This window comes from Zonotrichia leucophrys, chromosome 2 (genome assembly GCF_028769735.1).
Source record: "Zonotrichia leucophrys gambelii isolate GWCS_2022_RI chromosome 2, RI_Zleu_2.0, whole genome shotgun sequence".
Taxonomy (NCBI): domain Eukaryota; kingdom Metazoa; phylum Chordata; class Aves; order Passeriformes; family Passerellidae; genus Zonotrichia; species Zonotrichia leucophrys.
The window spans coordinates 26458613-26517498 of NC_088171.1; the positions used below are offsets into that span (position 1 = coordinate 26458613).

Sequence of the window (58886 nt, forward strand, 5' to 3'; positions counted from 1 at the left end):
ACCAGGACAGATTGTTTGAGTGAAAAAGTCCTTGAACATATTTTGTGCTTCTATTTTATCATTTCATAACGTCCTACCACAGCACAATAAACTCTGCAGCTTACTCTCTATCTAACATGGCAAGCTGCTTATGATTTCATGAGTTTTCCTTATTTTCCTCCCTTTTTATGTACTTTATTAAAATATAACATTTCCAGTGAAAACATCCACCAGAGCCTGCTTGTATGAGGTATCAGGAAGATGATTTTGTCAGCACTTGACAGAATGATGTATTAAACCCTCTCTAATGACAGTGTTACAGGTAAGGTTGTTTTACATGACACAGTCTTCTAGATCAAAACTGTGATTTCTGACAGAACAATGTAATATATGAATGTACTGGAAAACACTTCTTCCTGCCAAAACAAAAAGGAATATCTGAAGGATAAACATTTCACTACTAACAGGATCAAATCCTCACTATTCCTATTTACTCTGATTTCAATATCATTCTTGTCTTGCTTCTACTTCTAGAAACCTGGGAATGTTACTGTACATCCCTAAGGGCAAATTGGCCAGGCATTGGAGCATTCAGTGAATATGGGAATTTGTAATACTCTTATTTTGAAAATTAAAGATGTAGTCACTCTCTAGTGTTTGAATGCCATGGGCAACATGACCTTGATTAAGATCTCTTGAGACAGGACTAAAGCTGTATAATGTATCCATATAATGTTTAGTTATGGTAAAATCCCATCACGTAGGCAATGTGTATATTACTGGATTTGGGATGCAGTGTTAAGGAACATAACTCAGCCATATACCAACTCTGTCTGACAGCAAAACTTTAATGAGCATCCCCAGGATGTGGGAGAAGAATCACAGAAGATGCAAATGGGTGCCTGACGTGGATAACTGCTGGCACATCTCAGTGTGCATCACAAGGTGACTCAAGACACAATCTCAGGGCTCCTGTGGAAAGGCAGCTCATCCTTACTGTCATAGGACAAATCCCACCCTGGAGTGTTTCTTATACAAAAATGGTTCTAAATGCTCAGCTGCGAAATACAGCCAGTCAGAAAAGCATGAGAACAGAGCAGGAAATTTGTATCATGAATCTTGAAGAAACCAGAAAAGTGCTATTGCTCTATGCAATTATAAATATAATAGCTCCTTTTTGGAAAGGAAGGGAAAAAATCATGTATCTGTTATTTTTATATTACCCTACTGCTACATTATGTTATATTCAGACCATCTGCAGCTTCAGTGGAATTACTATATAATAGACAGTGATAAATGACTCAAATAATCTGTTTTCCCCTTGTGAGTAGAAATAGTCCCCATAACCATTTCCCTCTCTTGATTGTACTAGAAGCCCTGGACAAGCAATAGTTCCTTTCCCTGGAGTACATATACAACAGCAGCCCTGATCTCTGGTGGCACATTTTGTGGCCTAAGTTATGAACCTAAAGTGCAAAAACAGTCACTGCCCACCACCTCTCCCTTTGCTCAGGAAATACAGTGTTATCTTTCTTGAGCTCTCTTCCAGTTCATTGTTCATGCATCATCTTCCTGTTTATCCCAAACAAAAAAAAGCTTAATTTAAAATGAGCTTCTTTTTGTTGTTGTTGGTTTTTGACTTCTTTTCTCTTGATGTACTAAAGTGTTGAGCCAAAATCAAGAAGCAGATCCTTACTACCTCAAAAACAAACAGATCCTTCAATACAACAAACAATAAGAGATCCTTCCACCAAACAACAACAGATCCTTCAATAGACCTATGCACTGTGACGGGAAGGCATCCGAGGTGACAACAGCACATTCTTCGCTCAGCAGCCACCATGTCGATGGGGACATGTGGGACACTGGTTGCAGGTGAATAGCAAGAAAAAAGGGATTTAAAGTCATGTTTCCCGAACCAGCTCCACCCTGTCATGTTGTTGATCATCATCCTCTCCAGAAGAGAAGGACGTAGATTGAAATGTATCTCAGGGTGTCATCCAGTCCATCCCTTCTCAATTCTAGGATAAATTCAAAATTATATCAGGGACACAAGACACTGACCCTTCTTAGTCATGGATAGACAGAGAGCACATACTCTTATACTTCTCAATCAGTCATTTGTATATCACTACATGGAAGGGGATCATTTCCAACAGCAAAGATTCCATCCAACAGCCTGACTGGGACACTAGTTTCTGATTGTGGAACCTGTGCAAGTTGAAGCACCTCTCAAAATTTTCTCCAAGTCCAAAACACTTCAGTCTAGTGCAAGTGCTGGCCCTCAGGACTGGCCACACAACTGAAGAAGGGGGTTTTTAGGTGATTTTTGACATTTTGACCCCTTATCAGCATCTTCCTCTCTCAAGAAACCAACAAAACTTCTTTAATAGCCTTCTCTTAGGACACACGAGACACTCTCTGTACACAGGGTTGCATGTGGCTGCTTCATGAAAGCCTTCACACTTTTGGTTCTGTTTGCCACCTTCTGTTCCCCAAGCACAAAACTCACATTCTTTTCCTGGTCTTGGTAGCATGTGGGAACTATGGCACTTGTGATGACCCTTGGAGCACAAAAGACCCAGAATTTCTTGTAGTATCAGAGCCTTTGCTGATGATGCACAGCCACAGAAATAAATCACAGACTCATCTCCACTGAAGAGAAGGCACCAGATAAATCTATGCATGTTTTGACATCAAGGAGATTAAAGTGGTGTTTATGCATGCACTCTCCTAGTCTCTGCTTTACTTCTGTGGAAAGTCACACCTAAATTAAGGTACAAAAGAGATACAGTGCCTCTAATGTAGAAGATATAATGATGGTGAAATTAGTCTAGCCTTTGGTAAATGTGTTCATTGATGTTTTTTAAGATAAAAGGTTTTTTGTCACCTGTTGTTTGTTTTCTGTGTTGCACACTTGGCCATGTGTGCTGACTTTGGCTGTATGTTAATAAAAGTATTCTAGATAATTGTAGATAAAAGAATTGTAATCAAACCAATCTGCCAGAAACAAACCTTCACTTTCAAAAGTCAGTATAAAAATACAGAGTTTGATTCTGAAAGCAAATGCTGTCATCTTCCATTTTTCTTAAGGAAAATATCAAGGGAAAAGTATAAAAAGGTAGAAAACAACTAATGTTTAATGGAATACTTGAGAACATACGAAAAACAGAATACATAATTTGTCCTGAGGTAATAGACCTCAGATCTTTGAGTAATACTTTTAACTTTGATGTGTCCAAATATATGTAACATGTTTCTCATTATCTGCTGTACAAAACTTGGGATGAGCCACCCAAAAAGGAGGTGAACATTTTACAAGAACAAGCTGTCTACATTCTAAGATGTGGAGGAAAATGTCCACCCCTCCAGCTCTCACTTGGAGGATGTTTATTCAACATGCTGCCTTAGAGTAGACATCTTTATTCTGGCATAAATCTTATCTCATCTTAATATTATCAGAGAAGTATTTTCCCTGCTGCAATGAAGGCACCAGTGTATCTATCAGCTCTGCTAAGCATGGTATTGCCTTTCTGTCTGTTCTCACTAACCAGATCTTTATGTGAAGGTCAAAGCTGATGCCTTCATCCTCCTTTTCCAAAGCTAAGAATGAATCACTGAGCAATATGCATTGCCTTTCACGCACTGTGCAGTGAGTGTACACCAATTATGGCAGATCCATATGTAATCCACTTCCCAAATTAGTTAAAATGAGCAGCATCTTTCCCGTTGTTTTGAAAAACCACAGCAATTCCCTTGAGCTCCTTTAGATCTTTACTTTCAAGGAAGAACAAACAGCTGATGAGATTATTAACTTGAAGATGGGCAGGATAGGAGTGTTCCACACTTTCTACTGACTAACCCCAGGTGGTCTGACTGTGCACTGGATGTCTGCACTCTGTTTTCAAGCATCTACTTGTTGCTGGTCTAGGTCAGGAGAAGTAGGAAGCTGAATTTCATTCCTTGAAGTACCCTAGTAAACAGCTAAAACTTAAACACTGTAGTTCTTATGTTTTTATGTATCTAAATACTCTTTAATAATAATAATTAGAATTATTATAATTATAAATCATTGCATATGAAAATAGAGGAAGACTTCCACAATATGGATCACATGCAAGGCACATGATATGTTTTCACTATTTGGACAAGCATTGTGCCAGCTGAAGTACATTTTACTGAACAGCCATTCCTCCTTCACATTCATGGCCACAGACAGGTAGTGTTGCCTGTGCACAGCACAGCCAATGCCCCCAGCTCTGCGTGCAGCTGTGGATACAGACAGCCAAGTGAACTTGCAAGTTGGCATGTTATGTGGGAGCCAGCGCAGCTGCAAACTTGCTCATCATTTCTGTCTGAATTCATTATTCTGGGTGTCCCGGGTAAATAGCTGTCCAGGAAACTGTTCAGGGTACACTTGTATAATCTATACAAACTACCAAAACTATCTGTGTGCACACAGTACAATGCATCTGTGAGGGCAATGGCATGGAGGCAGAGGATGGGTCTTAGTGGCCACTGAGAAAAGTCCTCATGCATCTCTTGATTAATTAAAATATGACAGTTTTGCCTTAAATGGAGAATGGTATGAACCTAGATGACAACCATCTCTTATTGCTGCAAGTGAGCAGGAAGACAAGGAACTGAGCAGAGCGCAGGAATTCAGCCCTTTCTTGAGCAGGGCTGGGTGGTATACAGAAATAGGCTTTATATTTGGGAATGACACAGTCTGCTGCATCACTTCTTGAAGGGATGAAAGGGTTTTTTTCTAGCCAAGTAATGACCCAGTGATGTTTTCTTGTAGGAATTCCTAGAAGACTTGATTTTCTCACCTTCTTAATTTGACTACTTCCTATTTTATACCTCAAACTTACAAAGAATTAATTTCTTAAGACTGTCTGAATTGTTAATTGGAGAGCAATTAGCAAGTCTCAGGCAGACCAGTATCTCATTTCAGATGACTACAAGCCCAGTAGAAGTGAGAACTCTCCCAAAGGCATAGGTGCTTCCAGGTTAACACATCATTCCCTGGTTTTCACTAACAAGAGGAAAAACCTGGAAGCAAGATCACAATGGTGGGTGAGATGTGAATGAATGAAAAGGGTGGTGAGGAAGAGGGCTCTCACAGAGTTCTGACTTTGGGGGACCACAGGGCACAGCAGGCAGTGCCCAAACACCCAACAGGGAGTCCTCTTTCCTCTCACAAGGTTTTGTGATGCTCATGCTCTTTCCTGTGCCCTTCACAAAGAGCCCTCAAGTCTTTCATCGTGCACATCAAAAGGAATACTAGAAGAAACAGATGTAAATTATCTAAGCATGCATCCCACCATATCAAGGACTTTGCATCAAGCAGTGGGAACTGAGGGGTGAGAGAAAGCTTCTCTATTTCCTTGGGCATGGAGTGGTCCCCCAAGACTTGCTGTGAGGAGCTGTCCCTCCCTCTCACCTGCAGACAATGGTGGGGCTCAGCCCCTGTTAAAGCATTTGCGTCAGAAAAGGGCTTAAAACTGCTCAGAGTCAGCATGGGGTGAGTGGGAAAGGATGACAGCAACAAGCAGGTAAAATACCCTCACATGCAATGTGATGAAAAAGTCTTGAGTTTCCATAGCATCCACCAGCAATTCTGTCGCCTTCCTCCTCAGGACACACATTTGAATTCCAGTGTGAATAGCCCTTCTTCAGTTAGCTACTTCTGTTGAATTTCTATGTAATAAATAATCCCTATAAATTCATTTCACACTTTTTGTTATCTTTCCAGCTGAAGGATTTGTCAGGAAGTCACCTACTTTAAAATGAACTTGTCACAGACATGAGTTTAGAACTGGACAGTTTTTAAAAATATGGGTATATCATAAGATTCAATATTGGAAAACAAGACAGCCAGGCCATAGAAAGATATTTTACTTCAAGTGATTATCAAAGCAGCAAAATTGTCTTGCTATTTTGTCCCTTTGGGTATCTTTTTTTCTCTGTTTTATTTGGGCATCTGAACTCCTTTGAAATCCTTACATCTCCTACTGATTTTGTGCTCAAGCAATTTCTTTTTTTTTACTTCACTTTTGTTTCACTATGCACAGTGTTACAAATCAATTTTGTTACACAAAATTTCTGGGTGTTTGTTCCAAAAAGCCAATGTACTTTTACAAGTAGTTGCACAAGGTCTCAAATACGCATTACGGAATTGGAATGAAGTCTCCTAAAAATTGTGAAGTAAACATAAAGTAGAAAATTCATAGGTGAGATTTTTGGACTTCAAAGACTTATGGAGATATTGTGAACTTCTGTTGAAGATATGTGAGGAAGAAGAGAAATACACTAAGACGCAACAAGTGCTAATAATGAAGAGAGAGTTATGCATTTGTAAAAATTGTTTTGCATAACTACTAAAAACCTGGTAGTTGTAGTAATATTAGAATTAATTTAAATATTTCCAAAACTGTGCCCTTTTATCCTGCTGATTTCTGAATCTGTTTTTTAAATGTACTGAGTTACTGAGAAAACTATTAATATTCAATGAAGGTATAGTCATAAAAAATATCCAGTTTCTAAAACAGCATAGAAAAGAGGATGATTCATCAGTGTTTGATCCCAAGTTAAGAAAGTGTTTCAATTAATCAGAACTCATAGCAGCCATGAGCAGCTATTCCTTTTTTGCCATTGCAATGAGCACTGAGATGCTGTGGGGAATTGGCAGAAGGAGCCAGTGTAAAACAGGCCTCACCATCCCAGCAGGATGGGGTCTGGAACTGGGGATGGGAGTGAGCTACCCAGGCTGTGCCCAGCCACTGAGGGCTGCTGTTGCACAGGCATCAAACCAGAGCGGATGGGACAGTGATATGCCCATGGCTTTCCCAGATAACCAGGCAGTGCTGTCTGTTGTGTATTCCCATGGCCTGAGACTGGGGCTCTTCCACTTCCCAGGCTGTCACTCCAACCTGGCCATTGTCCTCCAGCAGTGCTGTGCACAGCAGGAGCCAGCCAGAGGTCAGTGCAATGAGGACAGGTTCTGGTGGCAGGATCAGGTAGAAGATACTCAGGTGTTGAAAACAGGCCAAGGACCTGGCTTTGATGATCCATCTGCAAAATTTACTAAGGCTGAGGTCAGTCTCGGAGAAAAGACTGTCCTTCCTACAAAAAAGCTTTATGGAAGGTGCAGTGAGCCCAAATTATAAACCAGGGTTTTGCTTTCACCTGTTGCTGAAGTCTAAATCCTGTCTTATCCTCACAGGTCACTGTGAAATAGTTTACAAATCAGCTTGGACAACTGAAGCAAAAATCCTTACAGAGTGAGCTTCAGATTCGAAAGGTTTGGTTTGAAACAAATCAACTGATTTATAAATATATTTGTAAATCAGTAAGTAAAAAACAAAAACCATCGTCTCTGCATCAGAACAAAGCAATGTCAGCAGTTTTCTTCCAAGAGTGACAAACTTAATTAGTCTCCAGCATCTGCTCCTTGGCTGCTCGGAGCCCTTTGCACTGTGAGGAGAGTTCAAATTTCAGGTTTTCCCTGGTCAAGCTCAGACCAGTGATGCTCACAGTCTGCCTCAGCTTTGGATATATTTTGTACCATATTTCATGGTTTTCCCTGGCCATCTTGTTGGTGATGGCAAATGTGAAAATAACCTCTGGTTTCATGGTTAAAAGCAGCAGACACTGTCTCTGTGAGAGGAATACTGTCCTGTATTTTCTATTGAAATGTTCTGTTCTAATGTCATTCCCTGCTGGCTTTTTTGAACAAAATTAGCAAATATTTTATCTCCCTTTTTCTTATGAAAACCACTTGGAGAGTTATGGCAAGGCATCTCCAGGCAGCAAGTCCAGTTCTTCTCACAGTTGTTTTGAAACAATACACATCTAGAAATGTCTCTGGAGGCCCTTCTCCTCACCAGCTCCCCCAGAGCTCCTGCAGATGTAGAAATGGCTTTTTACAGCTTTGTTTCCCAGAGATCTCCAAACAGATGAAGATAAGTGCTTTTTCCCCTCCAAGGACATGCTCTCTCTCTTGCCCAATAAGCTTGACAGGACTGCAATTACTTCCCTTGCAGATGATTGACTCTAGAGATATTAGGTTGAGGGGACAACCTTCTCTGCAGCATTCATGTTGTAGGTTTACATTCAGCATTTTTATACCCTGACATTTATTTCCATTTGGTCCCACACCCCAGTTTCATGTCTAACTTAGTGTGGACAAAAGTGAGCCTCAGATCAGGGTGAAGGAAGCTCTCTCTAGATAAGATGTGATGACAACAGTGGATGGGTGGGCTGGAGAGCAGTGATGGGAGTGCAAAAGATGACAGGAACAAGAAGAGTGAGGAAGCCCATTAACTCTTCAAAGTGAGAATTAAAGACCAACATTGCATTTTCAGCTCTTGGCAGATGATTCAGTAACTGTAAGATCAGCCTTGCTTCTGCCTGTGCCTGCCCAGGAAAGAGCATTCCTGTGGCATGAAAATCTCACTGCTCCCCTCCTTGCCTGCCAGTGAGCACAATATAATTGAACCTAGAATGCTTTATTTAACAGGCAGAAGAATAAGAACTCATTCTTTATAGATCCAGAGGGGGAAAGAGAGAGAGATGCATAATTACCACATATGCCTCATATGCATTTACATGCACGAGCATATGCTCTGAAAATGTAAACCTTCATTAGAGGAAAAATTGAAGATGACAAATTTGTAACAGAAGATTTAAAATATAAGAAAGGTGAAAGATTAATTCAATAGTCTGTTCACACTTAATTAGAAAATAGGATGCTATGGTGAGTTCTGCTAATTTTTCCAATGCCACTTAGATGTGCTGCGAATAAATAATCTTACAGTGGCAAAATAAATCACTGTGTTACAAACAGCCCTCATCTGCAATTGAAATCATTCTATTTACCCTGGAGACACATACCTATGAAAAATTTAGGAGGTCATCAATCACAGTCTCTCTTTCCAATGTTTATAAAGTTGTATCTTTGGATAAGAACATTTCCAGTCTTCTTGTAACAATTGAAATCAGAGCTGAGGTCTGGTATATGTACAGAGAGGACCACTGTGCTCAGGTAGATCGCATCCCTAATTTTTGATGTAACATAAAATAACTCTTCTGGGGCTGTCTCTGTTACTTGAGTGTCTCTGGTAAAGTGATGAAAAGACACTTCAATGTACACAAGAATTGGGTTCTAGGTTTAAATATACAGTTGCAGTTGTATAGCACAAGACCACTGAAGAACAATGACAGATGCATTCATTTAATGTCAAATGCTCTGAAATTGTGCATACTAAAAATTCAAATCTGTATTCTGCACAAAATCTTACATGGGCATATGCAATTCGCTATTTTCCCATCACACATCAGCTGTTTATGGTATAAGAATCACTAGGTAACGGTATAGCAGTCAATGCAACTTATCATTCAATAATCAGACTTTTTACTGGAAACCAAAACATCATCATAAAATTCAAATAAACATTTCACAAGGATCATCACACAGGAGGTATCACATTAAGCCTACTGAAAAACCAATTCTCTGAGGTGTGTTTCACAGGCAATTGCTTCCCAAATAGTTTTCCATTAGTGTTGAGATTCAAGCCACAACAAGTGCCTTTAGTCCAGTTCCTAATCCTTATTAAGGAAATGTCCAGATAAGGACTCTGAAGGCAGCTTTCTGTGTCACTTCCACGGGAAATGTTAACATTTATTTGGGTCATTTGGATCTAATGATCTCTTAATTCATGACCAAAAGTCTTTACTCTGTTTGTTAGAAATCACATGCTCTAACCCTAACAGAGGAGTGGGGTCTGTGCCCTGAGCATGGGGAGAAAAGGAATATTCACCCAAGACACCTTGTACCTGCCTTTGAGCTCATATATTTAGTCACAAAGTTACTCATAGATATAAAGCTGCTAATATCATGTGTGAGAAAGAGGCAGCTTTGATATCTATAAGAACCTTGTGAATAAATATGTGAAACAGTGGGTTTTGTTTGTGCACAAAGGGCACTTTACCATGCTCTAGTACATCACTAGGACAGGGACTGGGCAGAACAAAGGCAGGAGCTTCAGCTTGTTTCCTCATTTGAGCCTTCTATGTCCTTTTCACATGAAAAAATGAACTCAAAATCTTCCTAGGAATCAGCTTTGCTCATTAGCCATGAAATCTGCTCACTTTCTGAAAAGTTCATAGTGCAACATCTGGCTATTGCAGGTCAAAGAAAGATTAAACAGCCAATTTATTTTAAAATTGAGAAAGAGAAAGTGAGTTTGATCTATTAATAAGTTTTTCACTTCCACCCAAACTATTAGATAAGCCTGAGATAAAGTACTTGAATTCATTAAAGTCTGAAGACTGGAAAGGACCCCTTTTTAATTTTTTCTTCTCTTGCTCTCTGAAAAAATAAAATCACTGTCATTTCATAGGTCAAGTTATGGTTACATCCATTTTGGTAAAATGTTGAATTAGAGAATTAGAACAGATAGGATATTTCAGCTAAAATTTGTGCTTTCCAAGTGATAGAACCTGACTTCATAGAAAGTTGGGAGTTCTCAGGATTTCTGAGAGACACGAGCTGCAGGAACATTTGCAGAATTGGCAAGCCTGGTTTGGTGCTCTGTTGGCACTATAGTAAACAGAAACAAAATAAGAAACAAAACCACAAGAAAACAATTTTTCTTCAAGAGACTTCAAAGTTCACATGACAAAGGGAACACTGCAAAGGTGCAGCATGAAAATCTGATGGTTTGGGTTTCCACAGTTGATAAACATTGTGGTTTCTGCCATCTTGTTGATAGAATGAGGAGCATTCTCCCATGCTCACCCATGCTAGAGCTCTCAGCAGAGGTGCCCAAAGCAGGTGCTTGGGCTGCATGAAGTCCCTTCTCCAAATCACTCTTTCTCAACCACACCCTCAAGCAGCCCATGTTGACAAGAGTGACCCTTGGCTCATTGGGCCACAATCTTTCTTATTTAACTGCAATCTTATAGACAAATCTGTCACAGGGGAAGGACACCGGCAGGGACGTGCTGCTGCAGAGACTGCCTCAGTACTTCTCTCCAGTATAGGGTTCGCCTTTTCCCGCAGCCAGCCCAGCGGTGCCGGCTCACTGTCCGGCCATGGCAGCCCCTGAGCAGGTACACACACCTCCCAGACCTGGCAGTGTCAGTGTCAGCCTCTGAGCAGGCACACCCACACCCCGGACCTGGCCATGGCAGCCCCCGGGATGGCACACACACCCCGGACCTGGCAGTGTCAGCCCCTGAGCAGGTACACACACACCCCAGACCTGGCGTGTGCATCCCTCACTTTTAGTCCCGGTGGGCTGGGGCTACCTCAGCAGCAGCAAGGGCGAGAGAGAGCCGGGGGCAGGAAGCGGCCCGGGCACGGAGGCTGCCCTTCTGCCCGGCTGCCGGGTCTCGCTGCCCGCTGCTCTCCCTGCCGGCGGTGCCTCTCGCAGCGGAGAGCATCTCTCCGCGCCCTGGCGGAGCGGGGCAAAGAGGCAGAGGCGATAAGCGGCGTCTGCACTCTTACACCTGCATCCCGCATCCAGATCCACACCCCCATCCCGCGCCCGCCGCCGGGATGGTGCGGGGCGGCCCCGAGGGCGCGGAGCGGCGGGGAGGGAGCGGCGGGGCGGCGATGGGAGCCTCCCGCTCCGCCGGCCCCGGGCAGCGATGGGAAGGAGCCTCCCGCTCCGCTCCGCTGGCCCCGGACAGAGCCGAGAGGCGCCGCCGGAGCGGGGGGCGGGGGCTGCTCGCCGGGGCGGAGGCTGTCACGGGGCTGGGACGATAAAACCGGGGGTAATTGCGTTTAGGCAAATGAGGCTGTCCCGGCCCTCCCCGTCTCCCGGCATATAAAGCAGGGAGCGCGCCCGCGGCCGGCCAATGCGCTCGGAGCGCGGCGCTCGCCCTGCCCGCTGCAGACGGTGCGTGCGCCGCGGGAGCCCGGCCGGCCGTGCCCGTGTGCGAGGGGTGCGCTTGTCCTGGGGCTGTGAGGGGGTGTGTGTGTGTACTGCTTTGTCCCGGTCTGTACGTGTGTGCCTCTCTGGGGGGTGTCTGTTCGTGTTTGTGTGTCCGCACGTGCGGGCTTGGATGTGCCAGCATGTTTTTGTGCCTGTCCTTATGTGTCTGGGTGTGCAAAGGGATGAGTGTGCACCTCTGGACACATGTCTCTGTGTTTGTGTGTGCGGACAGCTCCGTTCCTCCGTGGGGGTGAGCGTTTAAGGTGTGTAGCTCTTTCTGTGAGTTCGTGAGTGATGCGTGTGTACCTGGATGTGTGTAAGAGGGGTTGCACCTGTCTGCGTGTGAGTATTTGGGAAGGTGCGAATCCTAGATGTGCATAGACGTGTGAGGGTCTGTTTAAATCTTCCCCTGTACGTGCGTGTGTGAAGGGGCACCGCTGGCTGCGTGTGTCTGTGTGTCTGTCCGTGCGCTGGGGAGCACACCGAGCTGTGTGCCGCTGTAATTGGTGTGGGGTGTGTGTCTCTCCAGAGGGGTCCGCAGCAGTCGGGGCGGGGGTGCCGGTGTCACTGGGTGGTGTGGGGCTGTCCGTGCGAGGGAGCGTGTCCGCAGTGTGCCCGGGGGCCGTGTGTCCGGACGGGCACGGCTGTGTGTCTGGGCTGTGTGCTGTGCCCACCCGCGGCTGCCACGGCTCCATCCTCTGCCCCCGCAGGACGTCCCGGCGGCGATGAGGCTCCCGCTGGCTTTCGCCGTGCTCCTCCTGGCCTCGTCACAGGCGCTGGGCGAGGAGATGGGAGCCACCGACGACCTCAGCTACTGGTCCGACTGGTCCGACAGCGACCAGGGGAAGGTGAGCGCCGGCGGCCCCGCGGGGTGGGCTGCGAGGGGCTTGGAGCCGGGGGCTCCGTGCCGGCTCTGCCCGGCCGGGACGGAAGGGCGTTCCGCACTGAGCGCCGCCGCTGTCGCCCGCAGGAGGAGCTGCCGCTGCCCCTGGAGCACTTCCTGCAGAGGATGGCCCGCAGACCCCGGCCCCAGCAGTTCTTCGGCCTCATGGGCAAGCGGGATGCCGGTGAGCGGGGCGGGGGCTGCTCACACCTCTCTGCACTGCTCTTCTCCCAGTGCCTGCTCAAACTTTACACGGTTATCGCTCGGGATTATGTGTTACATCTGTTTCTTAGGCTGCCACGAGGGTACTTTGGGTTTAGGCTTTTTTGCTTTGTTGTTTCTTTCAAGTTTTATATGAGATAAACTTACTGACTGGAAAAGAGAGGGCTTTAAAGTCTTGGGTGTGTACCTGTTACAGCCCGTAAATCCCCGTAAAGGATAGCATGATAATTCATAGGTCAGCATATATGCCACTGAAACACCAAAGTGTGGAAACTGGTTGAGTATACAATTATTGTCATGTTTTCTACGTGTTTACTTAACCAAGAATTGATCTAAGAAATTGGAGCTAAACTAATCTAAATTGTGTGGGTTAAGCTGAAACAAGTTTTTAGTCTCTTCAGAGAGAAATGCAGTTGTAAACCATCACTCTCATTCCCTTAAGTGGAATATGCGTAGGTTAGTTTTTGCGTCTGATTTTTCAAATCATTGCAGTAGCATCACATGTATATGCCAATCCTTTTTTAACAACTCTTTTTGTCTTTTTTTCTCTTTCCTTTCCTCTTCCAATCAGGATATGGCCAGATCTCTCACAAAAGTAAGTTTTAAAATTACAAATATTTTAAGTAATCATGAGAAGACATTCAAATAGGGAATAGTGTATTTGACCTTATTATTTAGAAGGTGTCTGGTTTCAGCCAGGGACTGGCAGCACCACTGGTGGAGAAATGATCTATTAAAGAATTGAAACCTCCCCTTCAGTGCCTCTGTGAGCCTGTATCTCATCTGAGCTGCTGCAAGCTTTGAGATTTCAATCCATATTAATGTGCGGATGTTGCAGCTCTCTCTTATTTCCCATGGGGGGATTTTGTAAGCCTTTCTCATTGGCAAGGCAGGCTTACTGCCAGACTCTGAGAGGAGCAATTAAGATGGCAAAATCTGGAAGATTAGAATAATGAATTCCCAAGTCCCCAAGAATGCTTTCATGGGAGCACCCAGTCCTCACGTGCGAGATGCTGCATCTGTGCCCTCAGCATTGTCTGGGAATCAGACTCCTGCCCACAGCAGGGGCTGACTGATGATGTGCTGCCATATGAAGTGTCATATTTTGCCCCACTTGTAAGTGTGCCTTGCTCTGCTTCTGTGTAACACCAAGCAGGAGATGCTATCAGCACTCAGGTGTTACCTTGTTCTGCTCAGTGGTAATTTTATTTTCTGAAATTATCTCATGATGTTTAAAATGAAATTGGAAGATTTTTATTAAGTAAATATTACCTAATATTCTGTGAAACCTCCTCTGTCCACAGAGGCCAGCAACTGTCACAGTGTTCTATTATCCACAAGATGCTTTCTCTGGGGTTATGTATTGGAAGACCAAATAAAGAGTCTGATACAAAGCTCATGACAAATTACCATCTGACTAAAGTAAAAAAATTAGTTTTCTGAAACTTCTTCAGCTTGAAATAATACATGTGAGGTCTGAGTATCTTGTTTTGTGTATGAATTCACCAAGCAAAATTCTTTCCAAAGAGAAACTTCTAGGTTTGACTCAAAAGCCGCTTTAGATAAAGCAGAACAGTTCATTTTCATTCCTTGTCTGAAACTATAGCTACTACTATAACCTGATATGTACTGTAGGCCTAAACTTGGAATAATTTATCCTCTACACTTGCAGTGTCTTGAGAATTACTAAAAGGACAGGAAGGTAATACCTGAACTTATAAATATTCCAAAGATAGAGCCAGACTGTCTAGCTCAGACGTGTCCAGACATAGAGTCCCATTGGCCTCCTCTCCAGTAAGGGCTCCACCTGACCCGTGAGGGAAGATTTTCTTCCACATTACAGAAATAAAGCAACAACAGGTAGAAGAGATGCACCACACAGACACAGGCTAGACCAAGACACTGCCTTCTTGTGCATTTGCTCGGAGCAGTAGGAATTGTAACGGGAGCGAAACAAGATTTGTACTGTTAGTGGCCATTGGTTTTCCATTATACTTAAAAAAACCCCAAAACCAAAGGTCTATCTAACCTAATGAGAAGATGTCCACTAACTGGCCTGTGCCTTGGTCTATCCTGTTCAGTCTGATTAGTCAGACTGCTGTTCATTCTCTGTTGTCTGAGAGTGATGTGAACAACTGGTCTGTGATATAAACAGTTTCAGACCTGTCTTCTTTCCTTGCAAGAACCTGTTATTTTAAAAGCCTGCCTAGTTAAAATGTATTAAAATACCCCTAAATATATTTTTTCAGGGCATAAAACAGACTCCTTTGTTGGACTTATGGGCAAAAGATCTTTAAATTCTGGTATGTATTTGACTAAATCTGATACTTGGTGATACACAGCCTCTTCATTCCGTTGCCTCTTTGTTCTCTCCCAGCGGATGGAAGAAGCAGTTTTCATGTAGTGTAGATCCAGAGTTCTCTGTGAAAAAATCAGGATTTTCTTTGTTACCTGAGATATTTCAGAGTTCACTTCACCTCAATGCTTGAAATGGCCAGGCTGGTCTGAGCTGCTGGCAAGCTCAGGTAGAATTCCCCGGAGCACTTTCATTACTGTCCTGTTCTTGCATGTTCTGCCAGTCCCCAAAGTGCTTTTAAAACAAAAACCCCTAAATTTTAATGACATATCAAGAAAAATGTGGAGGCTGAAAATGCAAGGGTCACTTAACTTGTGGTCTAAATCCAGATTCCATCAGGTAAAAGGATATCTTCTCTGGAGATCCTTATTCCTAATACTTGGAGTAGAAGGTGAGAGAACAGAACTTTGCCATTAACACCACCTCATTCTGCAGATCAGGCTGTTAAACATTCACAGTCTCTTTCAGCTTTGACTTCACCTAAAGCATTTTAAACTTTGAATGGGTGCTGTGAATTTGTTTTCCCATAGCATTCATATGGGGCAGAATTCTCCTCTCCCCTCTTGTGCAGAACCCGGAGTTTCCCCATAGCTCTACCTTCCTTCCCTGTGCTCTAGGGCTGTACTGTGGAAATCCCTCACTGTGAGCCATAAAGTATCAGTTGATTCTCCAGGATAAGAATTTAAAAAATAAAAAAACTAATATGTATTTCATGTCTCTGAAATAGTTCTCACTGTTTTGTTAAATGGATGATAAAAGTTAAAGTACTAGCTGACACCTTTACATTATGTGGATACGTGCTGGGATCTATATTCTGCAATTATGGTTGTCAGTAACTTTTATTTTCAATTAAACCCCCTTCAAGACTAGTAATATTGCTCTCTGCATTATTTTGCAAATTGCTACGTATCATGAATAATTTTGTACAATTTTCTGCAGTGGCAATAGCTATTAAATGCATAATACCTGTAAATATATCTGCTATCACAAAAGTAAATAGCCTGTAAGTAATAAATTTTGTTTGGTTTCCACTGGGATTACATTTACATTAATATGAGAATGTAAAATACAGAAAATGTTTTAAAAAATGCAAAGATGTTATTGCCCTAATTTCAAAATTGCTGGTATAGTCAGGAGACTGTTATGTGGTATTTCTGACAAAAGGGAATAATGATGTTTTACTCTGTTGGGCTATGTAATACCTGTCTGACAGGTAAAACTAGAACTCACAGCTTTTCTGCCTCTGCAGGGGGGCTTGAGGGGAAAAGGATAAGAACTTTTTTCTGCTCCACCAGAGGAGAAGATGGGTCCTGAGGAGTGTGTAATCAAAGCAAGATCAGGAATAGTGAGTGTTAGGACTACCCTCACTTCTCCCTTTGGGAGATATTTAACTGGGCAGGACCTTTTGGTTCTCTTCTGCAGGAGGCCCCTGAGCTCCCTGGTAGTGGGCAGGAGTCTGTGCTGTCCCTCTGGGTGTGAGCACATCACTGATTTACAGGGGCCAGAGCAGGGTGATGCTGATGTCTCTGTCCCTAGTTTGGGGACAGCCTTGCTCAGGAAAGGCTCTCTGGATTTCACTCTCATTTTAAATGAGCAAGAAGGAGAGATCTACCACTACTAAACATAAAATATGTTGCTTAAGACTATTTTAGCCTGAAGCTTGTCAGCATGGTAGCCTGAGTACGTCTGAGGAGCTTGGCTCCTGCCACAGTGCACAGTAAAATCATCCCTGTATGCAGGACTTGTGCTCAGGAAGTTTCCAAGAGCTGGCAAGGAGCTGACTGCATGGGAATGAAGGTGGATATGCCTGTGCAGAAACCCTCTGCCACAAATTGACCTGAAAGCTTAGATCCCATCAGTAGGATGAATCACTGGGAAGTAAAGGGGCTCTGAGTTAATGGTGCTTCAAGCAGCTCAGCAGATGAGAGCTGGAAAACACTGCTCAGACCTTCAGCCTTCTGGAGGACAGTGTAGTCCGAGAGGTAACACCAAAACAGCTCAGGGATGGGCCAGGAGCCCTGGTCTCTGCCCCAAACATGCCTCTGGTGCCAGCTGGCTGCAGGTCTCTGACACTTTGTGTGCTTGCTGGTGCTCATGCAAGGCTGTACCTTGTGCTTCAATCTGCTTTGTCTTTGCAGGGTCCTCTGAAGGGAGCATAGTACAGAGCTACGAACGGAGGCGTAAATGAGATGTTCCCGTGCATTATTTATTAAACTTCATTTGTTCTAATGGCCAATGCAGTGTAATATAAACTAACCACTGTATGAAATAATTATTTATTTAATAACTGAAGGGGTTTGGTTTTTTTCGAGTTGTACATTCAATAAAAGTATTATTTTTCATATTGTGGCAGTGACACGTGTTGTGTAGGTGTGCTGTGGTTCTGAAAGGAGCAGCAACCCTGGTGATGTCTCACAACAAAGCACATGTTTGATATGACCTGTAGAGTTATGTTTACTAAACAAGCAAGTATTCTTTTGTTCATTGAGAGCGAGTCTATCAGCTTCACTGCTAGTGCAGAACAGAACTGATGTTCAGTCTAGTGCCTCAATTTGTTTTCATGGTTTATTATGTACTGTAATTTCTGTATCAAAAAATATATTTGTATCATTGCAGCATGTTTTATGTTCTGTGATTATGCATCAATATATTTTAAAAGGGGGGATGGGTAATGTTTGAATGGGAATCCAAAGTCTTCATTTCATAGTCTGGAATTTTATGATAGTAACATTTTAAATAAAAACTACTCTGGGGCTTTTGCAACATACTTCCTTTGGTGATAGTGATGGAGTTATTTCCCACGTTGGTCTGGAATGAGAAATAGCAACATGGTCTGAGACTGGAAAGAAATATCAAATTATTTTCTTTTTGCAGGGAGGCTGTGAACCTCCCCAGGTGTATTTGGTGAATGTTTGAGGGATTTGCTGCTGGAGATAGGAGTTCCTGGGATTGCTCCAGGTCGCACAAGGTGCCACCCCTTTTAAACCTGATGGAAATCAGGAGGCATGTTTGCTGAATGGAAAGAGCAGGATATATCCCCCCAGCTCCAATAACCTGCTGTGGAATTAATCCAATATTGTAGGGTTATTATTTGAAAGCCAAGCTCTTAATAAGTTCTATCCCTCAGATTCACAATAAAATCCCCTGTGGGTGTGAATCCATGCAATATAAAAGAAAAAAAATGTGACTGTAATTATCTTTTTAATTAAAATATCTGATTGCTATATATCCAGGATAGGCCTGAAATGTTCCATCCATCTCAGCAGATGCCAAGGCATCTGGAGTTCTATCTCCTTTCCCCCTGCTATGAGATGTACTTCTCTGATGCCATGATGCAAACTTTCACTGCAGATGAATCACCAATAAAAACAGTCAGTGTATACAAACTCAATTTAAAACTGAGTAATATGAAAGGATTCCCTGCTTGTTGTTTTCCACTTTGGAAATAACTTGTACACCTCCAGTTTCAAGGTTACCCCCATTAGGAGGAGGTGGGTGCTGAGCCTCTCTCCTTCTGGGTTAGGAGCAGCACCTAAGCCTGCCCATGCTCAAAACAGATCCCTCTTTCAGCTAGCTGGAAGCCAGATCTAGCAAGGTGGGCGCTACATGGTGGAAAAACTGAGGTGCCTTGTGGCAGGGACCACTCTGATGTGAGACACAGTGGTTGTACTGGCACTCTGCCAGCTCTTTGTCTTTGCAGAGCTAATTTTCAGGCTGATAAACTTCTGTATGAGCTCTCACTGAGCTCAGTGAGGAGGAGAAGCTGACTGCTGGGCTAGCAGCACAGCAAAAGGACTGCGGAAATCATGTTGAATAATGCTTGGTGAAGGATAGAAAGAAAGAAAAACTTTAAAATGCTGTTATCCTTGCCTGGAGCACCCCGGTGCTCACAAGAGCTCACAGTCTGTGTGTGCTGAATTTTGAGACACAGAGAGGAAAGAAAAAGTCCCACCATTTACTACCTGCAGCCTGCACATCTCAAAACCTCCCTGCAGAAGAAACCACTGCAAAGCCCACAAATATACATGGGCTTTAAGTGTTTGAAAGACAGCACAGGTACTAAATAACAGCATCCAGTAAACAGATAGGACTGAATTTTCTAGAAAAAATATAGAATGGATTGGGTTGGAAGGCACCTTTAGAGATCATATAGTCCAACCCCCTGCCATAGACAGGGACACCTTTCACAGTTTGTTCAGAGTTGCAACCTAATGGGCACTGAACACTTCCAGAAGTGGGGCACCCACAATTTCCCTGGGCAACGTCTTGCAGAGTCTCACCACCCTCATTGTAAATAATTCCTTCCTTAAAACCAATATAAAGACTACCCTCCTTCAATTTAAATGTCTGACCATCTTCATGCCCATCCTCTGCAGTTGCTCTGACAGGTCCATGTTCTTCCGGTGCTGGGGAACCCAGAGCTGGATGCAGCACTCCAGGTGGGGTCTCACCAGAGCAGAGCAGGACAGGATCATCTCCCTCTCCCTGCAGCCTGCCCTGCTTTGGATGAGCAGCTCAATATTCAGATTGCAGTCTAGGATGGGGTTGTCTCTCTGGGCTGCAAGCTGGGTCATGTTGACTTGCTCATCCACAGGGAGCCCCCAAGTCCTTTTCCTAGGGATGCTCTCAGTCCATTTCCTGCCCAGCCTGTATTTGTTCTTGGGATTGCCCTGACCCAGGTGGGGGAGCTTCCACTTGGTCTTGCTGAACCTCATGAAATTCACACGGGTTCACTCCTCACACCTGTCAAAGTCCTTCTGGGTGGCACCCATTCCCTCGAGCATGTCAGGGGCATTACCACAATTTACTCTGGAAGGAAAGGTTGAGCCTCTGTCACCAAAATACATCTTCTTTTACATGTCAGTCTGTTGAGTGGTTTCAATCTGGCATTTTAACTAATTTAAATTTCTCACGGCAAAATAATGTCAGATTTGTGCTAATCTGGGTTTTGGACAAGTTTCAATCTAGCATTGATTTATATGTTTGTATAGGCATATATTCCAAGCTAGAAATAAAGCAAACACACCAAATGGCATAGCCTGAAATGTTTCAACTGACTCTACCAACAATACATTAAGAACCCCTCCTCACATTTCAGTGCTGGCAGGGGTGGCTCAGCCAGGCCGTGCCACACTGGGGCTGTGGGGCTGTGCCTGTGCAGCAGCTCCTGGGCAGAGGAGGAGGTGCATGAACTGCACACATTGCAGGCATCCAGGCCAGCTGCTCCAGCTGTCTGCTCCTGCCACAGACTCACTCCCAACATTGCCCCACAGGCATCCTGGGATCCTGGAGACACAAAGAGAAATTCTGTTTTTACCTGCCTTTAGTCTTATGCAATATAGTCTGTAGACTATTGAGTACTTCAAAGAGAGTTTTAAATCATTTCCGTGGTCTTTAATCTTTCTTTTAGGGCTCCACCAGCTTTTAAACACTTTTATGTGTGGGACAGCATTGCCTGCAGCCCCAGGCCGTTCCTGCCTTGGACCACTGGGCAGTGCCCAGTCTCCAGCTCCACTGCAGGCTGTGGAGAGGCTTTCACCAAGTCCCTCCCTGTCTCCCTCAGCCAGCCACACCTGGGACACAGACTGGGCTCTTTTTGGTGGCAGCAGTCTGACATCCATCATGTTGCATAAGCCAATCAATAACCCTGCAGCAAGGGCGTCTGTCAGCAAAATGCAAGCAAGCTTTAAATAAAGCAATGAAGTCTTTCTAGGAAGTCAGCACAGAGAGTAAACCCAATGCTGATAGTTGTTCCCACTGGGAATGCTGCAGGCAGTTTGACATCACAGCCCACCTCCAACATGCTTAGCACCCTTTTTGCTTATTTTTTCCCCTAGAAATACATCAATCATCTGCATTGTGACATGTGACTGCTCTTCTGTAGGCACCGTCTCCCCTACACACAGACACTCCCCTTCACCCAGACAGTGATGTTGAAGACAGGTTCTCAGAAGCCTGTCTTTCCAAGAGTGACACAGAGGGCCAGCAGCTCCATCCATCAGCTCCATCTCTGTGCTGTTGCATGGAGACTGGCTGTCCATGGTGGAGATGCAGCCAAATTTAACCTGGCAAGCCAAATCCAGAGCCATTGCTCACAAACCCTGCCCATGAAATGGGGAGCTGGAAGGTATGGCCCCCCCCCATACCTCATTTCACCTGGGGAGCTCAAGCTCTGCAGCTCTTGGCTAATTCTGATGCCACAAGCAAATCCATGCTCTGTTCATGCCAGGAGACTGGTATTTTTCAGAATGGTCCTAAACAAAAGAAAAGGAAGGATCTGGAAATGTCTGGATGTGGGGATCTTGCAGGAACCCAACCCCTAGCCATCATCAGCTAGAGCAGAAAAACATCAAGAGGTCTTTTTGAAAATTATTAAAGTAAGTCTTTAAAATGCTGTTTGTTCAGAGTACATCAATAACAGCTCCTTCAGAGCTACCAACAGCCAATATTTAAATGCAAACTGTCCCTTAAACTATGCCTCTTAAATGATGGCTGACTGCTTTATCATAGGAGATACTGAGCAAGTCCCAAAGGTTGGCAATGACCAAATGCTCTTCTGATGAGCCCAAGCAGTTCCCTTAGCCATGATGTTACACACTGCATGGACAAACATCTCATTGTGACAGGACAAGAGCATACAGGGCTCCTTCCCCAGCAAACAGCCACCTGCACTGCCAGACACAGCCTCACATCCTCGTGTTAGCTGCAAAAGAGCTCACCTCCCTTTGCAGAAGATAATTGTTACTTAAAAAGTAGCAATTTTTTAATTTTTTGTTTTGGTGTTAGCGAGTGAACAAATATCCTTGAACCTACATCTTTCACGGAAGAGAAAAAGACACTCTGTGCATTACTCTTTCAATATTTTGATAGAGATTGAAACAATTGTCAGCCGGAGAGGCTGTGTGAAAATCATTATGATATTTATTTAAAATTATCACCTCTCCATTCCTGGTAGATATCTGATTTCTGTCAGAATAAGCCATCTCAGAAACTCCTTTTTAAAAAGAGTTATATAAAATGTGTGCAAAAAACATCACCTCTTGTTTTCTACATCCATCTCCAAATTAAACAATGTTCCCACTTGCAGCATATGGAAGAAATGAAATGTGAACAGACTGTTAGACAACAAAACACTTTATCTCTCATGGTGCTTCATGCTCTCCCAGAAGCCTGGAGGGAGGAAGCCCAGCAAGGTGGGAGGGCTTGGCCAGAAGTAACAACAGGGGCTGAGCTGGAAATGCAGTGCACACCATGTACCTAACCAGCCACTTCAGTGCAAAGAAACTTCACAAATTATAAAGAATAATGTTAAATGCTAAGAAAATATCTGGGAGGTGGGGGGGGGGAGTGGAGTACCTTTTCTTTTTTTTTCTTTTCTATATAAACCATTTCCTACATTTCTCTTTCAGCTGTAAAAGAATTAAAGGATACACCTGCACCAATATATCATAGAAGCATTTAGATTGAAAAAGACCCTTAAGATCATGGAGTCAAACAAATGTAATGGAGACATCACCTGAAGGCAAGAGAAAGTGGAACTGTGTGAAGCAGGTAAAGAACTGCATAAATCCATGCCTTATATTCTCAGTCACAACTGGAGTGCCTCAGTGCCAATACATGTTAATACACCTTCAACATTTTATTTTCATGAAATAGTTAGCATTAAAAACATCTAGCTGAGTAACATCTTTAGTCATAGATACTCAATTTTGGCACATAGAAATGCTTTAATTTTCACTGTTATGACACTCAGACAACAACAGCCACATTGTGTTTCTGTGTACCAAAGCAATAAAATTTGAGCAACATGCTCTGGAAGCAAACCTGGCCTGGAGAAGATCTACAGGAATTACTGAAAGAATGTATACATACAGTGTAGTTATTCTAAGACTGCATTTTAAAAAAATATTATTCAGTGAATTTTGAAACAGTGAATTTTCACAACACCCAGAAGACATCTCAGCTGTTTTGTGAGACTTGATCATTTGCAGCTTGGATTCCCACAGTGCTAACTCAGCCCAGCAAAACCTGCATGAATGAGACCCACCCAGTGCACCACAAACCTCACCAAAACTGTACACAGGCACAAGACAGCACTTCAGAGCAGTTTCTTGAAATACAGCATAATGAATTCTGATGTCTGCAGATGGAAACCTGTTTATCCACAGCACATCTTCCCCACACTTCCTTACCAGCCCAATTCCAGCTTGAGGAAACAATCAAACCTTCCTGTCCTGCCCTCCCAGGCTGCCAAAGGAGTTCCAATTAGTGTCAATTGGGATAATAGCTCTATTTGCATTTTTAAGCTATTATTAGCAAGTTGTCAGTCAGCCAGTAATTTGTATCACTTTGATATAATGAGTATTTAAATATTTAAAAGGAGAATGTTCCTTTCTACCACCCCCTTCCTTTTTGTGCTAAAATAATAATGGTTTTAATCAAAAGTAATTTGTATTAATATACATTTTGCCCCAGGTGTTAAAGACAGTCTTCAAGAGCAGCGGTGAGAGATGTTAAGTAATACAGTTTATTAATATAGACAATTACTTCTATCCTTGATAGTAGCAAAAATTGAGGCAGCTTTTGCAACCAGAACAACCTGATTCTCCTCTTGGCCTCTTCAAGATGACTATGGTTTAGGAATTGAGGTCAGTTCAATTTATTTTAAGTACTTAATGTTATCATTTTCTAAAGGACTATTTTGCACTCAATTACTCTATCTTCTCCTTGATGAAAATTCATCAATTAAGCAACCTGTACCACACACACATGCACAAAAACAAAAAAAGGCAGAAGACCTCTCCTCTCTCTGAACCTGCCTGGAGCAGGCAAAAGGCAAAAGGCTGTGTGTGTTTCCATGTTGCCATTACACCATCTGTGATCACTGGGGGATGTTTTTCCTGACAGGCCTCAAGTCTAGATGTTCAGGTGTACACAATTGATCATCACAGAGTTCACAAACCAACTGGATTGACCCTTTAACAGGAAATCTTTCCAAATGTATATGATGTACTTCATTTTATAATGCCTTTGTATTTTTAAAATAATGCTTTTGAGAAAAAAAAAAAAGTACCTAAGCCTTTCTGATGTGCCCCTGTAAAACTTCTCAGTAGCTTGAGAGGTGGGTTCATGGAGTCCAGCCATGCCAAGAGCAGGGCCTCACACCTGGGTGGGAGCAAGCCCAAGCATAAAGACAGGCTGAGTGGAGGATGGATTGAGAGCAGAACTGAGAGGAAGGACTTGGGGTGCTGGTGGACAAGCTTGAGCCAGCAGTGTGTGCTCAGAGCCCAGAAATTTGATGGTTTCCTGGGCTGCACCAAAAGAGGTGCAGCCAGCAGATGAAAGGAGGGGATTCTGCCCCTCTGCTCCACTCTGGTGAAACCCCCTGGACTGCTGCACCCACCTCAGCCTGGGAAGGACATGGAGCAGGGGGAGCAAGCCTGGAGAATGCCATGGAGATGATCTTCACCTCCCCATGAAGACAATGTTGAGGCTGCTCAGCCTGGAAAAAAGAGCTTATAGCACCTTCCAGTACCCCAAGGGATGCAACAAGAGAGAGATGTTTTACAAGGATCTTTAGTAATAGAACAAGGGGAATGGCTTTAAACTGAAAGACAGTAGATTTAGATTAGATATAAGGAAGAAATTCTTTACTGTGAGGATGGTGAGACACTGTTAACAAGTTGTCCAGAGAAGCTTGGATGTCCTATCCCTGGAAGTGTTCAAGGCCAGGTTGGATGGGACTTTGAGCAATCTGATCTGCTGAAAAGTATCCCTGGCAATGGCAGGGAGGTTGGAACTAGATGATCTCTAAGGTCCCTTCAAACCCAAATTTTTCTATGATTCTATCTTATATTCTCTTTGTATGACTATCTGAAATCCTTATGATCCTTATGTTAATCATGGAGGAAAAAGGAGAAATGAAAACTCCTAACAGCTTCAGAGGTAAGATTAACTTTGCCCATTCCCTAGACTGGTATTGTCTTCTAACTTCCCTATAACTGACATTTTGTACCTATTCCTACTCACATTACTGATTTTTAATATAACTAGTTTTGAATTATCTCTAAATGGAGTATTGAATGCCTTCAGCACTAACACAATTCAACTCTTAGCTGCCACCTTACCTGCAGCACCAGCACGAGAAGCTCTGCACAACATCTTTTGAGCAAGATCAATTTGAAAGCATTTTATTTTATGCGTGGCTTTATCCTTATTCTAATCAAGTACTTCTTAAATTCCAGGAGGCTCACGCACAAATCCCAGTGCCAGTCGTTGGTAAGGGAGATACTAAAAGCAGAAAGAGAGCAGAAGGAGCACATCTTCCCCAGGGATGAGGAGCTCATCCGCACGGACGCGCTGACTGGCGGCTGCCATCTGCCGGCTAGGAAAAGAAAATTTTGTTAAAAATTAGGAAATCGTCCCGGAAGCAATCTCCCGACCCGAATTCAAGTTTTGACAGACTCTTTGTGTCATGCTGGGGGAACGCGGCTGCCTCTTGGCTTCCCGGGACACAGACAAGGGGCTCAGCCAGCCCCCACTGGCTTGCATGGCAGAAACGCAAAGGCGGGAGGGCTCCAGGGGAGACAACATCCTCTGTTGCTGCTCATAGAGTGATGGAAAGATCCAAACCTGAGCATAGTGCTGGAAAAAACTGGTTGCCCAGCTCGTTTTTTCCTATTGAAAAAGTTTCCAGCAACAAAAAGTGGCACTACAGAGAGGGGAGAAATACCACAAGCAGGTCTTGGAAAGCAGCTGTTAATGTACCACCTCTCCTAGCTACTACCCCTACCAACTTGCAGAGAAGCACAGCAGCAAAGACCACCTCTCTGCCTCATTCTTCTTTGTCCCTTTGCTGGGAACAAGCTTTTTAAATAAACAAATTAAATTACTCCTTTAAATGAAAAGAAATTGAAATTATTAAATTAAAATAAAAATACAATTACAATTCTGTGCATTACCTGCATCCAGAGTCAGGTTTACATAAAACTAAGACTTTCCTATCTGCAGCTTTTCTATCAACCACAATATCTATATAAATACATAAATAAAAAGCAATAAGGCCCAAAGTTCCAAAATGAGGGACTGTGAAGGCGTGGTGCAGGTGACTTGTGTGCTTTGGCTATCCCATGGAAAGGCACTGAGGAACACACAGTGTAATTTTTACAGAAATAAGCAGCCTCTCTCACAATTCAGCTGCTCTCTGCTTTGGAGACATGGTTCCATAGCCAGGTCAAACACAGGATTACCTTGTATCAAATCCTCTTTCCACAAGTTCTGTTATTGGCAGCCAAAAATTAGGTCTCTATCAGAAAAAAAATAAGTCCACCCTTCCAAGACTCTAAGACAGGCTGCTTTTACACTTTACTGTGGTTTTAAACAGAGTTTCAAAAATTTTACATAATTTCAAACCATCCCACATCAAAAAACTCTGACCAATGGACTCAGGGTCCTAAAGTCCTGCCAAGTGCTCTATGGATTTACATGCTGGCTTGTAGTGGGGAACTTCTCTAGAGAGCCACTGTCAGGAACACTGGGATTTGGCACACCCAGGGAGGCTCCACACAAGCAGCCAACAGGAGGCTAAAACAGCACCCAGGCTTTATTAAAGGGATGAAGGGCATGGGGAGCACCTTCAGCACCTGGCAGGTCTCATACTCTGCAGCCCTCTCTTTGGAACTGTTAACTTCTCATTCCTCAAAAGGAGGAAAGATTGTGAGAACATACTTAATAACTGAATTGATTAGAATTAAAGCAAAACCAAACCCATCCCAAATCAGAAAAAAAGCCCTACTTTTTTTTAGCCACTTTGCAAGAACCCTTGCTATAGATTCTCCCTCAGGTGTCATCAGTCCTGCAAGCCAACAAACACTCATCTCTGCTTCCCCCACATGGACCACCAACTTCAATTCCCCATCCCCATCTCACACAATACTCAAACCAATACACTCAAGCTGCCAGAACCATGCAGATCAATTTTATCCAAAAGAAACAGAGTGAGAAAGAGGCCACCACAGCAAGAAGAAAGCTAGAGTAAAACTGGACAAGACAGCATTGCACCCATCCTGTTCCCTCCTGTGACACACTACTAACATGGCTGCAGCTAGCAAATGATTCTGAGTAGGGATCCACATTTTTGTCTTAAATTTTTTTTGTTTTGTTTTGTCCTTTTTTTGGCCTCTATTTTAAAGGGAAAAAAAGAGAAAATATAGTATCACAGAAACCAAAAAGGCTGCAGAATTCCAACATGGAAAAGGAATGAACAGGTTTTACACTCACAAGACCTTTGACAAGGCAGCAAGCACAGTGTTCTTCCTGTCCACATTAGCAAAAAGCTAAAATAACTAAATCATCAGTCTAGAATATTGTCCTGATATACAAATCTCCAATGTACTATGATTTTTTTAAAAAAATTAGCTGAATTTCCTTGAATGCTGCATTGTTGCAGCAGAAAGTGCATTTGAGCAATGATCCCAAAATACGTTGAGCCTGTTTTCACTACAGGCAAATACTGGTTTTTTATCACAGACTTGGAAGTCTACAGTGAGTAGTAAACCTTACCTGTACACATCAGTACCTAACCACATACTCTACATCCCCTCTCAACTCAAAATATTAACTGCTTCAAAGAAATCCAAAAAGACAAGCACATGGCCCTTAAGTAAAGAAGGCTGCAGGAACATATTACAGACAGTTCACAAGTGCTGTGGTGCCACCAAAAGGTTTCAGTAAAGTTTCTGGGATAGAGACTCAAATGCAGGATTAGGGTGGAGCCACAAACCGACAACCAGTCATTTTGTGAAGGTTTTAAATCAGAACAGCTTATATTTAATCTTTTAAATAAAAAATGGCTTTGGTTTCCTAGTCAAGAGGGACAATAAAGAAGAGTTTATTACTTGTTTCATAAAGAGCACGATGCTAATCAAGTCAATCTGCAGCACACGTGTATTTCTTGACCACCCTTATACTTAAGTTACCTTCACAAAAGTAACCCACATGGCTAAGTAGTCAATAAGAAGTTCTCCTGGCTAAAAATGCAGGTGTTTTTTCAGTAGAGTATCAGAAGTTCTTGTGATTTCTGAAGCAGTTTTTTCCCCATTTTTCCAAGGAAGGCATCTGATCCCATTGATGTCAGTGATGCTTTCTCCAACTACAACCTATAGTTAACAGGTTTGGTTCACCCACACAGTTGGCCACTTGTGGTTCAGCAGCAATACAGATGACCTTTCTTCATCATACAGATGAAGAATACATTTATAAATGAAATAATTCTCACAATAAATGAAAAATTTCTTAAAATACTTACTCATGCAGTTTCTATCAGACTGACACACATCACCCAGTTAACAATCTTTTTTTTTTTTTCAAGAATAATAAATACATTTATAAAAACTGAAGTCCTTGAGTTAGAAACAGAGACTTGGCTTCCCTTATCCATTCTGCTCTTTGATACCAGTCACAATAACTTTCAACTGATGGTATATTTACAGATCAGCCAACTGGTAGCTTCACACTAACTAATAAGATTGCCATTCATATAATTAACACCCAGCACCATCTTGATAAACTCTAGAAAGCATCTCTGCATAGCTATGAATATCTGAATACTTCTTGAAAACTAGACCAAGGATTTCAGGAGTGTGTAGAAGGATATTCAGAATAGAATAACATAGACACTATCCAAGTCCCAGGAACACAAATCACCAGATAGCTAGAGTCCAACTCCCATTTGCTCAGAGCGTCAGCAGCAGTTTGCATCAGCCTGATTCAAGTCCTCAAAACAGAGCTCACATTAAAATATATTAAATGATTTCAAGGAAAATTAATACAATTAAGGTTACATAAAAAACAGAGCTGTCAAAGTAGTCCCTTGTCCAGAAAGTATTCTCCCATGAATTACAAAGTTTTGGTACAGCAGCATAAGTTTTTAATAGTACACTAACAACAGAAAGCTTTCATTTCCAATAGCATTGTCAAAGTACATCTTAAAGACGATTTAAGCTTTAGGTTTGCATAATTTGTTTGGTTTTCTTAAAGCACAGTGCACACAAAACACTTGCAGCACTTTTATCTGGGGATTACTGGAACAGTCTATTCTTGGGTAGCTGACTTGTAATGTTTCAGTGTGCGTGCAGAAGGATCAGTAGCTTTAACCCATCGTGGCATCCAGTAGTGGGGCAGCCAGCTGCTCCGCCCTGGGTAGTGCTTCTCGAAGATCTGGCGGTAGTAGTAACTTTCTTTTGTTTTAGGAGGATTGAAAGGATATTTCTCTGCTGCTTTTTCCAGTAAAAGGTCATCAACCTACAGACATAAGCAAAATTCAAGTTAAGCTGCAAATATCTTCAACTTTTAAAGATGTACAAGGATTTACCAACCACTAAACATCCACAGTTTTGGGGAAAAAAAGTCTATTCTAGACACACAGGTTTGACAGGTCAAACAAACCTGTGTCACCAGCTCACTTGATCTTTACAAATACATAAATGTATTTCCAGTGCTGTTGGTATTTCTCTGCAGGAAATGTGAAGCCAATTTCTCTGGAACACAACCACTTTTGTCAGCAAGATCACAGACACTTCTTTCCTACTCTTCCTTTGCTGTGAAACAAGGGCAAAAACTTAAACCAGTCATTTTGCCATGTAAGTGGCTTCCTAGGTTGTTTTTGAAGCTTGGGGAAGAGTTGGCTGTTATAATCAACACCAATAACCATGCTCTTAGCAACAGAAGACCTGGGATGCAAAGGCAAAGGCACCTGCAGTTGCTAAGTTGCCTGAGAAAGGAAGGACAAATAGTTGCACATGTTGAGGCAATTTCAAAGAGCAGTTTTGGCTGCCATCATGCTGTTTAAATTTTCATGTCTGTAAAACAGATTTGCTGCTCCTACAGCAGTACAGGCTCAGACAAGGTAGCAGAACACTGCTGCCTGACCCAACTACTTTCTTGCCTAACGAAACAGAGAAAGAAAATGGGAAAGAAAGAATTGGTGGTAGGACAGAAGCTCCCATCCACAGGCTTGACCACATGTATTTCCATTTAACAGGGCTCTGGTGTAAAGATAGTCTTCTTCCTTCCTCTCCATGGTTAAACTACCTCTGCACTCCAGAGAGGATTATCCTTTGTACAGAGTCAAAATGCTGTAAGTCTTAACTGGTTAACAATGCAAACAGAGGCTTTAAAAAGCAAAAAGGCTTAGCTAGGGATGGCTTTGAAAAATGAATGACGCAAACAAGAAAGTACATTATAAGGTCATTATGTTGTTACTCAGCTGCAGAGTAAGTTCATGCAAGTGCCTTCAGCTGAAGCAGCTGCTTTGCCTGTAACCCAGAAATTGTGTTTGTTGATATACAATCTAATTTGCAATCCAGACACTTAAATGATGTTCATTTCCTTATACAGTCATTTCTGGCAGGGTCTACCATTTCTAACTAGGACCACAAATGTCTTTAATAAACTCAGACATCAAGAAGAACATTGATTAAGGTTGGTCTTACTCCTGCACAAGTTAACTGCTATATCCAGATTTATTCTCTCAACTAAGCCTGTGAGATGCCTCCCACTGGCAACCATATCTAATACACCTAAGTGAGAACGGAAAAAGTGGTATTCTACCTGTTGGTCAATGTAGTCCTGAAGAATGGAAAACCAGGATTTCTTTACTGATGCTATACCATCACTGAAAGCTTCTTTGGGTCTCCAAAGAATTTCTTTGGGAAGTAAATTGGAATCCTCAAAGGACAATCTCAAAAGGTATTTTTCAATTCCATTCTGTTTGCAGAACAAAAAAACAATGTCATGAGTCTCAGGAACTGCAGTGCAAAGATCTGGATTTAAACACTTATGAAATGGATTCTTCTCAAAAGTTTTGATCATTAAATGGCTCCCAACAATTCAATAAAATATTTAAGAGCATGCTTGACTTTGGGTGGAGGGCTTAACCATCGAACTCAGCAATCTGGTCATGCTTAGAACATGTATCAGTGAATTTGTAAACTTACATTTGGATCCAACCCTAGTTTTATGTACCTTTGGGATTCGCAGTTCTGCCGGCAGAGATAAATAATAAGAAGTAAACCGATGATCCAAAAATGGGACTCTCAGTTCAAGGCTAAGCAGAGGAAATAAACAGAAAAGATACTGAATTAATCCAACAAGTCATCTACTTACAAATTCCACAGCAGCTAAGCTTTCCCTGTCTTTCATATAAAGACAGGTTTTCTCCTTTTACTTGGAAGAAATTTCACTTGTGCATTTACAACTACCTGAATTTAATTCACCAACTTGTGAAGTGAGGTGTATGGTCTACACAGATTAAAGACCATGATGTTTTATAATGTCATATGCCCTGAATTTACAGACTACAGTCCTATAGGATCTGCAAAAACCATTGCAACATGTACGCAAAAGCACATTCTACAAAACCCTCTTCCTCTCAGAGAAGTACCAAGTTGCTCACTAGGATTTGCATCAGCATTTGTAAACATATCATAGAACCAAGCAAGGACTTCTGCTGCCATTTCTGAAATCCACATTTATTTGTGTTGTCAAGAAACACCAAAAAGGAGCCCTACAGCATTCACACAAGTTCTCTCCTATACCAGTGGAAGACACACAAACAAAGCCTTCCTGCTTTTGTATACCACAGCTTCTAAGAACACAGAAGGCAACAAATAAAATGACACTAACTGCACCCTCAGCAGAAAGAATACCTCTCGGTGTGTCTGCTCAAGAGATATTATGCTGTCCGGCTTCACAAGTGAAAGGAGATGCTATACTGCATCCTAGTAATTTCATTGTCTCTTTAGTTTCTACTCTGATAAAAAGCTTCAGCTACTTCAGGTAATACCCACTTTACAAAAAAAAAAAAAAACAACCAAAAAAGAACAGGTCTCCTGCACTAGTAAAGAGACACATAAGAAAATTGTAACAAGCTGAGCAAGTAATTTTGTGGCAGGATCAATATACAACAAAAGCCTCCCAACAAATAAGTTGTTTGCTTTGCCAAAGATACCATTTTTTCTTACCTACAGATAGCTTTCCAACATTGTTCTCAGTTTAATTAATGTATTTCTTTTAGTAAAATGCTTCTGTTTAGTATAACAATACTATTTTCTACAGCACTCAATTTGGAGATTCTTCAAGGTCTCAGTTACACAGATTGTACCCTAACATCTCTTTATTACAGACAGCTACCTAATGCATATACTTTTTCAGTATGTTGTTTTAGTTCTGACAATCATCAGATTCAAGATTTCTCTTTACCCCAAAATCAAATACAAGTTTAACTCCTTAACTCTGAATATTTGTATTTCTAACTCACTGCTTCTGTAAAGACCAGTACAGTCCTAGACAAAAAATATTTCAGCTGGCAATACAGTGAGCCCTATAGTCACAGATGAGATTAAATTTGGCAGTGTGCTTTACTGTTGCTCAAATTCCTTAAGCCTACAACTTCATGTTGGCATACAAATCCTCAGCAGTCTTCTCCTGCCTAATCTTCTTTTGCTTTTAAGTTATGAGTGCTCAGCATCCAAGGGAATACATTTTACCCATGTGCTGCAGTAGTTCTGTCTGCACGAAGGACATCAAACAGGTAGAGCTCCTTCAGAAGCCTCTCACTCTCTTCTGCACCTTCCTCAGGAGATGGTGCCTGAAAACAAACACAGCATGGAGCACACAGGTGGAACACAGCTGCACTGAGGCAACCATTGCTGGCTGTCCTGCGTTTGAATTGCAGTAATCACCAAACCAGTAAAAACTACAGACAAGAAATAACAGTCTCAGGAACTACTGAAGATTAAGACAGCTATTTTTAGGTGATTAAATTCCTTGGATTTTATGCCACCCCAGAAGAAAAACTCCACAAATCTCAATTATCACAAGTCTCAAACATCACACCTTGAGGTATCACAGATGTTCTGCTGAAAGGCAGAACAAGCAGATAACTCAAGGGCATTCTGTATAGTGAATATATTTACCTTATGGAAATATATATATCCTTGTGTCAGCTCATCTGATCCTTCTCCTGAAAAAATGACCACACTGTCTGTTTTCTTCCGAATATATTTGGAGACAAGATACATACCTTCAAAAAAAAGTATAAAGTTATTAAAGTACATCTACATACATGGTGCTATATGCAGCTAGTAGTTTAAAATTTAGCATTTTAGAAATTCGTCTCCTAAACTACTTCCTTCTGTAGCAAAAAAATGATGTAAAGTAGCATCTCATTGTTACTCAAACCACCAACAGCCACACCAAGCTGGTGCTGCAAATACATCTAAACTGTGTATTTACACTTGGCCCTCAAAATATCAGAAAGATGTGTCTACTTGTGATCCTGGGAACACCAGAGGATTCCCATGGGAACATAGAGAGGAGATGTTCTAGCTCCATTTGAAATTAAGTGCATGATTAATTCCAGCACAGTGCTGAAGAAACCCTCTAGCCTTGGGGAAGAGCAAAAGTTGCTGTTTAACTCTCCACCACTCTGAGCAGAACTGGATGAAGCCCTTTTTTCAACTTCTTTTGTAAGGAATTTTTTAAAAAACAGAATTATGCCTTCCACTCAATGCATCCTTCTGAACGGGACACTTTTATAATGAAAGTATTACAAATCTAAAGAAAAGGATCCAGTTAATTATTATATTAAGCAGCAAATCTCAAAGAAAAAATGACAGAAAAAAAGTTTTAGTAAAATGCTTAAATTTTTAAAGAAATGCATTCAGTATTTCACAATGCTAAATCCCATCTTCTTGGAGGAAATTCCACCCAGAGAGTTCAGTTTCGAAAACTGTGCTGCCTATTTGGCTTCAAAATTCTTCTATGATGACACAAGATTAACTGGGTAAAATGCTGTAGCTTGCATTACACAAAAGGTCCCACTGGATTAAGGGTTCTCGTCTCTTATCAGGCTAGCAGTGCTCTGTTAGAAGCTGCTGCAGACTCCCTTCACTTCTCAGAATCAAGCATACATTATAAGAACCTGTGTTACCAAAGGGCAATAATAAATACTACACATTAGTATCAAAATTATGCAAGGAAAGGGTAACTGTGATTTGCTGTCAGTACCTCAGAAAAACTGTCAATTTCCCCCTTCCTTCAAGGTACATACTTACTAGAGCAGAAAACTTAGGCCTGCAGATCTAACATTTCTTCTTCATGCAACTATTGCTTTTCATCTCAAAGCTTCAAAAACAGTCCTTGACAGTTGCTTTGTGAGTCAGGGATTTGTAAATAACTGCTTTTGCCTCAGTGTGGCAACACAGATAACTCTGGGTACCAGAACTTTGGAGTCCTAATCCCCAGATTCTGTGCCAGCTAAGGGATCTAACAGATCCCTTAATGTAACCATGTAAGTTTGCATAAGATTTTATTTGGGTGATACAAACCAAAGATTGCCATTAAAAATATCTCACCAATAGAAGCTCTTATTGTTGTTATATCATAGGTTTCCAAGGAGAAGATAACCTCCTCTATTGCCTGAATCCCCTCTTCAGTATTAAGTATTACTTCATGATGTTCACTGCCTATATGTGCTGCCACCTGTTTGCAAAAGGTCAAAATAATGTATCACTTTTCAACTAAAACATTTTCTAGACATACACTGTGTTTAGAGCAAACACATTCAGTGAAAGCACCAGCTCTCTTCTACTACAATGAAAATTATGACATTAGGCCAAGAAAAGATATTACTTTGCAGACCTCTGACTTGCAGTGGTATGTTCACCAGAGGGAACACAGTCTTGTTAATTACAGTGTTTCAATCATGATTGCAACAGACCATCCAGCTGCTTGCCTAAAATGTTAAAAGAATCTGTAGAGGCTCTAAATATTCCAGATATCTGCCCAGCATCACAAAAGTGAGGAAAGCCTGCAGAGTACCCCAGATGCCAAACGGTTTGTAATAATTAACTTACAATACTTAACGTATATATAAATGCCTTAGCACGGGAAGCACAACAGGGAGACCTACCCTGAAACCCAGAGGCAGAACTGAGACAAGTCCAAAGTACTATCCTTTTGACAACAACGCAAGGGGACTGTCATGAAAGTTTTTCAAATGCAAGAGAAAACAGGTAAGGTTTCACGTCCCTTTTGCACTAAATGATTTACTGCAAACTGATTTACATCATAGCAATAAATGAATTTTCAGTGTTATTATTAATGCCGTACCATGAAGTTAGCACCATTAATATACACTGTTTAGCATTCAGTAGCTCAGAACAAACTGAAAGCAATGTTTAAGATACCTTTCTGGCAGCGAGTAAGTCAGGACTGTTTTCCATTCCAATTGCAAAGGTTTGTAATGGATAATTGATGTTGATTTCTTTCATCAGTTTCAGAAGAACAGCTGCGACCAAGCTGGAATCTAAGCCCCCTGCCAACAAAACAAATCATCTGATTAGGTTTATGAATGATGTTTTGCTTCCCCCTTAAGGAATCTAGATCCTGGAATCCTATGAGTGGGCTTCATTTTTAAGCTGTGTGAGTACAAGGTACTTCTCATACAAGTGCACATTTACCTCTATTAATAAAAGAATCAGGCAATTTTAGTGGAACATTGTCAGTAACAGTTATCAGTACTTTTGGTGTCAGAAACATCAGTGGAACTCCTTATTAAAGATAAACACAAAGTATACTGAACACATTGTACTACTAGAGAATATGCCCCTTCTCAGCTCTACTAAAATGGGATTTATAGTCTCTGTTTTAAAACCACTCCCTATCTTCCTTTTACCTACACATTTGACAGTCAACTGAAAGGACTATAGAATTTTTTTTGTTTGTTGTAAGCAAAATAACAGAATGCTTAGAGTAAGGGTTCCACTCCTCTTCATTCTTTTTTTTTCTCCTTTTCTTTCTAGAGGGGAGTGAAAGGATTTGAATAGTTTGGATAACAAGGAGAAAATAAAACCAAGACACGCATAAGCTGCCTAAATGCACTCTAAGGATCCACTTTCTAATTATCATGAACTATTTCTGCTAATCCTTACCTAGTTCTACTTGCTGCTCTCCTACAGAGCACTGAGAGAACACAGTACCTGTTTGCCTACATCTACCTGCAGTTCTGACAAGCATGAGGCAAAACCCTTTTCTCTTTGTTTTCTATAGTTTGCATGTGTTTTTTCAGCTAAGTACAGTGCATCAGCATAAATTCCTACCCTGATCCCCTTTGTGGACATGCTATCTAAAAAAAATATTTCTCTCGAAATTACATACAAATTCCGAGAAAAGGAGAGCACAGAAAACAGAGCGCTCAGGATGCGGAAATAAGGAAAATAAAAACCCAGGTTTTCCACTGTGACACTGAAGAATTCCCTCTGTGATTAGAAACAAAAGCAATTCTCTGTGATGTTCCAAGCATACACAAAATTGTGAAGCACTGAGATACTCTGGTATTATTTATATCAGCACAGACACGTAGTTTTGCTTCCTGCATGTACATCTGAGGAGCTGCTGACTGCCTTCTAATTTGATATTTGAAATTTGGGGTTTAAACAAGCTTTTTTACTGAAACTGAGATCTTCCAACTCATATATTTTCCAGTTTAATTTACCTTCTTCCTACATTTTATGATTGCATAGCAAAGAAATGGTCCAGCAGTATCTCCTGGTCAGTTCTCTCTCATTCAGATGCACATTTAATAGGATTCATGACAAATGAGTTTAATTACTGTTTTAATTAAAGTGAATGCATGAAAAGCATTCCAGAACTCTAACCACAAGTACCAAGTGCCATACAAACACAGGAAATAACGTGTCAGACCCATGGTTACAGAGCCTTATCTCTATAGAGTACCCCTGTAACACTGAACCATCAGATCACAATAGTGATCAGCTATGTGAGTGAACAACTTCCTGTTCCACAAGCTGTTACCTTATCTGCAAAAGAGTGTAGCAAATAATTTTGGTCCAGATGGTCTCCTGTAATATGGTAAATTAAGGAAGTTTAGGATGGAGACTAAAGTACAGTTGGCAGGTAATAACTCTCCTGCTTCTGAAACATGCCAAGGCTTTATTCTAGGTTCAATCTCCACAAAGTGAATGTAATAATTAAATTTTCTTTTTAGACCAACCTAATCATAAATCTCATGTATTTAATAATATAGAGTGATTTTCAACAGGAATACTGTATTTATTTTTCTTATTTAAAAATGCTCAGTGTCTCAATAAGCCAAGATCCCACCCCAGAGTAAACTTTAAAAACATTAGATTTTCAAGATACTTGTAAACTGGAAAACTTTATTCCAAACTAAGAAGTTCTCTGTTGCCTATTCTAAAAAGCAAATGAAGATTCAGATCACTCCAGGTACACTGCAGCAGAACAGCCTATATACTTTCCTTTAACTACTAGAGGATGGGCAAAAGAGAGAGAAGGTGGTACAGAATCACTGTGGTTCTTGTTCCTTACCTGACAGAAGACAACCAATCCTTCTGTGAGCCATCAAACGTTTTCTAACAGCATTTTCAAAGAGAATACGGATGTTGCTTTTTACTGTGTCAATGTCAAAACCTGCTCAGAAAAAAGAAAAGAGAAGGGTAAAAAATCTCCAAAAAGTGTTACTTAGACTTTGCTGGATGATGCTAATTAGGAAACAAAGATATATGTCTGAATCTCCTTTGATAACAAGGACACTCTTCGTATATGACTGCCTAAAAAAACAATTCTAACGTCCCTACATTTTAAAGGTTATTACAGGTTGCTTTTTTTTTCTTAAATGGTACTTTTTAAAACCAATCAATACAAATTTTATATTCAAAGATAATGGTTTTTTTCACTTTTAAATCAGAGTAAGTAGCAAAATCTTTGCTGTACTACCTGAAGGCAGAGCTTCCACTGTATCACATGCAACATGGAGTGGTTCATCTTTACAGCTATGAAATTTTACTAATTCCACTGAGGCAACCTTGCCAGAGGGCTTTAAGTCCAACACTTCATAATGACCCGGAAGAAACGGCTCCACTTTAGAACATAAGGATGTTGAATGCTTTAAGTTGATAAGTCCTACACATAAAATGGGAAAAAAGAAAAATGTCAGAGTTCTTGACTTAAAATGGTTAAGCTATCCCTCACTCAACACCCACTCTACTAAAACTATATACAAATATTTTCTCTGGATCCTAAATCTGGTATTAAAAAAAATATCCTACTGAGTCACCATCAGTCCTGGCCAGAGCCTGATTCTGCTTCTGGCAGGCTGTACACATAGATCTGAGCCATCTCAAGCTGAGGCAGATAGCAGAGAAAGCAAAGCAGCAAGTTTTACTAATTGGCAAGTAGCAATTTATCCCTGTGAGGACTAGGAAAAGCACATTTCTAACTGACTACATTATGGCCAGGTCAAAGTATAATATGTTTAGGAGAATTTGAATGACAATTATTAACTTATTTTGTGTTTAAAATTAAGTATACTCAAGCTAACAAGGGGTTTGCAATAAAACAACATCACTGCAGTAATTGCTTAATTGACATATATTTAGTGATTTCAAAACTCATTGGTTCTAGACTGATTTACTCCACTGCCAAGGTGTAACACTTACAGCCAAACCTCATTTCCATTCCCCCTGTGAAAGAGGATGTTTTGAGGACATCCTCAAAAGGGACACCGAGTTGCTGTTAGAGAGAGACTGGTAATTTACTGTGATTGTTATAGGACACAGTCTCCAAAACATTCACTTCCCTTCTCTCTTCATAAGCAACAGAAATGGTGCAGCTCTTAGTACTACTACACAGTACTATCAGAAGAGTCAACCTACATTGGAGCCTGATAATAAAACAGATATACAACATATGGGACAGAAATAATAATGAAAGTCAATTTTAGCCAAAGTGCATTTCAGGCAATTTCAGTAGGGTTTCTAAATTCCTGGCCTTTGCAGATTAGCAGTTCTTGTGGTATAATTACCTAGCTCACTTCATAACACCAAGACCAAAGTCTAATATTATTTATTGTAGCATAAGTCTAGTCTAAGTCAATAGACTATATTTAACTGTGGCCGAACATAAAACATCTTGAGTTCAATACTAATAAGACTTCAGAACACAAAAATTCTAGTTAAATAAGCAAGTTATTTTAGAGATATTAAGGACAATTAAACATCTAGGATGTTTTTATTTTAATGATGTGGAGTTCTTACATTACTAAATATAGCTGATCTATTACTGAACTTACTGTTCATTTTCTCTTCACACTAAGAAGAAAAGCCCAACAAAGAAGTTTGTCTCCAACAGAAATACCTAAGATTATTTAGGCACTAAACACAATTGGCTTTACCTTTTGCCTCAGAACAGACACCCAAAAATCCATCATCAGTCAGCACCTTAAACAGTGGTCTGACTCCATAGGTATCTCTTGCCAGAAACACTTTTCTGTTTGCAGTGTCCAGAAGAATGAAAGCAAATACACCATCTAGCATGGATGCTGTTTGTTCTATGCCTCCTCTGTTGTATAGATGAAGGATAACCTCACCATCCACTAATGTTTGATAGTCAAATCCAAACTGCTTCTGCAGCTAAAAAAAAAAAAATAAATAAAAACATAAATAAACATTTGCAAACACTGGCTCCTTAGTAATTGTCCCATAACAATAATCTTCCAAGTAAAATCACAGTTTTAAAGTTATATAAATATTTCTGCCAAAGAAGGAAATGATACTTTTGTGTTCAAAGTTGTACTGGGTTTGCACGGCTTGGCTTTGGTAGCGGAGGGACAACAAGGGTGGCTGCTGTGAGACATTGCCAGATTTCCCCACATCTGGCAGAGCCAAAGTCAGGTGGCTGCAGGATGGACTTGTCGCTGGCCAAGGCTGAGTATCACAATAATCACAGTAATGCCTCTGTGGTAATATATTCAAGAATAAGGAATAGTTACTGTGCAGATGTCATTGCAGCCAGAGAAGAGGGATGTGAGACTGTAAGGAGAGGAAGAGCCCTGCAGACACCAAGGCCTGTGGAGAAGGAGGGGCAGGAGGTGCTCCAGGTGCCAGAGCTGGATTCCCCTGCAGCCCATGGTGAAGCAGCTGCATCCCACAGACCTTGAAGCATGGGCATGCAGAGATCCACCCACAGCCCATGGAGGAGCTCCATGCTGGAGCAGGTGGATGCCTAACAGGAGGCTGTGAACCCATGGGAGACCCATGCTGGAGCAGGCTCCTGGCAGGGACCTGCAGATCTGTGCAGAGAGGAGCCCATGCTGGAGCAGGACTCCTGGGAGGACTTGTGACCCTGTGAGGGACCCATCCTGGAGCACCCTGTGGCAGAGGGACCCACCCTGGAGCAGTCTGTGGAGAACCGTTCCTGTGGGACAGACTCGTGCTGCAGAAGTTTGTGGAGGACTGTCTTCCATGGGACGGACCCCACAGTGGAGCAGAGGAAGAAATCTCCTTCAGCAGTGGCAGGAACACCACGTGATAAACTGACCATAACCCCCATTTCCCATTTCCCTACTGGGGAGGAGATAATAGAGCTTGGGAAGGAGGAAGCGGTAGAGGGAAGGTTTCTTTTTTCAAGGCAAATTTTACTTCTCATTATCCTGCTCTGATTTTGTTGGCAATAAATTTAATCTAATTTCTATAAGTTCAGTCAGTTTTACCCATGACTGTATTTGGTGAGTGATCTCTCCCAGCCCTTAGCTCATGAAGCTTTAGTTGTGTTTTCTCTCTCCTGTCCACTTTTTGGAGGGAAGCTTTGGTGGGTGCCTGGCATCCAGCCAGGGGCAACCCACAACAAAAAATTTACCCAGGATCATCTCTTAGGCAATGAGACTGACAATGCAGTCTGAAGCAATTCACATTAAGGCAAGTTTTCAGGGATACACTTCTGAGATGTCAAACTGCAAACCCATGACCCTGGTCTTCAGAAGCACTAGCCAGCCATTTTGTAAAAAAAACACTGAACAACCCAAAACACATAGACATGTGCAACATCTCTGCACAGTAAAGTACTTTGGAAAGAAACTTTGGTTTACTTTTGCAGTCACTGCAATTCCTCAGCTTTTTTTATGTAGAGAATTTCCTTCTGCCTCATCTTCCTCCATTCCTCAAACTATTCCTTTCACTCTGCCTGTGCATATAAAACAGCAGAGGAAGAAATTAGCTGTCAGACTTAAGTCAGATCAAATATTCTTTATGTTCTTCTGGTGCTACTCTTAATAGTCCTTTCAATAAATACAAAACAGAGGGAAAGAAAGGGCTTCACTAAAACTCTGACAAGCAAAAAAACCCCACAAAACCAATGCTTTAATGTTTTAAAGTTCCTTGGTTTTAAACGTTACTTATGGGCAACAGTGGGTCATCTTTGATCAGACTGAGTCAATGTTAAAATAAGTAAGTCATTGCCCTGAGGAAGGCACCTGTTTCACCAGTGATCCTTTCTTAGGTAGGTTTCAGCCACAAGCTTGAAAGAAAAATCTCATTATAAAGAAAGAGGGTACATAATGTAATGACAACAACCAAACAAATTCCTGTAGATGGCAATGCAAGTGTTGCACAATTAGGGTCCCCTCAGGACTGTGGGTAGCATGACTGAGAGAAATTCTTACTATTTTGAAAGGCAGAAAAGCCACAGTGCAAAACACTGCAAGTCATACAGACTGTTGGTACAGTAGATTTCACATGTACTGCAGGACAAAGTCTCACCCTTCAAACAGCCAGATACTTGAAGACTGAGAAAAAAATTGAAATCTCCTGGTTATTCAGTCAAATTCCCAATGACATTACTGATGTCACTGATGTGACTGACAGCAGCCTGACCTGACTTAAAAAAATGCGACATCAGAAATGCTATAAAATTAGCATTAGAAGTACTACAATATCTCTGATTATTCAAACGTTTCTGATGCTACCACACTTAGTATGGGACACATTTTACACATTGATTCAGCGTGATTCAGAATGAAACACAGTTTTAAGCTGCTTTTTACATCAAATTTAGAAGATCTGAGTCATCTTGCCAATAGCAGGCAGCATGGACATCTCAGCACAGGGACTGAGGAACACTGACAGTGTTTAGCAGCAGCATCACATCCATCAGAGACATTCAGCACCTTTAGGAACTATGTAAGAGTTGCTACTTGTTTTGTGCCTAAGAGACTTAGGTGGGTCTCAAAAACCGCACACAAAATCTGACTTCTGCTGCAGACACCTAAGGACTTCTGTGGCATACTGGAAACACCTCTCCAAGGCTTATTGCTTTTATATAAATATGTAAGCATGCATACTATGCATCATTATATCTTAAGTGACATATCCCATCTAAACTGAGAGGCAATAACAAAAATGCAACACCCAACAACTTGGGAGAATGGCGACCCAAAACAATTGAAGAGCAGGACAGACTAAAAGCATTTGCATTATGAAGAGGGAAGAAGGGGAGGGAGAGGCTTGAAATTCCTCTCCCCAAGAGATAATGAAGAATGTGTCTTAACTTTCAACAGAACAAAACTGAAGATGTAAGTATTTATTGTTAATTAAAAATTGATTTTTTCAGTATTAAAGATTATGTATGTTGCGAAACAAAATACCAGATTCACAGCTCATTGAGATAACTCACTTCCTTTTTAATACTAGCTCTTTGCTAATGTTCCCATTTCTTTTCTGATATTCTAGTCCAACACATTTTAAAGATGTTTGAATATCCACTAGTCTTGAAATAAAAAAAAAAGAAATAAAATTTTTAAAAATTGCCTTACCGCATATACAACACTTACCTGTTTGAAATTGTAGATTTCTCCATTGTAACACAGCCACAGGTATGGGAATTTCTTCACCCGGATAGGCTGCATCCCATATAACTGATCCACAACTGCCAGCCGGTGGAAGCCAAAGCAGCAGTTGGTGAAACCATTGACGTTCTCAAAACGAAACGCATCAGGACCTCTGTGTGCTATCTTCATGGCACTGAGACACTGCACAGAAAGGCACTCATCGCTGCCAAACAGGGCCCAGATCCCACACATGGTGAGGCTCCTGTTCCACCCGCACGTGGAGAACCTGCTCAACAGAGACATGAACACTGTAAGCAGGAGCTGACGCTTTGTCCTGGTCTGGCTGAGAGAGTTCATTCTGCCCTCAGAGTGCTGTGTTCGGTGCTGGTATCACAGCAGTTTTAGCTACTGCTCACCAGGGCTCACACAGCATGAATGCAAGCCAATATTTCCCCCTTACCAGAGGGCTGGGAGAAGGAAAGATCTTGGAAGGCAACGTAGCCAGGACAGCTGACCTAAACTATCCAAAGGGATATTCCATATCTGATGTCCACCCAGATAAAAGATTTAAGGGAAAGGAGCACAAAGGCAGAGCAACTACTCTGTGTGCTGAAGCCCTGCTTCCCAGGAAGCGGCTGGACATCGCATGCTGATGGGAATGAGAAAATAAAATCTTTGGTTTTCCCTTTTGCTTGTGTATGATCTTCACTTTTCCTTAAAAGTAAACTGCCTTTATCTCAACCCATAAGGTTTCTTATTTTTCATCATATTTTCTTGCCCCTCATTCCATCCTGCTGAAGAGGGGAGTGATAAGAGTGCCTTGGTGAGCACCTGACATCCAGCCAAGGTCAACCCACCACACAGCTAAACACCACAGATAACCGATGTAGGCTATCAGTCACTTAAATGCTGAGAGGCCTGATAAAAAGAATAGCAGACTTGACTAACATGAAGTAAAACCTGCTCAAAGTATGATAAGCAAATTTTAGCCAGCAAGGAATTAGGTTTAAGTTTTACCTTTAGATACAGCAAAACTGCCTATGATTTTTTTATTTATAGAGCACAAATAGAACAAATCATTACTGGTCATAGAGTATGAAATTTTGAAATAACATCATCTGAGCAGAAACATTAAACATCCTTTCAGTTTATCACCTTTACATTCAAGGGGGGTTTGTAACAAAAAAGGAGGCTCTTGAGCAAGACATGTAGTGACAGGACAAGGGGGAACTGTTTCGAAGGAGAACAGGTTTAAACTGGAGTTCCCCATCGGCAGCGTGGCAGGCCCAGACGGCAGAGGTGCGCCGGGAGCGGGGCTGCTGCAGCCCCGAGCTCCCCCGGCCCGCCGCAGCCCCGGTGTGCCCGCAGACACACAGACACAGACAGACAGACACACAGACACAGACACACACACACACACACGGGCCTTGCAGCTCCCCGAGCCCGAACTCCAACAGAGCACGTGTGCCCCAGCTGGGCCCTCCCGATCAAGTGATGTCGCTGGAGACATCAGCCCAACGCGGCCTGAGGGCTGCGGCTCAGAGAGCCACACACAGCCCGCAGCTCCGGGGGCACAGGGGATGCAAAAGCGTGCCAAGGGGAGCACGGCACAGCAACAACATTGCTCGCCCTCCACATCTGCCCCATCTGGACATGCGATGGCGCTGCGGACCTCAGCCGCAGCACATGGAGCGGCGCTTTCCCACCATCTGGCGCGTCCTTCTGGTCACCCGTGGTCTCTGGGCGACCGCGGGCACCCGGGGCAGGCTCCCCCCGCGCGCACCCGCTCCCCCCGGGCCCTTCCACGCGGCCGCCCCTTCCTCCGGCGGCTGCCGCGCATCCCCCCGGGCCCGCCGCTCCCTGCCAGCCGGCGGCGAGAGGCCGAGTACCACGGCAGGAGGCCGAGTACCGCGGCAGCTGCCCGGCCGGCAGCCCCTCCGGCCGGCCCTTCCCGTCGCAGCCCCGGCCGCTCCTGCCCTGCTGCCTTACCCGGTGCTGACCGCCGGCGCACGCAGAGCCGCCGTCCGCGCCGCGCCGGGGGACGGAGGAGGCGGCCCCGGCCGGCCGCGGCTCCGCCCCGCCGGCAGCTGCTGTTGAAACACGCCGCGGAGTTTCATCATGCGCCTCCCCATGCCCTGCCCTGCCCTGCCCGCGGGCGGGGGCACGGCCTGGGCCCGGCCTGGACCCGCAGCCGTGCCTGTATCTCCGTGGCAGCGGGCCCGGGCTGTCCCGCGGCGGGGCAGAAGCTTGCAGACCGAGCACCGGCACCTGCCCCGGGCCGCGGTGGGGAAAGCGAGCCCGGCAGGCACCGCTGGGCCCTCCGGGTATCGTGGGCTCAGGCAGACGATGTGTAGCTCTCAGAAATCCTATCCCTGCGGGTGTGCTCCGAGCCCTGCCTTGCGTGTGTGCGGGGAACAGAGCTAAGGCATTGCCCTAAAGCTGCTTTATTTGGTCTGGGAGAGGCGAGTCTGTTATAAATAAGCTTGACTAAGCCAATATTCTAGCAGCAATTTATTAATTAATATGGTAAAGTATGAGCAATACAGCACTGGGTACAGTGGGGGAATTTCCCCTCCAACTGCACATCGATAGTTGAGGCTTACAGGTATTTATAGGGGTACTCAAAAGCTTTCTCAGCAGTTTCTGTTCCAATTTTTACTCATCAGCAGTTTCTATTCCAAATTTTTACGTCACAATTCTATACACTATTGTGATTTAGTTTTTCTCAGGATGTATCCCAGAAAGGAGTATCCCCAGATGGTGGTGATCCGGTTTCCAAAAGAAGAAAGATGAATCCCATCTGGTGAAGTCCAACTCCCCAGATGTGGGTCCGCCTTTTAATTGCAAGGACTATAAATCTCATAACAGTGATGTCTAGCTTCCCTTGGTCGAAACTATAAATCCTTGAGTTGATGTTCATCTTCCTTTCTCAAGCTGCTTTCCTCTGTTTTGTTAAGGCATGAGATTATGTTTCCTTTATATATATATTCCAAAGCTATAGTTTCAAGGATACAAGCAATATTCTAAAATTATACTTCAAAAGGTTATTATTGCAAAACTTTAAGGCTTAACTACAAGCAAAGAGCAACATCCTTAACACTTTAATTTGAATGTTCCTAAATCAACTAAGGTCAATTGCAAACAAAAGATAGGTTCAAAGGCCTTCTTCCACGCTTTACTTTCCTCAGTTATTATTAGAATTCATCTTTATAACTGTTTATAACTATAAAGTTGGTTTCCTCATGTATCAGAGTCACAAATACACACATTGCCTGTATGTACCTGCCACGAAACACAGCCTTGTATTTCACAAGTCCATGCGAAACTTTGGAAGCATTTGCCAAGGATGTACGATTTTTCTGTGCAAAACTAAGTTCTGAATCATAGGCACGATGAGTAAAACAGGATTTTGGTGCTTACCTGAACTTTGTTATTGGACAGTTTTGCCTATTTGTCTTTGAGAGTGCTGAAGTAAATGAAATTCAGCTCTGAATATTAGGATGTGAAGTGTTAAACATAAACCCTAATTCTCCACCAATACTTCAAGGGAGCAATTAGTAATTTGCATGCAGTGTGCTTTCATAGCCAGCTTTAGTGGAGTTACTGTAAATCTGCAGTACTGTGCATAAAGTTCTTCAGGTCAGGCAATTTGTCAGCAATAAGTCTGGTCTGTGTGTAGAATTTTAAAAGGACCTTTAAGAAGCCATTAAAATTATATTTTTAGGCTTCAGAAAGGACAATGTGCTGAAGCAACCTGTGCATGAGAAATAGACTCCAGTGCTGATCAGGATGCACAGCTGCACCTGAGCACAGGCAGCCTGCATATGCCATGTGTGCAGCTCCCAGAGCTGTGCACTGCTTGGGAGGGCAGGTTATAAATGCATGCAATGGCACATGGAGTCATTGCTCACAGAAGAGAAGTGGTTGTGGTGAGGAACACCTTATCTCTTGAGTTTTTTTCCCAGAGATCTAAATGTCTCTCTGCACTTTGGAAAGCTACAATGAAATAGCAGACAAACCTTGTACTAGCTTAAGTTGTTTTGGTGGTTGTTTGTTCGTCAGAAGCTTTTGCAATCAGCCTTTCTTTACATCTTTATTTCTTTTCTCCACACAGAAGAGACTTTTTGATGGGTCTGCTTAGGCTCAAATTGTTGTCTGGGCACTTTCATTGATGGTTCCTAACTGATGAATTCCTGGTTCACAGCTAGATGTCATAAAGTACTTTATGATAGTTATAAACCATTTGGTACAATAAAAATCTTTTAATGGAGAAACTGAAGCAGGGAGACTGAGAAATGACTTGGAGAAAGCGGCTTGGTAAGGCTGGATGGGTACAGCCAGGGTAGAGCAAAACATCCCAAATCCTCACTAGAGCCTGCATCCTTAGGGTGCACTGGGTAATTTGTCCTACTCTTTATTATCACTTCTAAAAACCAGGGATAACTGCTGCATTGAACTGTGTGTTGCACATTTAATGCCCAATTTTAATGAAGTTGATGGTATGATATATGGGGCTATTGGCAGAAATGCTACACAGGATCTGGTTTTTAATATTGGCCATGTTAGTGTTTGGTAGTTATAAAAGCACAAGAAAAAACTGATATGTCCCTGGCCTTTTCTCTACTATTGTCAAGTAGTCCATTATAGTCTGTTTATATTAAGTCTTATTCTTCAATATCCAGTCTTTTCTTTCAGCATATCTGCAGACAGCACTAGATGTAATTACACCTCACCTGTGTTCTTCCCAAGGCACATCTTCCCTCTCAGTTTTCTCATTCCTGCAGAGGTCACGGGTAATACTTTCTCCAAAGCATTGTCATCTCCACTCCTCTAAAGTAGATTTTTCCATACATTTTTATTGAAAGAAATTTACATTGCATCTGGCTGGGTTGAGAGAACAGGTGTGCAGGTAAATATTAGGTGCCATTAGTAGCTAGGAGACTTTCTGCTTTGTGATATGTACCTGAGAATTACCGCTTGGCCACAGAATAAAGCCATTTAACAATGGCTGAAAAACATTGTAAGAAAGGTCCTGATTAATGAATTAGGAAGTGCTTGTCTTAGTTTTGTTTCTAATCAGCTGAGATGAAAGGCTAAGAGGTACCTCTGAAGGCAAGAGGTAAATGAGTAAATAAAAGGTCAAATAAAAGGTTAACAGTTAACCCAAAGCTAACAGGTAAGTGAATACAATGTAGAATGAACTGGTGCAGTTTTCATGTCTCACATTGACCTGGTCACTATCAGCTCAGCTCTCAATTGAGCATTGCTCATAAATGATGTCTGTGTTCCTTATTTTGTCCCATTAAAGATGAGTGGCTTTGGTGCATCTGTTGAATGTGGTGCCACCAGCATGCTTGGAAGACCGGAAATATCTGAGTTCTGTGAGATTAATGAAATGTGTTTGGGCAGGAGAGAGAACTGAGGGGAAGGGGAGAACTGGAGACTTGGATTAACAAAGGCAAATGGTGAAGGTCTTTTTCTTTCACAGCAATGACTAACAAATTAACAGCCTCTGTCAAAGGGGTTTTTACAGGGCATAGTCTCCTGAAGAGAGCCCTCAGGAGAGGGTTTTTTGCATTAAAGAACATTTTTCAGCTGGTTTTGTGATAGCGGCTCTCCCAGCTCTCTAGTACCATCCTTTGCTCTCACTGGAGCTGTGCAAGATAACAAGATCTGAAGTGGAAAACAATGGCAAGACTCCATTATTAGAGAAGGACTTTCCATTTTCTGCCAGCATGCAATGCACATTCTCTGGAGTTTCTCAGGCAGGAATCCAACATCATTTGCTGATGGTGAAAGTTGCTACAAATGGATTCATGGACTGGATCATTAAGATGGGCAGGACTGTAAAACAGCAGAAATTCTATTTGTGTGTCTCAGCACAGCTTTACACCAACCCTTTGCACAGAAATTACTAGAGAAGAGGCATTCTGCACCCTACCAGGCCACCTACTTAGTCACAGACTGTTTAAATGCTTCATCACCAACAGTTTGAAGGATAATAATGAAAATGCTGAAACAATTTCTGGTTTTGAAAAATGGAACATTTTGGCTGTGGGAAGGAGATGTATCTTGTCTACACTTCTAGGACTCCCTTTGCAACCAGTATTCATTTTTAGCTTGGACCAACTACTTGGACCAGCTGCTCTTGATCTGACCTCGAACACATCCCAAATTGTAATAGCAAGACTTGTCTTTTCCTTCTCCCAACTTGTGTAATAATGGAAGTGAGGGAATAGGCAATTCCAGGTTTCCAGATGCCTCGAGTGATCCTTTTTTCAGCATTCAGTGACTGAATGTTTTCTGGGACAGGGCTTGGCTTGAAAGCAGAAGGTTGTTCCTCCTAATGGAGCTGCATAGAAAGATCTACGTACCACAGTGGCACAACTGAGAGAGATCAGTGGTGGGCAGGGCTCAGGGAAAGGTGGAACTTAGTTCCTCCTCCACACTCACGTGGGCTGACATAAACAATGTATCTCATACCTGGCTATCTTTTAAAGGTAGAGGCTTGTTGGATACGCCTACATTCACCTGGCAATAGCTCTAGTGGCAGGTGTCCTGCTAACACATCTGACATCTGAAATGCACGTTTGTATGTCAAGAATATGCACACGCAGAGAGCAAAGGCCTTTGCCTATGCTGATTTTCCTTCCCCAAGAGATAGTAACAGTATGTGTTCTTGAAGTCTGCATGCTTGAACTCAAAATCTCAGGCAGAACCATACTTTAATTCCTGAGCAGAGAAAAAAATGGAAAAAAAAACCAAACTGTCAAATTCAAAACCTGTTTGAAGTAAGGTAGGCCCCCATTTGTATTATTTAGTCTGGCTTTTACCCAGAGGGACTATATCACATGCCAGCAAGCTTGCAGCTTTTAAAAAACTTATCAACCTAACAGAGCTCTTTGTTCCTACAATTTTGAATTTATTTATTTTTCCATGTTTTCTTGTCTGTTCCTTTCTTTTCAAAGACATTTAAAGGACATACAGTCTACTTGTGCCTCCCCCAGACAAAATCTTTTTTCTCATAGTATAAAAAGTAGTTGTCTCTCCCACTGGGAGTTCCTATTGCTGTAGTCTCTCTTATTTAATCCTTTTTCTTTTCTTCCTGCTTAATTATGTTAAGCTTCAAAACAAATAAGACTTGCTCTGACCTCGGACTTAGAGGTCACAGCACTGCTGAATGTTGAAAGAAAATCTTCCCTAGAGCCCAGGCATTCAGGACTTGAGTAAAACACTAGGAAGGCATGGCTAGTGCAGCAGCAAGGGAGAGCACAAAGTAAGGTGATTTGTTATTGCCTGCACAAAAGACTAAGCGTTTTTCACCACTGCTGCATCCCTTTTTTAGCATCCCAGCCCTTCCATCATCCCCCGTGTTTCTTAGCACAGACAAGAAAGGGTTGTTGAAAGAGCTGTTGGCTATACAGTGCACACGGCAGGCATGGCATATGGCACACCAATGGCTCTATTGTCCAGGCCAGGACCACTGAGGAATGAAACATTCCTGACTTTAACTCAATAGTGCTCTTGCCTAATGAGAAGGAATCCAGTGTAATTTATTCTCTTCCTGGGGAGGCGGAGGCAGGAACAAACCACAAAAACAAAGGTGTGTATATATATATATATATATATATGCTTTTTTAACCACTTACAGAATAAGAAAGAAAAAATAGCTGTCTGATACTGACTCTGCAACATAACCCAGCATAATTCTCTAGAGTTCCAAGAACCACAATAGTAGAACTAATTCAAATTCTGGCTCTTTTTCATATAGTAGTAAAGATTAGGTGTCAGCTGAATTAGCATTTAAACTAACTCTTGTAGTCAATACAGCAGGATTAACTGCAAATTACAATCTTCAGTTCACTTTTTCATTGTAATTCACCCATTGTGAAATTTTGCCCCATTCAATAGATGTTTTGTTTATATGAACAAGATTTCTTTTTGCCTAGAATAGAGATAATATTCAGCTGGTTCGCTGTTATAAAATTGTAACAGCTAAATTTATACTTGAACATATATAATTGAGTTTTAAAATACACCAATATATATATTTTCAGCTGGAATAAATGGCCATAATTTTAATAAAAAGTTATTTTGCACCCTCCATTGTGCTGCTTTGGTCTTTTAAAGTGTATTTAATCTTGTGATTTGTTTCTGGAAGACAAAAATAAAGAGTTCAGTAAAATGTGCTAAAAAGGCACAATTATGTTCTGCTAAGCACAATTAAGAGCAACAGAGAAAGAATGATAACAGTTATTGGACACTGCATGAATTTTTTTTTAAAGAAAGTTAGATGGTCTTTGGTTTATACAAGACTGAGAAACTGTTATAAAATCTATGAGTGTAGGAGCTCTTTCTCATCACTAGGTCGAGCTATTACCTCAAAATAAGAAGCCATCGCCCTGCTAGTACTATTGTTACCAGAAATAGAGGTGTAGAACAAGTACAACAAAGGTCTGCAGTGAAATAATTAGACTGTCTGTTGTAACCTTTGCAGTGTGGAAAATAAACAGCTGCACTACCACACAATAAGTAAATTATTTCTGTAAAAGAAAAAAAATTAATAATGAAAGCAATTTCCCCCCATTTTCTCACTGAAGCACACACTAAAATAGAGCTCACTTCTCTAAGTTCACTAAGACATAGCATGTCTTACTAATTGTATTAAATCACCAGCACTGAAGTCTTCAAAGGTTATTTGGTTATTATAGCTGCTTGTGCTCACTTTTTACCAAGAACTGATTCTGAACTCTGTACAGAAGTAAACTTCTATTGTTGTCACATAAACAGTAAAATCTGGTGTCTCTCCTCCCATTTCTTCCCTAGCTAGAAACGAACAACAGACTTCATAAAAATAGCTTTGTCTTTTTACCTATAAAGAGACGAAAAAGAAGTCTTCCTGATTCAAAAGCAAAGAAAACCAATTCCAAAGGAGCTCAAATGCAGTATCCATTCAAAAGGATTAAAATAATTAAATAGTGAATGACTTCAAAGAAGAGTTAGTTCTGCATTCTAATTCTTACTGAACAATATCTCATCTCTTATTGTGGATGCCTGATAAGAATGTGTTTTCTAGTATAAATGCCAACATTTTTATTAAGCTTTTTTTCCCAAAGAGAATAAACTTGAGCCAACTAAAATCTTCTGTCAATTCTCATAGAAATATAGTTATATAAGAATTATACTTTATAGCAGCATTACATTGAATCTTGCTTTGCTTAAGAGCAACTCTCAGAATCTTTTTACTTTTGCCAGGTACCAGGTGGGCAAATGAAAGGATCTATCTGCAAGAGCTGGCTATTCCTCAATCTGTTCTGAAATTCATCTCTTATTGGAGTTTTTATTATCAGAGAACATATTATTTTATTTCTACTGCAGGATCTGACAGATAAAATATCTGCACTTGTCCTAAGTTGTGTGTATATGTAAAATAAATGTAAAAACACTTATCCATACAGAAATATATCAGCAACAAGAATAAAGAGAGACATGCATTTTTCTCAAGTGCTTAAAGGTTTGCAAAGCTATTTCTACAAATAAATCAGAGCCAGAAAATAAAGTATGGGAGGCTAATTATTAACACACTCATTGGTGTGATCTATGTCCCTGCCAGGTAGTATTTCCTTGAGAAAATCTATGGGCAAGGTAATAAAGTAATGTTTGCCAAGAGTTATTTCTAAAGAGCAGACAAGGCTGAGATTTGGGTCCATCCAGGGAATCCCAGCAGACTTCCTAACCAGTCAGTGGTTCTGTATGCCTGTCCATCATGTTACACAACGCTGAAAATTACTGTTGTTTTCAGTGTTATGATACAAAAATCTCCTTCTGATGGGAAACAACACAGCTTTCAATTTACTTTGGACTAAAAAATTGTGAAATATCTCTGTCAAAGGATGGTCCCTGGCCCTGTTTCATCTTTAGAAAAAGAACTGTAGGGCTTTTTGAAGTGGGCTTTGGGGCAGGTCTGTAAGCAGGATAGAAAGATTGTGACAAGTGCTTTTCTGGCAGTCTCCAGAATGAGAGCGCATTACAATTTGTCTGGTATTTTCAAAGAAAATACGAAGACATTTATTATTTTTTATTTTGATAAGAAAGAAGATTCCCTTTACTTCAAGCTTTTTAGAAGTGTTCTTTTTAATGTCACATTTTTATCAAGATCTGGTGATTAATTCCTTATTCTGCCACTTGAAATGTACAGCCTGAATGTTTGGCATACACTGAATACGAATCTACACTGAATTCCAATCTTGACATTCACAATGGCTTGTTTTAAGGCAGTTATTTCTAGCAAGGAGATCTGGTTAGCAGGAACAGCAGCGTAGAGCTTGTACAATTGTTTAAATGAAGACAATACTTCTAACTTCACTGATCAGTAATGTATTATTCCATTCCTGGCAGTTCCACTATTGTTTGTGCAAGAAACACAAACAGTGGGTAAAGTTCCACAGTGGGTAAAGTTCTGTGTCATAACAGGATGTCAGACTTTCAGCCAGCTGCTGTTCTTACTGGTAAAAGGAAGGTAGGGTGATACACTCCTACTTCTTTATTATATGTATATACAGATTATCTCCCACAGTAATCTTAGCACAGTAAATAATTTAGTTTTACAGCTCCATGCATGGCTTTGATTGTTCCTGGACAATCAATCGTTCCCTACCTGCCCCAATTCCAGTGGGCAAAGGTGTGGTGGTAAATTGAAACTCTATGGACTTTTCTAAAGGCCTTTGTTCTGTTCTAAGAATTAGGGTTGGTATGTGTAAATCTCAAGCTTGATCTGGTCCAGTGTGCTTGCAGCTACAATTTGTGGGTTCATAAGTGGGCACAGAATGGATAATAGGTTTTTTAGAGAGTAAAATGGCCTTACTAAATCTGAACAGTCAAGTGTTCTGGTTTGAAAGCAAAACCAGAGAGAGACTCCAAGTCAGAAATACAATTTATTAGGAAAAGGGGAAAAAAGACAAATACATGCAATAATACAAAAGAAAAAATCACTGACAGAGTCAGAATACAACCTGACACCCTGCTAGTTAGGGTGGTGGCAGCATCCAGGTGAAATGGCCTTGTTGAAGTCATGATCTCATAGAAAAGATCTGGTAGCTCTTGTTCTCTGGAAACCAGTGGGTAAGGACTGCCTGTTCTGTCCCAAAACCCAAATTATATCCAGGTGAGGATGTTTAGCTCCCCCCCGGGTGGAGCATCTCACAATGGGCTGATATTGTTCTGAGTCACACGGTGGGTTCTTGATTAGCCGATTTCTGATTAAACAGAAATGGCTCCTGGAGGGAGTTATCTCTGAGTTATGTGCAAGGCATTGATGGGCCCATTAACAGGAGATAAGGAAAAACAATGCCCCTTCTGGTTTCAGCAGCTCTTGAGGGTGGGAATAGAATACTTCTTTATATTGTAACCTAGGACATCAAGTTAGTGAGATCCTTTATTAATAATATTAAACAAGAAAGGCATTCAATTTAATCTGGCTGTCTGATCAAATAGGAGTGAAAAGAAAGCACAAAAGTGGCTTTCGGTCAAAATGGAAATTACCTATATAACTTATATTTTCACAGTCTTGCTAATAACCTGTAAAAGCAATTGCATAAATGTATTGTTACATGTCTCGTTTCAATGATGGATAATCACATCAATATAAGACTATTTAAAATTAAACAAAATGTTAAGAAAACGTCATTCTTTAACAACCATTAGCTTATAGAAAGCTATCTACAGAAAGCAATCAGTTTCACCACAGATATTTATTACATACCAATTACATATTGTTTTGGTTTGAAAAGACAGGTGTTTGCTAAGGAAGGCAGGAGCCTTTCTTGAAATAGAAAATATAAACCTCCTCCCTCCAAATTCTTATAATTTTTGAAATTAAGAAGTTCTTAGGTATGGGAATAGGAATGATAGTTCTTTACTAGGAAAATTTAAAAATACAAATGCAATAGTACAATCAAAACCACAGACAGAGTCAGAATACAACCTTACACCCTGTGGGTCAGGGAGGTGGTAGCAGTCTGGTTGAGTGGTGACTGCAGTCCTCCTGCAGAGACAAGTGTGGTTCTGTTGGAGCACTGATCCTGTAGAAGGGTGTAGTTTTCTCTTGAAACTCAAGTGGTGGTGTAGATGGGCTTGGTCTTTCTCCAGGAATTCAGTGGAGAAGAAAGCTGCTCTTCTTGGAATTTAGTGAGGAAAGGCTGTTCCTCTGGGAATCCAGTGGAAAAGGCTGTTTCTGTTGTTCTAAATCTCAGATTATATCTAGGTAGGAATGCTTGGTTCTTCTCTCTGGGTGGAGCGTCTCATAATGGGATGATGTAATTTTTGTCAGTCATGCAGTGACACTCAATGCTCCATTAACCAAAGATATCTCCCCAGAAGGAGGATTGGTTGTGGAAGAAAGTAAACTGCCCAATTAACAGAGGATAACTGCCCTACTTTTAACAGATGGTAATTGAATATACACCCGGCTAAACTTGAGATACATATTTAAATGGTATGTCTGCACTCAGTGAGTCGCCAAATTGCAGAGCCTCACAGCAGCTGTTGCATTTTGCCTTCTGCCTTAATTTTGTGTGAGCTTTCCTTTTTTGTGTTTCCAGACTCCTCTGCGTGGAAATGGGAGGATTTGAGAGCAGTAGCTGATCTTTGAGTGGGCTTTTATGGAAGTTCCCTACTCCAGAGTGTCCTCCAGAGGGTGTAAGCACTGAAATGCTCAGACAATTATCTCACAGAGACCTCCCTAGTGATGAGCAGAGGGATTAAGGGCCTGCTACTCTGCTTTTGCCCTGCTCAAAACAGTCTTTATATTGCATATGGCTGGCCCTCCTAGGTAGGGAAAGGTCTCATTCTTTGTGTTTACTGATGTGAAGACCAAAGGGATTGATTCCTTTTAGAATTAAAATACTAGAAATTTAATTTTCCTTTCATTTGTTCCAAGCCACATGTGCTGGAAGGTAAGAGGTGTGGATCTCCTTGCCATATCACTGTGATGTGACTGTGTCCCCCAACACTGCTGGGCTTTCTCAGCAGCTGAGGAGAATCTCCCCTAGAGGTGGTACATTTGTATAGAAAGGGACTGTGGTCACATAGATCTGCACATCATGGAAACACGACAGAGCACCAGGCTGCTCCCCCTTCTGCCTCAGAAAAGGGGGATGGCTTTTCCCTTGCCCATCCACCCAGAGGCAGTGTGCTGAGCAAAGCAGTGCTGCAGAGAAGCTGTGGAAGTGTTTGCCACCATTACACATGCAAGGTAGTCCCTTGGAGGGGCCTGAACCTAAATTCCTTACCCTGAACTGTTAAGAGATTGCTGTCAGAGAGCTGTAAGAGAGACTGCTCATCTCTCCCTAGGCAAAAGATCAACCAAGGAAACCTGCTTATGTATGTGGTATGTAAATATCTCTCTTAACATATTTAAAATATTAAACAGCCATTACAACACGGCCAAACCAGTCACATTTGTTAAAGCAAACTTTTGGTACCACAATTAATAGGCAAGATGTGGCTTTTGGAAATTTACAGCACATTCTACCTTCTCTCTGAAATTTCCTTTTCAAACTAGCCTAACAGAGTGAAACAGCTCAGTGAACATGTCAGTATGAAAAAAGTGTAGCACTTCATGCATTAATTTATAGGTGTGTAATATACATGGGCCCCAGTCCTTGCTAGAACAACTCCTGTGATGCAAGACCAGGGTTTAAAGTTCACTGGGCAAAATGGAAGTCTTGTATTCAACTCAGACATGCTGCATAATCTGTATTATAAAACAGTTTGAAAACTTTACTTAATCTGTTTTGGGAATTTAAAGCATGCACTGAACATGGAATGGACAGTAATTCTATACAAATTTGGTAGGAGTGAAAAAAAGGGAAAAAAGAAGATAGATAAATACTTTTTTGTTTGTTTTACAGCCTTTGCAATTGCCTTTGTTATTGTTGATTGTTGGTTTCCTTAAAGCAAATTAAGCTTCTGCACTATAAGAAGCCTGCCCTTTCTTCTGACGAAACTAGTTCAAGAAGATACTATTCACCAAGTTGCCTGTAATTTTAATTTAAAGGGGGTAGCAGAGTGGGATGGGGCAGGAATGAGAAACTGTGACCCAGAGAAATGTGGGAGCTTCCTAAATTGGTACATCCAGCATCTCCTAAATGACTCAAGGCCACACTTCAAGCGCTGGGTCCAGCTGTGGGTCCGTCACCTAAGGAAAGACATTGAGGTACTGGAGCATGTCCAGAAAACAGCAACAGAGCTGCTGAACAGTCTGGAGAGTTAGTCATGTGAGGAGCAGCACAGAGAGCTGGGGGTGTTCAGCCTGGAGAAAGAAAGGGTCAGGGGAGACCCTGTCACCCCCAAAGCTGCCTGAAAGGAGGCTGAAGCCAGGGGAGGGCTGCGCTCTTCTCCTGGGCAGCCAGCAACAGGACAAGAGGAACTGGCCCCAAGCTGCACATGGGGAGGCTCAGATTGGACATAATGAAGAATTTCTTCATGGAAGGGGTTGTTAAACATTTGAATGGAGTGCCCAGGGAGGTGTGGAGTCATTGTCCCTGGAAGCATTCAAGACATGCCTGGATGTGGCACTTAGTGCCATGGTCTAGTTGACAAGGTGGTGTTCAGTCATAGGTGAGACTCTGTGATCTTGGAGGTCTTTTCCAGCCTAAATGGTTCTGTGTGACCCATCGTCCAGAGAAAAACAAGTAAAAATAGACATGAAAATGGAGATGAAATGGCACAGCCCTGAGGTGATAATTGTTTTGGGGAGAGAGAAGGAAAATACACAGATCTACAGCTATGATGAGGGAAACCTACAGTTTGGACTGAACCCATGGAGAGGTTGGATGAAGGACGGAGAAGAGCAGGAAAACCAAGAACAGTGTGTGCAGTGACCTCCATTTACAGAAACACTAATGGCCCTCAGCATGGACCAGTTCTTCTCTGCATGTACCTGCACCCACTACTTAAAAAATACACACACACTAACAACAACACAATCTTTTAACTGCAGAGCTCCATTATCTACCCAATGCTTGCAAAATGCTATTTTTTCAGTTACACTGTAATGAAAAACACCTTTCAAATCTAAATTTCCTCTTATTTAATATGGCTTTTGCCTAAGAAAATCACCGACAGGAAAACGTCAAGAGCTGTTGGAAAGGTAGGCAGCGTTAGCACAGGGAGATAAGAAGCGATTGCAGAGGGCCCGGTATCCTAGCAACATCCCTGCAGTTGCCTAATGGTATTTTGGAAGAGCAGCGGCTCCAGAGCGGCTGAAGTGGGGGAAATGAGGGGCTGGAGCGCGGCGGAGCTCCGCAGCCCGGCCTGAGCGCCCGGCACAGCCGCTGCCAGCCGGGACCAGGCGGGCGGGAGCGAGGTAACGCGGCGGAGGGGCGGGGGGCACCGCTGCCCGGGGCATGCACCGCCGGCCGTGTCCCTCACCGACTGCCGGGAGCTCCGGGAGCTGCCTGCCGCTCGGCGCTCCTCAGTCCCTCCCGCGCCTCCCCTTCCCGCCGGGACATTTCTTCCCCGCACCCCTCGAAGTCCGGGCCGAGCCATCGCGCGGGGCGGGAACAGGCTGGCCACCGCTCTCGCACTGAGGTTTCGGCCTGGGGCGAGAGCCTTCGCCCACCGCCGCAGCCGGGAGGCGCGGGCGGTACTCGCGGCGCGGCCCGGCCCGGCCCGGCGGCGTGCCCGGGCTCCCGGCGGATGGGCCGGGTTTCCGTTCCCGTGGAACGCGCCGGGGCTGGCGGGGGCGCGCTGCCACGCGGCGGAGCGGGCGCCGCGGCGGGAACGGGGTTAAAGCCG

At 42.1% G+C, this 58886-nt stretch overlaps 2 protein-coding genes across 7 annotated transcripts; one reads left to right on the forward strand and one right to left on the reverse strand.

Annotated features, from left to right (window-relative positions):
• Positions 1-11753: 11753 nt before the first annotated feature.
• TAC1 (tachykinin precursor 1) lies at positions 11754-18152 on the forward strand. 6 transcript variants are annotated; one of them, XM_064704360.1, is made up of 6 exons: positions 11754-11888; positions 12635-12772; positions 12895-12991; positions 13601-13624; positions 15279-15332; positions 17524-18152. In XM_064704360.1, exons 2-6 carry the CDS (start codon positions 12650-12652, stop codon positions 17571-17573), a joined length of 348 nt encoding a protein of 115 aa, XP_064560430.1. In that variant the 5' UTR covers positions 11754-11888; positions 12635-12649; the 3' UTR covers positions 17574-18152. The 6 variants fall into 6 exon arrangements, with proteins under 6 accessions (XP_064560430.1, XP_064560431.1, XP_064560427.1 ...); XM_064704357.1 differs by having other exon boundaries at positions 11785-11934; XM_064704356.1 differs by having other exon boundaries at positions 11813-11961.
• A 10027-nt stretch (positions 18153-28179) lies between these two features.
• On the reverse strand, positions 28180-45159 carry ASNS (asparagine synthetase (glutamine-hydrolyzing)). The gene is made up of 12 exons (XM_064704363.1): positions 45078-45159; positions 43092-43374; positions 39660-39897; positions 38204-38389; positions 37796-37897; positions 35635-35762; positions 34801-34927; positions 33361-33467; positions 32932-33032; positions 31409-31490; positions 30995-31150; positions 28180-29686 (listed from the first exon to the last, which is right to left on the reverse strand). The coding sequence occupies exons 2-12, from the start codon at positions 43338-43340 to the stop codon at positions 29477-29479; spliced, it is 1686 nt and encodes a 561-aa protein (XP_064560433.1). The 5' UTR covers positions 43341-43374; positions 45078-45159; the 3' UTR covers positions 28180-29476.
• Positions 45160-58886: the final 13727 nt, after the last annotated feature.

Bases quoted from the DNA above. Each gene is read 5' to 3' on its own strand.
- TAC1 (XM_064704356.1), top strand. From the start codon at position 11,848: ATGCGCTCGGAGCGCGGCGCTCGCCCTGCCCGCTGCAGACGGTGCGTG. The intron at 13,625-15,278 runs GTAAGTTTTAAA...ATATTTTTTCAG, and splicing joins TGGCCAGATCTCTCACAAAA to GGCATAAAACAGACTCCTTT. The intron at 15,333-17,523 runs GTATGTATTTGA...TTGTCTTTGCAG, and splicing joins CAAAAGATCTTTAAATTCTG to GGTCCTCTGAAGGGAGCATA.
- ASNS (XM_064704363.1), bottom strand. From the start codon at position 43,340: ATGTGTGGGATCTGGGCCCTGTTTGGCAGCGATGAGTGCCTTTCTGTG. The intron at 38,390-39,659 runs GTAAAGCCAATT...TTTTATGTGTAG, and splicing joins TGTCTGTTCTGAGGCAAAAG to GACTTATCAACTTAAAGCAT. The intron at 31,151-31,408 runs GTACATAAAACT...TTCTGCAAACAG, and splicing joins CAGAACTGCGAATCCCAAAG to AATGGAATTGAAAAATACCT.